General features: G+C 51.4%; 1 protein-coding gene across 2 annotated transcripts; it reads right to left on the bottom strand.

Moving 5' to 3' along the window:
* Positions 1-16,416: 16,416 nt before the first annotated feature.
* DISP3 (dispatched RND transporter family member 3) lies at positions 16,417-47,927 on the bottom strand. Of its 2 annotated transcripts, none has more exons than XM_036925178.2 (20): positions 46,820-47,927; positions 45,648-45,867; positions 37,223-37,359; positions 36,194-36,328; positions 35,559-35,719; positions 34,114-34,277; positions 33,104-33,252; positions 32,724-32,885; positions 31,711-31,872; positions 29,564-29,677; positions 28,579-28,715; positions 27,313-27,497; positions 25,277-25,407; positions 25,028-25,200; positions 24,000-24,126; positions 23,311-23,456; positions 21,129-21,288; positions 20,468-20,581; positions 19,882-20,048; positions 16,417-19,044 (listed from the first exon to the last, which is right to left on the bottom strand). In XM_036925178.2, the coding sequence occupies exons 1-20, from the start codon at positions 47,913-47,915 to the stop codon at positions 18,682-18,684; spliced, it is 4,203 nt and encodes a 1,400-aa protein (XP_036781073.2). In that variant the 5' UTR covers positions 47,916-47,927; the 3' UTR covers positions 16,417-18,681. The 2 variants fall into 2 exon arrangements, with proteins under 2 accessions (XP_036781073.2, XP_036781074.2); XM_036925179.2 differs by having other exon boundaries at positions 34,114-34,253.
* Positions 47,928-70,762: the final 22,835 nt, after the last annotated feature.

Below are 70,762 nucleotides of genomic sequence, written 5' to 3'. Positions count from 1 at the left end.
TGGGAGTCCAAATGACCTAAAGTAAATGTCAAGTCAGAAATGCTGATGTTGCTGGGAAGAAGAGATACTAGCCACTGAGGGTCCTTATCACGCTAGTGGGGGTGTGACAGGACAAAAAGGATCAACCTGGGAGCGTCCCCAGCCTGTCCCTACCCCTGCTGGATAAAGAGGGTTCTGGCTTTGTCTACTTGGTTTATTCCACCCCAGTTGGCCCCCCACCCATCTCCAGGGAGGCCCTAGTGTTGCTAGAAGGGTTGGCTTTTTGAGATGCAGAGTCAGGGAGAATAGGGAGGGGTGGCTGGAGCTGGAGCCAGGGCCAGGGGACTTTGGGAGGAAGGTGGCACCTGGGGAATCAAATGCTCTAGGGACGTAGGGCTGTAGGTGGGAGAGTCAAGGGAACTGGGAAGTTCTGACTATGCGCCCCCTCAGAAGGCCCAGAAATGCAACTGAACAATTTGAATCATGGTAAATAACTTACTGATTGCCAGACCGTGTGTCTTCATCATGGACACTGGCCATCTGGATGATGGGTTTAACAGGGTTGTATATCATAAAAACAAAGACAAAAATGATGCCTAACATTACTGAAGGTTATTATGCACTATGCATGAACTAAAATGATCAAATACCCCACCTTTCATTTAACAACACTATTCTGCCTTTTCTAGTTTATATTTTAAGTTTTGACTTCTTCAAGTGTGCTTTTTAAAAAAATTCTGTGCTAATAGAATTTTGATATTGGGTCTGGAAACCATATAGGTCCTTATAATTGCTGGTGAAAGAAATCTCAGAAAGATAAGGTAGGGAAAAAAGGGTTCCACTTTCCCTGCAGTTAAAGGAAAGCAGATTCTAGTCTGCATCAAAAATCCATCTTTGCAAGTGTTATTTCTAACAAAAGGGTTTCATATGGTACCCTGACTTCAGAGATGGTTGTAATGCTTTGTAGCAAGCAGTTTTCATTCTTAAAGAAAAATCTCTACAATTCTGATTGTCTTACTTAATAATTTATTCCCTTGGTAATGATGTTTAAATGTATCTTTCTGTTTTCTGAAAGAAATACGTACCTGTGAGTTGTCTTTGTGAAGCCAGACTGCCTGTTCTCTGGCGTGAATGGGCTTGAGCAGGCCCGGGGGCTGTTGGGATTTGTATTTAAACAAGGAGTTTAAGAGCCCTTGGCTCATTTCAATTAGGGCAAAAGAGCAGAATCTTTCACCTGGGGTACCTTGTTTACTCCTCATGGCAGTCCCATGAGATGGGCGAGATTGCCGTCTCTCTTTTACAGACAGAGAGGGTGACAATGTGCCAAAGGACACATAGCTGGCAGGTGGCAGAGCCAGGCAGCCTGACCTAGAGACCCCTCTTTTAGCCTCCAGGATGTGCCCTCTGGGGGAGGGCAGTATCATTTCCACCTGTGGACTAATGACGCTGGGAAGCACAGAATGAAGAAACTGGGCCTTCTTTTGAATCTGAGCATTCAGAAAAAGGAGAGAAAACCTCAAAGGCAGGGCAGCTTTGCAGAGCCTGGAAGCATAGAAAAGAGAGAAGAGGAGCAATATTTAGAGTGTTCCTAAGTCAGGATCCAGGAGGCTGCAGGGGAGCAGGGGATCCTAAGGAGGACCTGAAGGGGCTGCAAGAATGACTGGCCTGTTTCTGGTGAGTGAAAGGGACAAGGACCTCAAGGTCAATGCTGCTGATGTGGCACAATTCAGATGGTACAGTTTACAAGGAAGGCAAGGTGAGCGTTAAAACCTGGGCTTGGACAAAGTGGAGGCCCTGGTTGGGGACACTTTGCTGAGAGAAGCAGTCAGCTCAGGGGATAGAAGAGGAGGGGATATACAGGAGCGCATCTAGTGGTGGAGACAGTCACAAAGTCTGCCCAGATTCAAGGGGAGGGGACGTAAACTTGAGCAGGAGATGAGAGGAGTGGCCATGCCACATTGTAAGAGAGCCTGTGGGATGGGAGATACTGTGGGGGCCATGTGTGGAAAATGCAATACACATGTACTCTATCTCGGTGTGGTTGTCAATTATAGTGTCCCTCTTGTCCCTGCAGGAGTGGTCACCTGGTCTGTGCTGGTCCACAGTGGACTGTGGCAACAGTGAAATGCTCGGAGGTAACATGCAACCCAAACAAGGCCACTAGAGTTTTCCCTGGTGTTGATGTATGGATTTAGGAGAAGTCTTTTCTGGTAGCATGAGATTCTGGGCCTGCTGGGACCCCACTTGGCTGCTGGCTGGGGCAAGTCTACCTGCAGAAGGACTCCAAGCAGACGCATGCAGAACCGAGAGTTGGAAAGAGACAGTTCTAAAATTGCTTGAGTTTCTGGGTAGAGTCACGCCCTCAGCAAGTCTTGTCTGGGAATTTCATGTTTCTGACCCACCTGAGACCATGGAGAGAGGGGTGACTGAGCCACCAAAATAAGGGGGGGGGTCAAGCTTTTGAGTCCCAAGGCTCATTGTGTGGGGGAGACACTTTCTCCAGAGCAGGGCAGAACATCTTCCAGTGGAGAAATAGTAGAAGTCTGCATTGGGGGATCCCCACCTTCCACGGAGAATATCACCCTAATTCCTTCTTCTCCCTGCCAGCATGATTTTATCACTTAAAGAATCCAAAAATCATGGAGATGACCTAGCAGTTGGGTAAGGAAGGGTAGCTGCTTTCCATTCCTGTGATATTGAGCAGATCCCTTAAATCTCTCCTAGCCTCAGTATTCTCATCTCAGATTTGGAGGTCACAGGGTTAATGTGAGGATTATATGAGATGACACACGGGAAACCCTGAGTGCAGTTGCTGGGCACTCTGTGAACTCTTGACTGGAAAGTGTTACAGGAGCTCTTTGGGTCAAGACTCCTCTGATGTCAGCACAAAGATGGAAGTCTCAGCATCTCCGAAATAGCCTCAGCTCTGCCCCGGCTTCTTTCAGTACAGCCAGTGGAACAATTAGAGAGGACAAGAGGCTCTCTTGCAGATTTATAGGTACGGGTGAGTGGTAATTTCCATAACAAACACACATGCACATAGGCGGGGCACAGATTCCTCTAAGGCCACGAGCTGCAAAGCGAACATCTACTAAATCAGGACTGGCGAATGTCTTCCTCCCATCCCCATGCTAATGAGCTGACATATTCCAATAATGAGCCCAGGGGAAGGACCTGGTCATGATGGGATTTTCCAATGGCCTTGAAATTGAAATAGTAATACATACCAAGAGGCTACACGGAGCATAGACATCTTTGTAGACCCAGCTTACATCCCAATGATGAGCAGAGAAGTTGCAGGAGAGCCAGGGCCCAGTAGGGGCTGGGAGGGGCTGGGAGGAGGGGAAGGGGATATCTGGAGACAGAGGTATGGAAGGCCTTGCAGAACGTGCTGTTGTCAGTTCCCCCTGGAAGAGTTATGATTTACCTGGGAGAGTTATAATGGAACCTAAGCTCCTTCTAGCTCAGTTTGTAAATTTGTGAATAGTCCTAGGAACCTTGAGGTCTCAGTTTTCCCATCTTGAAAAATGGGCACAACGATACTTTTTTGCTCTCTATACTTTTTTGGGATTTTGGAAGCACCAGAGGAGATACAAAATAATGTGAGAAGTGCAGGTCCTAGGGCCACTTACAGATTTACAGATGGCTTGAGCTAAGGATCATGGAGTTCAAACAAACCCATTTCCCCTATTTTACAGTTGAGAATAATGAGGCCCAGGGAAAGGAAGGAATTTATCCAGAATCTTCAAGTTAGGGAATGAGATGAGACCAAGTGCCAGGGGCCCTGATGTTAAGCCAAGTGATCTTTGCTTTTTCCCTCCTTGTTCAGTTTGCTCCTTTTCTCGTGGTCATACTGGGTGAAAAGAAAATTCTCAATGCATCTATGGCTGATGAGCCTACTTGGACAGAGCATGCTTGCACACTATCCATCTGTGGTCTCCCTGGGTCCTCTGCCTGGTATGGGAAGTGGTATGCCTATTGTATTAGTGCTTTAAATATCATATATATTGATGCTTTTATTCACTGTATAGTTGATAGTGTATAGTTTCCCCTGTCTGCATCCCATCAGCAGGAGCCCATACTTCCCACTGGCTGTGATGAGGTTTATTTCTTGGATGCTGAACCATAAGGAGTGGATTAAGGACTCTGCATGCCCTTCCTCACCAGGTGGTAGCCCGTAAATTGAAAGACTTTGACAAGAACTGGCATAAAAGAGGCAACAGATTCTATTTCTAGATGATCCAGGAAGTTTGGAAGCCACCATTCATTTATTCTTTCCACAGTAAATAAGCCATAATATGTGACCCTGTGCGTGTTCTGTCATAAGGAACTAGAGGAAGGGGGCATGGATGACTCAAAGAAATGCATCCCTAATTTTGGAGATAAAATTGTACATGGTGGCAGGTGAGGAGGGGTTAACATCATATTGTCTCTCAAAGACCACTGCAAACAGCTTGACTTGGTCTCCCAGCCACCTCCCCAGTCCATTCTCTACATAGCAGCTTAAACTAAAAAACAGGTTGTTTTAAACATGAATTGATCATATCACCCCATGTTTAAGATCCAAACTCCTTCTATGACCCACCAGGCCCATGGGATCAGGTCCCCTCTTACTTCTCCAGCTTTATTTATTTCCTCCATGTCTTCCCCTCACAAACTATATACCCCATCCACACTGGACTCCTTTCCGTCCCTTGAGCATGCCACATGTGTTTCCACCTCAGCACCTTTGCAGTTACTGCACCACTTTCCTGGAAGGCATTTCTGCTAGATCTTCACATGTTTGGCTCCTTCTCAATTGTTCAAGTCTCAATTCAAACATCATCTCTTTAGAGTCACCTTCCCTGACCATCCTGGCCTGAGTAGCTCTCATCCAGTCACTGTAAAGTCCATTAGTCTACTTATTTTCTTCATACTACTTACAACCAACTAAAATTATCCTAGTGATTGATATGTTTCTGTGTCTATTGTCTTTTTCTTCCACTAGAATGTAAACTCCACGAAAGTGTGGAATTTATATGGCCCATAACTGTATTTCCAGTGCTTAGCACAAAGCCCGGCACACAGTAGGCTCTCAATAAATATTAGTTGAATGAATGAATTCATTTATGGTGCACATATTTTAAGGGAAAGATTTCTAAATAACCTCCCCTTTCACCCTCTCAGAGAGGAAGTTATTCTTGCATCTAGGTTTCAGAGGGAAAATAAGTTGAGTCCCAGGGGTTCTGTTCTTCTACCATGTACTCCTCTGACAATTCTAAATATGAGAAACCCCATCTACCCGGGCATTCCCTGAAGTGTGAGTCTCTTGGGAAACACCTGAATTGAAAGAAAGAGGTGGAGGTAGAAGGGAGGTAAATGTTGGGTGTTTTCCAAACCAATCTTCTCATCACACATACATTTTTAATGCTGACAGAATTTAATTTGTTATACAAAGTTGGAAGCAGTAGCCTTTTGTGGGTAAATAGAAAACCATGGGAAGATTGCTTTCTGCAGATACGTTTTGCTTATGCATTCTATTTCCATCCCCATTTAATGCATGAGTCACTGTCCCTAGTGCTGAAAAAACAGACTCAGCCAGGCTCCTGGGCTTCACGAAGGGGCACCTCTGTCCGAAGTGCTGAAATAGCCTCCGGGTGCTGCCTGGCAGCGTGTGGTCACCGCGCCCTGCTATAGCTGGGTCACACTGCAATGATAGTTGCTGGAAATCACAAGGGTGGACTATAATTCAACCCTAATTTTGTATCTCTGTAAGTTCATCCTGGAGCTGCTGCAACAGCCATTTCTATTCTGCTCTAGGTAGAGTGGCAGGGCAATGGCTGATGGGCTCTTTTAGCAGCTTGAGGAGTGTGTCCAGTACCAGGGATTGTGAACCACATCAATAATGCCATGAGAAAGGACATGATAATGCCATGAGAGGTGATCGTGGTTCATAGTCTGCACTCATCATGACACGTGTCAGTCCCATCTTAGACTGCATGGACTGCAGTAGTGCCTCTGCCTGATGATCCCATGCTTCAGTATCCACATTTGTATGATGTTCCCATTTCCCTCAATATGGAAAGTAAAGCACAATCTCTGTGAGTCTCATAGCCTTTGACAAATGGATGATAGATGATGATTTGAATTTTGAGGTGACAGTGACCATTTAAAAATATTTGTCAAACAGAGGTGAGGCTTAGAACCTCACCCCCCCTGTTCTGAGAGAAATCTTCTGCATCCGTGGATGTTTTGTTGCCCTTGTCTAGCTTGGATTAATACTTAGTCTATAGGCACAGACCTGATCATCTACATTTTCCCTCTTACAGCACTAAATTATGTTTTCTACCTTTATCTTGCATCTACCTACCACTTCAGCATTTCATTAAAAAAAAAAATAATAATAATAAGGGAGAAATGTGGGATTCACATATAAATCAAGTATAAAATCAAACGAATAATCATATCTGATTTGATTGTTTATAGTTCATGATGCGTGATCAAAACCGAAAGTTTCTGTGATATGACTGCCCTTGCACTGTTCACCATGTAAGAACTTATTCACCATGTAAGAACTTGTTCACCATGTAAGAACTTGTTCGTTATGCTTCAGAAGATTGGAGACTGTTGAGAATTAGGCTTGGGGTTGATTAATGATTGTGTGTTGAGTCCCCTATACAGAATTTTATTGTTGTTAACAACCATTTGATCAATAAATATGAGAGATGCCCTCTCAAAAAAAAAAAAAGAAAAAAAATTTGTTAAAAATTTTGAGGTGTAACATATAAAGTACACAAATCTTAACTATAAAGTTTAAAAATGTGTGTGTGTGTGTGTAACCAGTATCCAGATAAAAATACATAGCATTTCCAGCACCACCTCCTCGTGCCACCTCCCATCATGTCAGAAAACCACTTTTCTGACATCTATCAGCACAGATCAGTTTTCTTGTTTTTGGATTTCATATAAATGGGATCATTCACTATGTACTCTTCTGTGTTTGAATTCTTTCATTCAACATTATGTCTTAAAGATTCATTCATGTTGTTGCATATCAGTATTTCATTCTTTTTGATTGCTGTATAATACTCTTTTGTGTGAATAAGTCACAGTTTATTGATCCATTCTACTGTTGGTAGACGTTTGGGTCTTTTCCAGTTTGAGGCTGTTATAAATAAAACTTTGAACATTTTTTTTTTTGCATGCCTTTTGATGGACAAAGCACTCGTTTATGTTGGGTATATACCAGGAAGTGGAATTGCTGGTCATTGTATATGTACATTTTCCAAAGTCAATTTAAAGTAAGTTTTTGAAAAAATTAATTCCTCCTTCCTGATTTTGCCTTTTATGCATTCTCTTGATGATGTTCTGGGGAAGGCGCTGTTTAAATAATGTGGCTTTAGATTTTTCTGGGACACCTTATTGAGCAATTGAGGAGATGATAATTCACTACTAATCTCTTGCTAGAAAACAGAGACATTTTCCTCTCAGACCTTCTTCTCTGGTTATCAACATGACTGACTCCTGTAATGGAATCTGAATGAGATGATGCAGAGTTTAGAATGATTAATCTCCCCTTTCTTCTTTCACACCCCAGGATACAACACGTCTGAGAGAAGAATCTGGCCAAGAAGAGCTAGGAGCATGGTTTTTAAACCCAGTGCCATGGAGAAATTCTGGGAGCTCCACACACTCAAAGGCCAATTAAAAATCTGCAAGGGGCTTTATGCTCCAAGAATGGGAGGGGGCAGGTAGCAAGGGAAATAGCAAGCTCTTTTGTTCTTCTCCTGTCTTGCCTTTTCTCCAGATTTTATGAGATTTGATATATCTACAGCTAATACACAGTGTTTAGATAATTTTAGAATTCACATTTGGATTGCATTATAGAAAGCTCAAGAATTTCAAGGGTACACATAGAGTATTTTACAGATTGTCCTAAACATGATCCATTCATTAGGAGACCCAGTGTCCACAGCCTGGCTTATCCCCCTGGCTGTCCCTGACCTTGGGGTCATGAGATTTCCCATTATACTTTTACTCCTCTGTAAAATCTCTCTCTCTCCCTCTCTCTCTCCTCCTCCTTTTAAACACTAGGACTCTGTCACTTTCTCCTCACTCCTTTCTTCTGGAATTCCCTTTCTCCCTCTCTGTTTCTTGTCTCATTTTCACTTGGAGAAAAGGTCTCTGGATTCAGAACAGCCAAAGTAGCTGGTAAAGAATGAAATGGGCTCTGATGTTCTCCTGAGATGGAGCTGAAGGCTCTTATAGCCCCATTTAGGGATAGCAATGGAGATGGGTAATGGTTTGTGCTTCTTGAAAGGAAAGCAATCAGGTCTATGCCAACAAGAACCAAAGATCTTCCACCCTGCCTTGAGTTGGGGTTGAAGAAGGTCTTGTCCGGGTTGAGGGTTAAAGCACTTGAAACTTAGGGTGAGGATGGAAAGTAGAACATGTGCGGTGCCCCTTGGCTTGGTTTCCTTTGGCTTGGAGAACTTGGGGTCAGATAGGCATGGTGGGACAATAGAGGGTATAGTGTTCACCGGGGGTCCTGGGAATCTTGGCGGGGGGGTCATGTGGATCCTTGCTATGCCTTTAGGGAGGCCCTGCCTGTCTCAAGTTTATTTAAGTTTTCCAACAGCCATCCAGACTACCTGCAGATCGTAACAGAAAGTGATCTCCAAATCTGCCACAGCTGCAGGATTCTCCTCTGGCCCACCCTGCCCCTCTGGCCTGAACATGGTCATTGTCAGCACTTTCCCTCTCTATGCAGATCAATAGGGCCCTTGGCTATGACCTCAAGTTCAATTATGGCTTCAATTAGGGAATAAAGAGGCTGTTATTGCACACCTACCTCTTATTAAAAACTGTGTAGTGGGGGCTGGCAGAGACCAGACCTGGGGGAAATCATTAGTCCGCTAATTTGAAATCAATTTAAAGTGCATTTGCTTAATGGTATGAGCACAGTGAATTATCTACAAATTGTTAACTTAGTTGAATGTCACACCAGATTTTCATTTTATAAATTGCATTTTTGGGTTGGCAAATGTGTGTGTCCTTCCATTCCCCTCCACCTTGCTTTCTCTCTTTTTCTAAAATAAAGCTTGATAATCCATCTTCTGGGATTCAACCCATAACAGGAAGCCTTGAGCACTCCCACTCATTCTCCAGGAACCCTGGCACTGCCATGAGAGCAAGCCCGGGAAGTGACACGTGGCCCTGTGACCCCTGTTCCCCCAGCATGACAGCGAGCCAAGCCCCCACAGTAAAACAGTCAGCTAACCTACAGTTGACTGCAGACACATGAGGGAGCCCTCTAGGATCGGATTTAATTAGCTCACAGAATCATGAGCTAAATAAATGGTTGTTGTTTTAAGCCACTAGGTTTTCAAGTGGTTTGTTAGGCAGTAATAAATAACTGGTATGATGGGGCTCAGAGAGATCATGTGGCTTGCACAAGGTCTCAAATCTGTATGTCTCATTCAGGCAGCCGGATGGTCTCATTACCACACCACAGGGAAAAGATGGGGCCCAAGGTATCAGATTTGTCAAAGTCTCCGTGGGATCAGAGCCCCAGAGCCCCAGGGTGGGACCTCTGGAGTTCCGTGATCTAGGGGACAAGACAAGAGGAGGCTTGCCTCCGCTTCACCACTTGCTGTGAGGCCCTGGAAGGGGCCTCATCTGGAAGATGTCACTTCATCTTGCCAAGCCTCAGTTTTCTTCTCTGTAAAATGAGCAGTAATAAGCCTGCCTCCAAAGTTGTGAGGAGCTGGTGAGATAGCATCCTGGGGATTGCATTGTGTTGTACTCATTTTAGGGCATCTTTTTTGTAATAATGCCATTGATGCTCTCTGTCCCCTTTGATACTCCCTGCACCATTGGGCATCCCAGGTAATTGCTCCCTGCGAGGGCAGTTGTATGGAGTGGAAACTGACCTTGGAGTCAGTCAGCCTGGGTTAGAATGCCACCAGTGGGATGGCCAAGTCACTTTGCCCTCTGAGAAATGGGGAACACCTTCCTTCCAGGGAAGGCGGTAGGGATGAAGTGATTTCATGGGTGGAGAAAAGGCATATGGAAGGGACTCAGTTACACCTCAGTCTTCTTCCCTCCCTGCCTCTCTCCCTTGCCTGCCTTGCAGAATTCCCCTGTTCTCATGAAGGCAGGACAGATCCACCCTGAAGATGCTCTGGCAGGCAGAGTGCAGTGACGATTTGGTGACAATCTGGTCAGCAGCCCTTCCTCTCTCCCCACACAAGCCGGGTAAAGACAAGCAGTGTCTTGATCAGGAAGGACACGCACATCTGCCAGCCAGTGCCGGACAAGGGCTCCACTGATCTGCTGATAATCCCGTCCTTGGGGTGATAATCCCTTGAGAAGGGGTGGCGGAGGAGGCTGAGGGCAGGTGGGGGGCCAGAGCTGCAGGAGGAGGGAGAGGCACCTGCTAACTCCTCCCCCTGCTGTGAAGCATGGCAACAGCATCCCTGCCCCACTTCTGGCGAGATGGTTCCCATTTTATAGAGGGGCAGATGGAGGCTCGAAGACATAGGAAATCCATTCAGTCCATAAATATTTACAGTGCACATACTATATGCCAGGAACTGGGGATACCCAATCTGCCTTCATGGGGCATGCCCTTGTGGGAAGAGAGGGACAAGTAGCAGGTCACTAAAAACACAGGGCACAGGAAGTACAAAGTGCTGTGGGGTCACATCCCAGGGCAACTAACCCAACTTGGGGATCCAATGAAGGCTTCCTGGAGGAAGCTGCATCCTGAGGATAAGGAGGAGCTATGCGGGAGCAATGGGGAAAGGAAGGGTGTTCAAACAGGAAGAAGAGCCTGCGTGCAGGCTGGTGAGCTGCAGTACTGCGGGCAGCAGGAGGTTGCAGAAGTTTGGTTCAGCTGCGGCCTAAGTGGAGGAAGGGGAGGGAGTATCCTGAGAGGCAAAGGGGGAAAGTGTCAGTGAGATCCTAAAAGGCCTTGTATAAAGGACCTTCGACTTTATTCTGGAAGTAATGGACAACGCTTTAGTCAGCTACTGCCCATCAGTGCTGCGTAACAAATTTCCCCAAACTCAGTGGCTTAAAACAATAATCATTTATTGGTGTCAGTTGGGAGTCAGGTGATCGATGCTAGGAACACCTAGGCTTGGCTCCACAGTTTGAGTCAAGTCTGTTTCAAGTGTCTCTCAACCTTCTGGAACCAGTGGGGCCTCTGGGCATGTTCTTCCCAAAGAAGTAGAAGCTTGAGGGCAAGTCCCCTTGGACAGGCATATTTCAAGCCTTTGCTTGCTTCAGTCTTGCTAACATCCCAATGGACGATGCGAGTCACAGGGGCAGACCCAACATCAATGGGACAAGGAAACATATTCCACCCAAAATCAGAGAGAAACTAGTCCGGGAGGGCCTACTTCCTACTTCCTGAAGTGCTTTGCAACTTCAAGCACTTAAATGCTGTCCTGAATTAGGTGGAATCTGTTTTATAACAATGATGATGGTTTAGTGGGTGTCACCGTGGGCAAGCCTTTGGCCTTATATTTAAAATACAACAACCAGGCATGATGGAAATTATTATTCTATATAATGGCTCAGCAAATAGATTAAGATAGAGCGAATGACTTGCCCAAATGACTTTGCCTCTCAGAATAGTCCACGTAGTCACTGGGGGCAGAATGAGGACCCAAACCATGATTTCTGTGGCTCCACACCAGCATGGCCGCACCAGCCTCTTTCTGTCATCCTGTGCTGCTGCTTCCCAGCATTCCCTCTGCCTGCTCAACTGCAATGAGGCGAGGGCGCAGCGTCAGGCAAAGCTGCCCTACTGATCACTCCAAGGGCTCTTGATTGGAACTCTGGCTTCACAGCAGGTGGCAGTCCCACGTTTATGCTCAGAGAAAGCAGCAGGGAGGCTGCCCCCCAGCTCCGGGCAGTGCCCTGGTTAGAGCACTTTAGCTGACATCTGTTGATGCTGTCTCTGGGTGAAGGGTGCACTCCCTCCCTTTTCCTGCTGTCCCCACCTCCCTCCACCCTCCTTCAGTCCATCCTCTGCCCCACAAGCCACAGTGAACTTCCTAAGGAGCAAATGAAAGCCACAACTCTCCTCTGCTTAAAAAAAAAAAAAAAATCCAGATAATACATTTCTGCAATCAAAAAATCCAAGACTGTGAAAAGATTTATAAGAAAGTCTTTCTCCCCTTGCTGTCTGCCATCCACTTGGTACTCCCATCCGCAAGGGCAACCACTGGTACATGTGAACTAGTACACTTTACACACAATTTGACAACGTTTTCTCCCCATTTAATGTAGCTTTGTGATATTCCACATGTCAGCACTCAGCCTCCCCTTTTCTTTATACCCGCAGAGCACCCCATTGTCTGAATGGGCTGGCCGTAATTTATCTCGTCAGTCCCTGTGCTGATGGACATTTCAGGCTCTATCAGCAAGGCTTCAGTGAATAACCCCACACCTGGCCAGTGTAAGTTTATCTGCTGGATAAATTCTCAGAAGTGGGATTGTGGAATCAAAAGGAGTGTGCAAATGTGGTTTTGATAGTTACTGCCAAACTACCCTCCATTAAGATTGAACCAGTTTACCCTTCCACCAGCAACGCATGAGAGCCTGCTTCCCCAGGGCCTTGCCAACAGAGTGTATTATCAAACACTTAGACTTTTACTGATTGGATAGACATTAAAAATGCTTTTTAAAACCCTTCATTGTATCCATATTCGCTGTGAAGAGTCCAGCTTCCTTGGGTAGTCATGGGGTTGGGCATAGTCCTGTCCTTCCTCAGGGAGGTAGATGTGGACACAACTCACTATATCATGGGAGCTGGTGTGCCAGCAAAGAGCCTCAGACCTCATGGAGGAGGTGGCATCTGAGCTGAGTCTGGAGGGGAGGTCAGAGTTTGACAGGTGTTAATGGGGGGAAGAGAGAGGGGCACATGCGTATGTAGTTCAGAAGGGAATGGGGTATGTCTGGGGAGGGTGAAGGGCCCAGGATGGCAGAAGGACCTAGGAGATGAGCCTGGAGGGGTGCTGGGGCCAGGTCATCATAGGCTGTGAATGTTATTTGAAAAAATTGGGGATTTAACCTGTAAAAGATAGGAATACTATGAGACCTTGTGAGAAGGTGTGTGAAGTGGGTGGGTGGGAGAGATGTTTAGTTAGGACTCTTGATTTAAAGTGAAAGAGAACCTAATTAAAAATGGCTTAAAGAAAAAGGGTATTCTTTGTCTTAAGAAAAAGGGTATGTCTTTGTTTAAGAAAAAAAACTTAGAGGCGTTAGCTTCAGGCATGGCTGGATCCAGGGGCTTAAGTGACGACATCAGAAATCTCTTTCACCCTTGGCTCTGCTTTTCTCTGTGTTGGCTTCATTCCCAGGCAAGCTCTAGGCTTTACTCTCACTGCCTAGAAATATCAGTCAGACGAGAGTGCACCTTTCCCATAATTCCAGCAAGTCCCCAGGAAGACACTCATTGGACCACTTTGGGTGAGGAGCCTATCCCGCAACCAATCACTACGGCCAGGAAGACAGAATGCACTGATCGGCCAGCACTATATCCCACAGCCTACCCACCTGGTGGGGCAGGAGCAGGTAATACAAAGGGGTAATGGCTTCACCTGCGCCGCAAGGTCTGGGGTGAAGGATCCTCAAAGAAAAATCAAGGGGCAGTGACCAGAAAAGGGAAGAATAAGCTTGTGTGGGGGACAGATTAAAGGTGGAGGAGACTGGAATGTTCAGGAAGAGAATGAGGGATCTAGAAAGGTCTCCCTTTGAGCTCCTCCAGTGAAAGTGTGGTCTGGGGACGTGAGCGCCTCCTGGTGGCAAGGAGGCCCACTCCACCCGCTGCTGCATACTGGTCCCATCTCGAAAACTGCAGACTTTGTCTCTAAGGCAAGTCCAGGCAGCCTTGGAGGAGGGCAGGGCTGGGAGACATCAGGCCCTATGCTAGCCTGAGGCCCCCAGGTGCGGTGGTGTGTGGCTGGCATTTTGCTGGATTCCTCTGACCCTGAATGACAAAGGCCGCGGTACTTAGCCTGCTAGAGCAGGCATCAGTGCCACTCTGAACTCCTCCGGAGGCCCCAGGGGCAGGGGAAGGAGACTCAGCTCTTCCCGGGCAACATTCTCCGCAGTGACCAAGGCTGGTCTGAGAACCCTGTGCAGAGGCCATCCCACGTGCTTGGCTCGCCTCTCTCTTGACTTTCTTGGTAGGTTGTGTGTGGACTGAGCTCCTGAAACAGCCAGATGCCTTCTCCTGGTTCAGTGTGTCGCCCTGTCCCCCGTCCACTGCCCCAAGAAGTCTCCAGCCTTGTCCCCTCCAAGATACAAAGAATCTCTTCTTTTATGTCTTAACACCAGCCTGCAATAGGCTGTCCTTAGGGTCAAGGAGGCCTGGGTCTATGGGATCAACTGAGGCAGGCAAGTTGTCATACTTTAAGTCTGTGTCAAGCCACTTCTCCAGCCCCTGCCACAGGCTTTGTTCCCTTATCCCTCCCTCTTCTCCCTCGCGGCCCCCTGGTTTGTGGTGATACACTTGAGGGCTCTTTGATGGAAGTTATTTTCCCCACCTCGACTACAAGGGCCCTGAGGTCAGGGTCTGTTTGCCTTCCCTTGCATCACCGAGGCCTGGAATGGTGCCTGGCACAGAGTAGGTGCTCAATAGTTGCTGAGCACATGTACGAAGTGACAACAGCTCCAACAGGCATTCTCCTGCTTCCTGGATGTGAACAATGATGAAAACAAGAGAGACTCATAGGAGGATGACCACCGATGGTGGGCAGTGGGGGCAACTTGATTTTGGGAGTCTCAGATCCTGGCAGCATAGCAGTGGAGGGAGTCAGAGCTCTGAACATTATTTTGCCTCATTTTCCGGGGGATTAAATCAGTGTTCAGTGGCTTGCTCAAGGTCACCGAGGCAGCGCTGGAGCTAGGCCTCTGGACTTGGGACTCTAGGTCTGGAGGTCCTTCCTCTCAGCCCAGCATGCAGGTGGGTGACAGAGACAGCAGGGGGGTGGGGGCAGGGGAGCCCTGGCTGCCCAGCTGGCCTGGAGCTGGCTGCAGCTGTGTCTGGTCTGTGTCAGATCTGGCTGCATGCTGAGAAGCTATAGGGGAGACAGCACACACCCAGGAGCCATCAGCCCCGGCTGGGGATCCCAGATTGATGACTCACAAGCTGTGTGACCTCGGTCCAGTTACTTCATGTCTCTGGGCTTCAGTTACCCTAGCACTGAAACAGGACAAAAACATTCTCTTCTGAGGGATGCTGTGAACATTCTGGCGAATGCATGGGTAAGGCCTGGGACACAGCAGGCACTCTCAAAAAGCTGGTTCTCACTGAAATCTCCTGGCCTCCAAGGGGAGAGAGGCAGGGGCTCAGGGAACCTTTACAGGTGGCAGGGGTCCCTCTCCCTTGGGTTCCCCTCATGTCCTCTGCTCCTCCATAGCCCTCCAATGCCTGCACATCCTTGCAGACCCCAGGATAACTGCTGTGCCCAAGTTAATGAAGGGCATCTCATTAGCGCTCAGCAAAAGCTCATTAAGACCATGAGCTGTGCCTCAGCAGCAAAAGAAGGTCAAGGTTCTTTTCATGGTAGTTAGTGCCTCTGGGACCTTGTGGCACCAACAGTCACAAATAAGATGAAGGGGGATTTATCTGTAGGCAAGTAGGCAGCCAGGCATGTGGCCACAAGTTCCCTGGAGCTCCAAAGTTGCCCACATCCTTGACCTGGACCCTCCTCCTGGGAGGAAAAGCATTACTGGCCAGGAGCTGGACAGAGGGACCAGGATGGGAGTTTTGAGGAGGAGGTAGATGTGAGGCTGAGCTCAGAGGGTGAGCCTGGCAGGGAGGCAGAGTTGGGCAGGGACCCCGGGTCAGGAAAAGCAGCCTGGGGTGTGCTGCACGCGATTGCCTTCCCCTCTCTGGGCCCCGGGGTGTTCATCTCCAAGATGGAAACTCAGTTAGCAGGAATTATGGGGGGTCACAAGAGAGTTACTTTGATATGGGGAAGCCTGACTCACCTGGGGAAGGGGGAGATGACAGTTTCACCAGGGCCTGGCCTTCTCCTCACTGACCTGCCTGCCCAACATTCCACAACACTCTGAAAAGCCAGAGGCCAAAGGGAGGGAAGAGAAACTATTTCTTAAAAGCAATAAAACACGTTAAGGGTTTCTGTACAAATGATTATTATTTGGGTTGCATGCAAATGATATGCAGATGACTGCCTCCACACAAAAACTAGGTTACTGAGAAGGTCTGGGGACATGGTCTTGGGCTGTTCTTTTTCTGAGCACCTCCTGGGACGTCTTGTCAACTTGCCAGCCACCTCCCCTGCCTCACCCCCTCCCACCTGGCCTCTTCCATGAGCAGCAGTCACTGGAAGAGATGCAAGCCCTCAGTTGCCCTGCTCCTTGATGCAAGGGCAGCCACAGCCCTGGGTTGACCTGCCCAATCCCTGATCCCCCCCACAGCAGGACCCTCCCCTCAGCCTCCGACGGCTCAGGTTTCACATAAAGCGGACGGGAGAATACTTCAATGTGAAGTACTGTACAAATTCAAGGGTTTCCATTCCAGAATTTCTAAGAACAGCCCTCTTAATTTGACCACCAACCTCAAATGTTCCTGTAATGTCATCACCCTTTGTTACAATCCCCTGAGATACATATACTGGTTGACACCCTGTGACAGGCTGGCTGGGGTCAGAGTCTGGCTGCACCATCAGTGTGACCTGGGCAAGGCGATCTCCTGGAGACTTGATTTCCCCATATGTAAGAGGGTATGACAGCACCCATTCATTAAGGTTAACTAATGAGCTGATGCCTGTTGAACCCTCCTCTGGGTTGATTGTGTCCTGCAGAAAGACATGTGGAAGTCCCAAACCCGGTGCTTGTGAACATGAACTTACTTGGAAATGGGGTCTTTGCAGATGACCAAGTCAAGCTGAGGTCATCAAGGCCGATCCTAGGGAAGACAATGTGAATGTTGCCGAGAAAAGAGGGGCACATGAAGATGGAGGCAGAGACTGGACTGGCGCACCTACAAACCAGGGAACACCAAGGGCTGCCGGCCACCAGCAGAAACTGTCATCTCCCTCGGAGCCTCCAGAGGGAATCACCTGCTGGGGGATCAAGGACTTGATTCTGGACTCTAACCTCTAGAACCATGGAGAATACATTTCTGTTATGAGCCACCCTGTTTGTGTCACTTTGTTATGGCTGCCCTAGCAGACCAGTACAAACCCGGAGAAGAGCGTCTGGCACAGTTTCTACATGTCAACTAGTACCATTAATTGCTTGTTTGGTGTTGTTTTCACCATAGATGGTGGGTCCAAAGATCTGCTATTTCTTCAATAAATGCTGAGTGCCTCTGGGTCCCAGGTGCCCACTAGGAGGGTCTGTCTAGTGTCTCCAAAGCCCCGTTAATATTTAGATGCTAGCCTGGAGGCTACCCTGATGATGCCTCTCCCAGCCTCAGGGCCCAGCCCAGCTCAGTCTGCATCCAGCTTCCTAAAGGGGACAACGCCTGCCCCAAGGAAGGTCAGTGCCCCAGCTCAGTGCCATGTACACCAAAGGTGCTCAACAATGTCCCACCTGGGGAACCAGATGAACCCCTAAAAGAAGGAGCACCTACAGGTTTCCAATCCCACAGTGCTATCCCAGAGGCCCTCCCACTGTGCCCTGTCCCCGAGGATCCAGACCCTCCACCCACCCCCATCTCCTTCCAGGGGCAGCCTTAACCCTTGTGCCAGGTTCTGGTTGGACAGCATGCAAACACTCAGTTCTTTCAATTTTAAGAATATGATGGAACCGGCAATGCTGAAATGCTTGTGTGAATGGTGGTGGTCTGCAGTTTCATTCCAGTTTAATAGGAGCTGTCTGCTGCAATAGGTGGCAGGTGCAACCAGCTCCCCAGCCCTGGGGGCTGCCCCCCACCCCAAATTCCACCCCCAGAGTCAGGTGAGAGAGGTGGGGGCCCAGATCAATGAGGAAGGCTGTGCTGGGGCCCCCCAGCCACTGGGGAGGAGGAACCCCATGAGGCTGGTCCAGGGCTAGGACATGCAAAATCCCAGGCCAATCCCTCTGTCTTCTCCGGCCAGGACCAAAAAGGCCTGGGAAGGAGCACAGGATCAGCACTGGCCTCTGCCACAAAGCTGCAGGGAAGGGGAGGAGGGGCAGGCGGAGCCAGGCCCCTGCCCTTGAACTCACTGTGCTCTTCCTGCAAAGTCCCCGAGGGCAGCACGGCCCTGGCGGGGGGCGGGGAGGGGGGCAGCTCTGGCTCTGCCACTGACCCAGCTAGGCCTTCAGTCGGCCTCCTGGTGCCTCGGCTGTGGCATCTGTAGAATGGGGGCTCTTCAGAAGGTTGCTGTGAGCCTTGAGGCAGTGTGAGAGGGATGCTCCTTGCAAAAATAACCAGACCAGGCGCGGGAGAAGGGCTGCTCTCTTCTGCTGTCTGGGGACATCCTGGGTGACTGCTAGAAGCCGGGTGGGGTGGGGTGGGGTGGCAGCCAGCACCCCCACCCTGCTCTGGCTCGGTGCTGTGATGAAGGCAGTGTGGGCTACACAGGCAGGTGTCAGCTCCCAAGCTGGGCCAAAGGGCACCTTCCAGCACAGGCCTGGGACATACAGGCTGGAGCCGAGCTGGGAAACAAAGTGCCTCTGGGGGCTCAGAGAACAAGGTCTCATTCCCCATGTGCTGGACCAAGGTGTGCAAGAGTCAGGACCCAGGTGCCAGGGCTATAGAGAGGTCCCGCTGGGCAGGGGGATCTTAAAGCCACTGTGGAGCAGCACAAGGCAGGCACCCAGCCCCAGGGCCCCCGCCAGGAGCACGGCACCCAGGGCTTTGAGGAATGAAGTCCTGGTCCGGGTGAAGGAGCCTGGCGCCATGATGCCCAGCAGGGCCGTGCTGACGGTGAGCGTGTAGAGGATGGAGACGCCTGTGTTGAGTGCAACGATCTTGCCAAACTTGGCGAACGGGGCGATGATGCAGAAGAAGAGGGGCACCGTGGCGATGACGGTGGTGAGGGCACTCGATACAATGGCCACGCCCACGTGCCGCACGGCCTCCAGCGTCCGCCACTGGCGCTGCGAGTGGGCATCCTGGGTGCAGGATGAGAGCAAAGCTGGGGTTGGGGACCAGATGCCCACAGGTACCCCTGCATCCCTGGGTCCATACAGCACACCCTGCCCAAGCCCAGCCTGGCCCCTGGAGGCCCCTGATTCTGCCTCCATAAGTGGGGATAATAACAGCAGCTACCCCCAGGGTTGGGGTGAAGATGAGAATGATTCCCTTACAACAGCGCACAGTGCACAGTAGTAACTGTTGCTATGACAACCAGGATGCTGATGACTGGCATAGTAGGTCCTCATTAACCAGAGTTCCTTATTAGTGGCCCTGATTGGAATGGATTTCTTTCTTTGGACCAAAAGCATCTAAATGTATAACTGATTTAACTTACATATTTATGAACATTTTCACACTAATACAATTCCAAACTAGGAAAAAACAAAACCTTTAAGAGATCAAGAGCTGGTTTTAGCACTGACTACATGGGCAGGTCCTCCTAAGCCACAGAGGGCTGCAGGGAGGGTTGGCAGCCTCCGGGTCAGGACTAGAATGGCCCTTCTCTGATCCCTGGGCTGGAGAACGAGCCCTGGACTTGGGGAACCGAAGAACCGCAAAGGCCCTCGGCCATCACCTGGTCCAGCCCCTCATGCTCACCTGGAGAGGCAGAGGCTGGGGGAGTGGCCTGCCCGAGGCCCACAGCACTGCTTCCATGGGGCTAGCTGCCTTGGCGCTTGAGCCCCTGGGGTGGAGATGGCCATGGAAACCTCAGCCCCCAGGATACAGCCTGGGTGGAGTCAGGTACTGGGGGTCCCTCAGCTGCACCAAGGCAGGGGAAGATTTCCTGGGGGCAGGGCAGGCAGGGTGCTCACCTCAGCCTGGTGGGGGGGCAGGTTCTCTCCTGCCAGCAAGTAGCCCTCAACCAGATGGACGCAGTAATCCACGGAGGAGCCGACGAGGATGGACAGGGAGATGGCTTCCACGGCGCCCATTTCCCAGCCGCTCCAGTACATGATGGTCACCACCAGGCAGACGATGCCTGCAGGGGGCAGGGACAGCAGGGAGGCAGCTTGGACCCCGCCTCACACACACAGTCCTGGAGAGGTGCTGAATGAATTCAGAGGGCCCTGGGGAATGGGGTGAAGTCTGGAGTGGAGCCCCCACCTCTACTGACAGGAAGGACGAGCAGAGACAGGACAGGGGGCTCAAGGGAGGGGACAGGTGCAGTACTTCACTGGGCCCAGAGCTCCTACCCATCAGGGGACCCACAGATCAGTGGGGCACAGTCCTGAGACAGCACCTCGCAGGGAGGGGTCTTTGTGCCTGGGGATGGGGTGGGGGAGGCCTTCCCTGAGCAGCTGCAACAGGTCAGGGTTGGGAGAGACCTGCTGACTCCATCAGTGAGAACCCTGCCTGTGTCTGGCCCCCAGATGATGCCCCCCCCCCTCAGCTACCTACCCAAGATGCTCAGGAGCACAGGCAGCAGGAGCAGTATGTGGGTGGTGAACACGGTCACTGCGGCCACACAGATGAGTAAGGAGAGGGCCAGGCCGTACAGGGCGCTCTGCACCCCTGCAACGTGGGACAGCAGGGCCTCAGTCGGCCTGGAAGAGCAGGGTGCCTACAGACCCCCCAAACCCATTGTTCACAGGTCACTGGGGCCACCCAGATGGGCACAGTCACAGCCAGCTGTGTCACTCTGGGTGAGCCCCTGACCTCCGGAGCCTCCACTGCCTCATCTGTAAAGTGGGGTTATCATAGCACCTACCCTACAGGCCTCCTTCAAAGAAAGAACACAGGCCAGGCCCTGAGCACAGGGCCCAGCACCGAGAAGGGTCCATAGTGACGGAGAGCTGCCATAACGGCCATTAGGATTACTTTTTAGGTGGGGAAGTTCAAGATCAGAGAATGTGGCCAGGTGGCCCCCAGCAGAAGGAGACCGAAGCTCTGGCCTCTGACTGGTGTTCCTGGACTGTGTCATTCCAGTTCTCCAGGCCTCCTGGCCAGGACGGAGAAGACGACAAGCTGCGGCTCAGACAGGCCACCCGGTGCCCTCCCTGCCCCAGGTCACCTCCCCACCCCACTGCGGTCCTGGGGTGAAGGGCTGGGCCGCGCTCGCCTATGATCTCCATGAAGATCTGCTTCCAGTGCTCGCAGGTCTGGAAGCCGCGGCGCAGCGCCGAGCCCTCGGGGAACACCCGCAGCTGCTGCTGCAGGAAGCTCTCCCAGCGCAGGTAGTCCGAGTAGGTCTGGAAGGAGGACTTGCCCCTGTACGTGGTCTGTGGGGGACACAGGGCAGTGAGACAGGCGTGCAGCTGTGGCCCAGTCACCCTTCCCTGGTGACGGCTGGTCCAGATGCGGCCAGCCTTGCCCACCTGCAGAGGGTGTGTCATGGGGGTGAAGGACGACCCAATCTAAGGTTACCCCCCACACCATCCTCTGGGTGCGTGTGTGATTCTTACAGTGGCAGCAGGTTCTGATGCAACCAAAGTCCCTGTCACTTTCGAACAGAACCTGCAGCTCCCGGAGCCCCCATGCTTTGAGTCACACCCTCTGCATATGCTGTTCCCTCTCAGCCTAGGGAACTCATCACCACCTCCTCCAGGAAGCCTTCCTTGATGCCCCAAGACAGCCCCTGCTGGGCTCTACAAGCCCTTGGTGCTGCCTCCCCATGCTCTTGTCACTGCCCAGCTCACTGCCCTTCTCCGGGCTAAACTGAGTCCAGGGGTTCCCAGCACCCAGCCCAGGAGCTGTCCAGGGAATGCGGAAGGAAAGAGACGGGCCCTCACCCTGCTCTGAACCTTCACATAAGTTACCTCACTGCCCGAGGCTGCTCTCCCCGAGCACAAGGCAGCCTGCAGTGTGTCTGTGTGCATGTGTGTGTCTGAGTGCTGGTGGGGGTCAGCGTGGAAGTGACGTCCAGGCATAGGGAGCCTGAGCAGGGATTCGCTCCTCTCTCAAACTGTCTGGGGCTTCGACCTTAAAAAGGACATTCTGACATTCTGATACGTTACAACATGCGTGAACCTGGAGGACTTCATGCTAGGTGAAAAGAGCCAGTCACAAAAAGACAAATACTATGATTCTGCTTATCTGAGGGACTTAGAGGAGTCAAATCCATAGAGACAGAAGGTAAAAGGGTGGGTGCTGGAGGCTTGGGGTGGGGGGTGGGGGGTTAATATTTAATGGGGACAGAGTTTCAGTTTTGCAAGATAAGTTCTAGAGATAGATGGTACTGATAGTTGCACAACTATGTGAATGTACTTATTATTACCAAACCGTACATTTAAAAATTAATAAGATAGTTTATTTTATTATGCATATTTTATTACGATTAAAAAATACTGCCCAGGGCTTTAAACTGGCGTCTGCCTCTTCACGGGGCTCCTTGACACTCTGGAGTGTTCCGGGGGCCTCCGTGCTGGTGGCCAGTGGTGTGGTTGCTTGTGTGGGGTGGCAGATGGTGGGAGGGACAGCGGGGCTGGGGGCCAGAGAAGAAGAACTGGCTTCTCCTTACAACCTTGTCATCATTATTCTCATTCCTCAGCACCTTCATGTGACCTCTCTGCTGCTTCTCAGTCCTGCCAGGTGGAGGGCAGGGCACCGTCACCCAGCTCCTTAGAGGAGGAGCCAGAGGCTGAAGGGGACGAGTGATTTGCTCAAGGACACAGTGTATGTACCAGGGTCGGAGCCAGGACGGACCTGGGTCTCAGCACAGAGGCAGCAGGCACAGACTTGGCAAGCCTCATTTACCGAGTGCCAGAGCCAAGAGGCCTGTGGATGCCCAGGTCAGGTGTGTGTGCACATGCACGGTGCCCTGGGGGACGGAGCCCAGGAGCCCAGGTGACAGAGGAGGCAGCGAGGTGTGTGGATGGTCAGTCCCAGGCTTCTGAGCTCTCCCGGGGAAGGCCCAGCATGGGGGTCTGGGGCCCAAATCCTGACTTGCAACAGTACAGAGGGGAGTGTCCTGGACTGTACCAGCCCTTTCCCCCACGCGGCCCTCCAGCTTAGCGGATGTGAAGGATGGTGTGGCCCCTGGGCAGGTAGGGAGGGAGTCGCACAGGAACTGGCTGGCAGCCTCTGTGGTGGAAAGGGTAGAGCTGTGTGGTCGGGTGGCCTGGATTAGCCCTTGATGCTGACACTAACTGGGTGACCATGGACAAGCACGTTCACCCCTCTGGGCCTTAGCATCCCCCTCTGAAGGACAGGCCCTCTGACCCGGGACGGGGGCCAGGAATCAAAGGTGACACACGCGGGACAGGTGCTCCACACTGTGCCTGGTGAGGCTGCTGGGGGCTCACCGATTCGAAGGCCATGGAGATCCACTGCACACGGCCCTCCCTGACGCCCACCGCCCCGTGTGACAGCTGGCCTGGGAGCAGGTTGGGCTCGGGCAGCTCCTTGCACTCAGGGTGCAACATCTGCAGGAAGGAGGAGATGCTGTAGCCTGTGGGGAGAAGCGGGACGTGTCGGGTGGGGACTAGAAAGAGCAGCTCCCCCATCCCACCCATGCACATGGACTTCAACCGATGTGTCAGTGTGGCAGGAGCACGTACCCTTCCCCCAGTGTCCCCGGTCTAGAAGTGTCTGTAACCACCGGCGATGTCCCTCACTCACCACAGGGGTGGAAAAGGACTTCTGCATCCGCTTGTGGGAGCCCTGGCCTGACCTCACCAGGTCCTTCATGGCCCACCCTTACCCTTGTGCCCAACTTTTTGGAAAAGCTACTCCTATAGGTGTGCAGGCACGCTGCACCCCGCCCCCCACCTGCACCTCTGTGCCGAATCATGTTCACACACCAGCCTGCCCTCGGCTGGAAAATTCCCACCCCCACCCCCACCCATCCTCGGCCCCGGGCAGACACACTCCAGTGCAGACGTGTGTGTGCTGAGATACCCACATGCCAGGCATATGTGTCCGTGGGGCTGCCCACCCTCGGACCATCGCCTTCCCAGTGCACCTCCCTCTGAGAAACTGGTTCCTCACGCACCTGAGGGCAGGCACTGGGCCCCGCCTGGCTTCACCAGCTCCGAGTTACCCGCAATAGCCTTGCAGAGGCGACACAGGTGCCCAATTTCTTTGAAGAGATCAAAGCTGCTGTCATAGATGACACTGCCCTTTCCCAAGGAAACACAAGCCGGCAGGGGCCACTCAGTGAGTCGGGAACTCCGTCCTGGGTCCCACCCCTGGGACTGCTGCCTTCGGGCCGAGCCGTCTACGTGGCTGCCCCCATCCCGGCCTGAACCTGCTCTGCCTGCCCCCACCAGCACCTCCTGCACAGACCCCTCAACTCCCCCCTTTGCTGTCCTCACAGCACTCTCACCCTGGCTGCCTGCTTTCTCCTTGCCCTCTGCAGAGCAAATCCGACCTGCCCTCCATCCTCGGCCCTGTCTCCTCCTGGCCTCCCCACCCCTCCTCTGACCATCTGCAGACTCACGGTCTGGACTGAACAGACAGATCCCTCCTGACTCTACCTGGCTCCCGAATTACTTCATATACCCAGACTGACTTCTCCAGGCAGGAGTTACCACCGTACCTCCATGCACAGTCCTTCCTACCACGTGCTCAGCACCCATTGTGGGCCAGGCAGACCTAACCACAGCTTCTCTCCTACAAAATGTCCAAGAGCCCAGCAGAGGGCACAACACGGACAACAGGAGGAGACCACAGAGAGCAGAGGGCGTGCAGCAAGGGCTGTGGGCCCAGGGAAGGGACTCCTGCAGAAGGAAAAGGTCAGGGAGGCTTACACTTGTGTATTTCCCTTATTTCTGTTCTAGTCCCTAATAGTGAGGGCCAGCCAGCTTAGGCCCCAAATACACCCAGGTTCCTGGGTGACTCTGAGAGCTCAACCCGGCTCAGTCCTCAGGAGAAATGGTGCCCAAGGGGTCCCTGGGCGTCCTGTCTGGACTGCATGAGCGGTCAAGAATCCAAGAGGGAATGTGGGGAGCTGGGGCCCGGTGGGCCCCTAGGCTGGTACTGTTGGGCCCTCTGGCATCTGCCCTAAGTGGGCCCATGTACCGGGTCTCCGATGACATGGTTGTCCACCTGCCGCGTGCGGTTGATGCCAGTAATGCCAAAGACCACGAAGACCATGGCCCCTGTATCCACCAGCGGCCGCACTGCTGGCTTCCCGCAGCCAGTGTTCACGCAGGGGTTGAAGCCGAAGGTAGCAGAGAAACGGGCCTTGGGCACTGCAGAGGGAGTGACATCTGTACAGGCAGGCAGGGCCCTGCCTCCTGAGGCCCCACTGCAGCCTCCCCCATGTACCTTTCTCACTGGGCACATAGAAGAAGCCTTTGGTTGGCCCGTCAGGGCTGGAGCTGAGCAGGCAGCCGGGAGGTGCCATGCACACACGCCCGTGGAAAGGGGGCTTGTGAGACTGGGCAAAGTAGAGTTTCCTGTGGAGGCAAAGGAGGCCAGACTGAAGCCAGGAAGGCTAGAAGGAGCTGGGGAAGCGAGGCAGGTGAGGCCACGTACAGGGGCTAGAAGACTGCCAGGGACGGCCTCGGGCTTCTGCAGCACGGAGATTTGGTCTCAGGCTGGGAGCTGAGGTTTGGAGGCCTCTGCCAAGGCCCACCATATGGCCCTGCTCAATGCCCTTCCCCTCTGTGTGCCCATCTTCCACCTGTGGCATGAGGGGTGGAGACCAGTGGCTTCCAAACTGCCCCTCCAGGGGGTGCAAGAGTTTGCAGAGAGGCCCCAGGACCAGCTTTGGGGGTCCCATCTCAGAAGCCCCTGCCCTGACTTAATCTGAAGAGTTACGGAACCTCAAAATTCTGTTTGAGAAAAGGGTTCCAGGGTCAGGTTGTTCACTGTTGACTCTGATGTGGCTCAAGGTTCCTTCTAGAATATTCTAAGTTCGTCCAGGAAGCCTGACCCCAGTTGCTACTGTGTAGGCAGAGTGATCCCCGGCCTGGGCTCAGGAGAGGACAAGTAGAGGGACCCCCCATCACCTGAGCTAAGATGCACCAGGCTGGAAGGGCCCATGATGCCTGTTTTGGTCATGCCCCCACCTCCACACCATGCACTCTGCCCCGAGAGTTCAGTCTCACGTGGTGCTTGACGCCCTGAGTCCAGGCCCTGTCAGAGATCACAGCCCCATGTGTCACCCATGCAAGGCCCGCACTGCCATTCTCTGGATATGGCAGCGGGCCCTTTCCTTCCAAGCATGTGTGGTAATTTGTATGGACACTGCGGTTTACTTGTTAGCTGCTGTCTCCTGCGAGGGGGCCTGAGGCCAGGAGCCACATCTGTCTTATTTCCCACTGTATCCGTAGCACTAGCATGGTGCTGGCACACAGTGGGTGCCCAATGTGTGTTACATGAATGAATGGATAGAAGAGCAGTCCCTCAGCTAATACAACCTCAGTGGATAAATGAACGTAGGGCCCTGGTCAGAACATAGGGGACAAACCCTGGGCAAGGATGCCCAGCTGCTTGGAGGCCCCCGAGGCATAGAGTGCAGTCACTCATTAAGTATTCTTAAGTACGTGGGGCACTTATTTCATGCCAGGCACTCGGCAGGGCCTGAGTATATATAGTAAAACAGACACGTTCTCTTTTCTGTCACCTTACAGTCTAAGGAAGGGGGGACATTAAAAATTATTTTTCAGTATATTATATATATTGCAAACATGGATAGTGTCTTGGAGAGGAAGTAAAGCACATACATACTCATTCAGCAAGTGGTTACTGAACACCTACTGTGTGCCAGACACTGAGCGAGGGGCTGGAGATACAGCATGGACAGTCAGGGTGCCCACCACTGCAGGATGCCCACGTGCTCCTGAGGAAAGGCAGGCCGCAAACCAGACCAGAACGATTCCAGGTGGTGATGGGGCCAGTGGGCTGATATGCGTAGAGACTGGGTGCGGCTGTTTTAGACAGGGGAGGGAGTTCTGGCCTGGGTCAGCCTCTCCCAGGAGGGGACATCGGGGTAGGGACCTGAAGAAGACATCTTGAGAAGAAGTCAATCACACAGGAGCTAGGAAGAACATTCTAGGCAGAGGGAACAGCAAACGTGAAAGCCCTGAGCCGGGAACTGCGTGGCACGCCCAGGAGCCTGGGGATGGCCACTGTGCCTCCCGCGGAGCCATCAGGAGCCAGCGGCAGGGGAGGGAGCAGACTGCAGGCCTTTGCCAGGGCTCCCACTCCCTGGTCCTGGGCAGAGAAACATCCGAACAGATGTATGGAAACCGACGGGCCTCCTTAAGGGTGCCTGCTGACATCTCGTGACTATGGGGATGCGGGCACACAAGTGGGCCTGGCTGGTGGCAGCCGGCTTGTCTGCAAGGCTCTGTTACCTGGTGTGCTGCTGCTCCTTGGTGGCCACATAGAAACTGAAGTCAAACTTCCAGCCCCGCTTGGCATCACAGGCCAAGGCTGTCACCATCCACTTGCGGGAGGGGCTCGCCGCCTGGAGCAGCCCTACTGTAGACATACAAGCGGTCAGCTTCTTGGTGAAGTTACCAAAAGGCGCTCTATACACCTAAGCAGTGGATTGACAGAGACAAGACACGTGACTCCGGGAGGCTGCCTCTGCCTGGGCCCCGCCTCAGGCTCCAGCCCCTCCCCACTGGGCGTGTCCTACTCTGTCCCAGCCCCCCGAGGCGGGGCTAGAGCCCCGGGCAGAGGCTCCGGGGGCCTGGGTTCGAGTCTTAGAGTTGGGCAAATCCTTCCCTCTCTCTCTGAGCCTCAGTCTTTCCTTCAACGGAGCAACTATGCCATGCCAGGCTGAGCTGGGCTCTGAGGCTCCAGCAGTGAGAAGACGGGTTTGGTCCCGGCTCTCGCAGAGCTGCCAATTACGATGGCTTCAGATTCTTTTAAGAGCCATGAATCAAATAATTGGGATGATAAAACACGGGGTAGATGGGCAGGGGAGGTGGAGGCCACACGAGGGGTGAGCCAGCGCCGAGACCTACTGAGGAGTTGGCCAAGTGCATGTTGGAAGGAAAGCGCCTAGGCAGTGGGCACAGCCACGCAAAGGCTCAGGAAACGCCTCTGACACCTCCTCTTCTGAATGGAAATATAAACCCCGAGCAAGTGAGTTGACACCCGTCCCCATCACCCTGGAGGGTGTAACATGATAGAGAAACAAATGACTTGCGTGAAGGAAACACTGACACCGGCTTGGCCTCGGAGGCTCTTTCCTGGGGAGCTGGAGCAGCCGCCAGTGACATCATACCACCTACTGTTTACTGAGCACTTACTATGTCCTGCACAGGCCTTACCTCATGTACCTCCAACTCCTGGCTGGCACTTTTCATACCATTTCACAGATGAGGAAACTGAGGCTCAGAAAGATGAAGTAATCTGCCCAAAGACTCACAGATTATAAATGGCAGAGCCAGGATTCGAACCCAGGTCGGGTGACTTGGAAGCCCATGATCTCACCACTCTGGGGGTCCCTGCCACAGACCTGGCTGAGGGCGGGGAGGGTCCTCACCTGCTTGCAGCAGCAGCTCCGTCCTCATAGACCCTGCTCCCTGCCCTGCCCTGTGGGTGGCACTGAAGGCCACCCCCGCCCCCACAGGGGCATGGTGGTTCATGTCATGACAGACTAGGCTCACCTGGAAGGAGGGCACCTCCCCGTCCCCGGGGGACACCATCTGCCAAGGGGAAGGCAGGCTGGCGTTGAGGGAGAACCTGTAGACAGCTGGGCGGCCTTTACTCTTCACCTTGGAGACATACACAGTGCCTGGGGAGTCTAGGGGAAAAGTGAGGGGTGGAGGGGTGGAGAGTCACCTTGCCTGGCTTCCCGTGACCCTGGAGCTGCCCACCCTCGGCTCTGCTGGCCGAGGGGCTGAGCCCTGACTTCGGGCTCATCTCCCAATGTTGGCTCTGCTCCTATCGGACTGAGCCCATGGAAATCATGGAGGTAGGGGGCTGCTGGTGGGGGGCACCTGGATGGGGTGGTAGCATAGATGGAAGGAGAGGTGGTGGCAGTGGTGACCACGATGGGGTAGTGGCACGGGGGGTCACCGAGATGGGGTGGCAGCATGGGTGGAGTGACCACGATGGCCAAAGTCATGCTGAAGGTGTCCTGAATGGAGCAGCACAGTGATGCCAACAATGCGGTGCCCAGTGTGTGAATGGTTGGGTCAGTGCTGGTAGTGACAGTGGCGGTCACAAGGTGACAATGGCCATGGGGTGACATGGACACAGAGAACTGCCCCATGGAGGGGGGTGATTCCCACAGGTGTTCCCGCATCCCACTCTGCTGGAGCTCCCTGCCAGGGTGTGCCAGCATCCAGGGCTCAGGGTGCCCCTGTCCTCCCCGAGACCCACAGGATGGTCTGCTGCACAGGGAAGGAGCACAGGGCAGCAGGGGGCATGGTGGTTCATGTTCTGTCCCTGGGGAGCTGGGGGCAGGGGGTGAGGGCCCCAAGTTCACCCCCCACCCATCTATCCGTAGTGGCGCCAGAACACAGGCTCTTGTCTTCCCAGGCAAATCCGAGAAGGAACTCACCTGCCTTCCCCACAGGGCCCAGGACCCCAGCACAGGGAGGATCTCCCCATACCCCCCACCCCAGCTGCACCACACTCCCCACTGACCCAGCAGCGTAGCCTCGGGCCGGCTGACCCAGGGGACGCCGGAGCCCCTCTTCTTCTTCTCCAGGGATGCCCGGATGTTGTTCTGCAGGCTGTGGGGCTTCTCCTGGAACAGACCTACCCCCCACACTGTGTCATGGACAGCAGGGCCTCCCGGGCTGGGCCTGGCAGGGGAGGCCAGAGGCTGGAATACGTGAGAGCCCCAGGGACAGGGACAGGGCCCTCAGCTGGGGTGGGTGGTGTCAGGGGTCTGAAAGATACTAGATGGAACTGGAAAAAACACCAAATATTGTATTTATAGGAATCTTTAGGCAAAAGAAAGGCATCTGCCGGTCCTACCCAAAGATACTCTGAAGTCTGCCATCCACCCTCGCCATACCCCACTCCCCTCCTGTCGACAGGGGTGACACTGCCCCCCCAGAGGGGGCTGAGGGGCCAGTGCGATGCTGCATCTCACACACTAGGCAGCACATCTGGCTGTGATAAATGTTCAATAAACAGGAACAATTAGAAAAGGAACATCACCAACTAGCAGAGAGGATGGGGGGACTGTGCCTGTTCTGCCCCAGGCATTGGGTTGAAGTTTTTGCTTTTTTTTTTTTAACCCTTGCAATAATCTTAGAAGGTCATTCTTATTAACCCTATTTGATGAAGAAGAAAGCAGAGGCTTGGGGAGGTCATGTGACCTCAGGAAGTGAGACGCAGAGCCCACTGGGATCCGGTCCCCGTCCACCCCTAAAGGCGAAGCTCTTTTTGCTATGCCCTGAAGGGGTGGGTCCCTTTAAGAGGCAGTTCAGAGAGCTCAGAGACACAAGAGGCTGGGGGCTGGACTTGGGCTGGGGTCCTGGCCCTTATCCAGATGATTCCAGGAACCCGGGACTGTCCTGGGGTCTGTCCATCTGTGAAATGGGAGTGGACGCAGCTTTTTGCCTCCAGGCTCTGACGGGTGGCAGGAGGCCTTGTAGCAGGAGTGATAATGGAGCGCTAATTCTCGTGCCCAGACAGGGAGGGAGAGAAGCCAGGACTGTGACAAGGGCTGGCTCCAATTTAGGAGGGGCTCCTCAGGCGCCTCTCTGCGCTGCAGTCCATTATGCTTTTGGCTAATGCCATTACCAAGGGGAAGGACAGGTTAATCTGAACACCACCCTAATTAAATGAAGTCAATTACAGCAGTCGGTGGGACGTCTCCCAGGAGCTGGAAGCACTCGCCCAAGCATCTTCTCATTTGGTCTCTAACCACCCTGGCAAAGCTCGGTGACCTTGGGATGACCTCCCCCCGCCATCCCCAACCTCAGGCTCCTCTGTAAAATGAGGGCCTGGACCAGATTACCTGTACGACAAGGAGACATCTTAATCTCACCTCCCTGCTCATCCCTGACACCCACTCTGTCACCAAGTCCTATGGATTTTGCCTCCTAGAGCCTCTTGACTCCACTGCCACCCTCACCATGCTGGCCCAGCCCCCACGGTCTCTGGTCCAGATCGCCAGCCTCCTGCCCAGCCTCCTGGCTCTCTACTCCACCTCTGCACAGCACCTGGGGGACTTTGTCATAGCCCACCTCTGCTTACAAAACGCCCCCAGTAGCTTCTAAGGGCAACCAGAATAAAATCCAGACTCCTCCCTTTAGCCCGAGGGCCCCGGCCCAGCCCACCTGGCCAGCCTTAGCTCCTGCCACTGCCTCTTTCAAACTTGGCCCTGGTCTTGCCCACCTCGGCTGCTTCCCTCTACCTGGACCCCTTTCCTTCCCTCTCTCCCAGCCTGGCTAATCCCTTCCCATTCTTTGAGCCTCAGCTTAGACAGTACCTCCTCCAGGAAGCCTGCCGTGATGCTGAACTACCCGGCAGCATGCTCTTCCTCCTATAGCTCCCATCTCCTACTACAATGCTGGCCCTTGGCCATGGAATGAACTCCCTGGGCTCAGGAAGCCTGTCCTGCCTACTGCGGTCTCCCCAGCGCGGGCAGAGCTGACACCGGGAACCATTTCAGTTAATGAAATGGGGAAACTCTGAGGCCCAGAGGTGGAGTGGTTTGCTGAGGTCACACAGCGGTGGGGATCCCGGATCTTGTATCTCTCAGGCCAATAGTCCTTGAGCCCTGGCCTCCAAACAGAGCAGGACTCTGCAGTGGACACCCCAGCAGAAACCCTCACCTGAACAGGTGATGCAGGAGATGCCCTCTGCGCTCAGGTTGTACTTGAGGTCCAGCAGCACCTGGATGTTGGTATCGGGCCGGAAGAGCAGGGGGGCCCGGCTGGCAGGGCGCAGCCGGCTGGCGAACACCAGGGACAGTATGAGGATAGAGACAAAGAGCCCTGGGAGGAAAGGACACAATGCTGGGTGTGGCTGGGGCCCAGGTGGCCATTCACCGTGGGGCCTCCAGAGCCCTGGGCAACAGCTTCTCCCTTTATGGGGAGGAGGAGGCCCCAGGGGAGTGGGCAGAGGCCCAGCACCCCTGCCTGTGGGTGAAGCTGGCTAGGGGCTGGTCCTCCAGCAGTTGGGGGTGGTTGCTCTGCAGGTCACTTGGAGGTCAGACTCTAAGCTCCAAGCCCACACTCCTGGGCAAGAACCAGCCAACATCGTAGGGCACTTTACAGTTTATAAAGAGCCAGCACACCCACCTGACTGGACACAACCCTAAGTATTGTCAGTGATGATAATAACAGCACTTAATGTTTATTAGGCACTTAACTGCGCGCCATGTATTGGACTGAGTTCTTTACATGCACTATGGCGTTCCTTACACCTAACTGCTTGTTAGATAGATGCTCTTCTTATCCTCAATTAGAGGATAGGAAACTGAGGCTCAGACTGACTGGCACAGCCAAAGGCACATGGCTAGTCTACAGGAGGATCAGGACTCCAGCTCAGCCAGGCTGGTCTAGGCCAGAGCCCAAGAGTTATGCACTGTGCCGACTGCCCAGTGAGAAGGCTGGTACAGGTACACAGCAGGCGCTCAATGAGCCGTAGGTATCGCAGGACCCACCTCATCCTACACAGGAAGGAGGTGCGGCTCAGAGGGTGTGAGGGCCGCCAGTCCGGCTCTGACCTCTGGCTCATTCGTGGGACAGGGTGGGCTCCCAGTGCCCGCATGTTCTTTGGGAAAGTCTGTCCCCCATGCCTCAGGCTCAAGCCAGAGGGGAGGGCTGGAGGGGAGCTCACTTACCCACAATCACCCAGCGGCTCTTGACAGCCGACCACAGGACCCAGTGGTGCAGCAGCTCCTGCAGCTGAGCAATGAGCTGCCCCCTGCTTCCCCGATCTGGGGCCAGCTGCAGGCCTTCCGGGGGCACAGACACCAGCGACACGTCTCCCAGCTCCAGTGACACTGGCAGGGCAGAGCAGCGGCCCGTCAGAGAGCTGGCCCAGACTTGGTGCAAAGTCCACCCCGGTGTCCTTTCCAGGGAAGCCCGAATGCTTGATGGGGATCCCCACAGGCCATCAGGACCAGCCTGTGCTGACAACATCCTGCCAAAGGCGGCATCCCCTGGCAGAGGCAGCCGGGTCCTGCCGTGGTCAGCAGGGCAGGCCTGAGCCAGCTCTCACCTGGCTCCTCCTCTACATTCAGCAGGGGGATGTCGTCGTCCAGGTAGGGCATGGGGCCCTGGGCAGGGCCGCCCCCGGCCCGCTCAGGAGCCGCAAACACGTCCCCAGGGAAGTGCAGGGCGCTCCTGTGTCCACACTTCTGGTGGCAGCTATGGAGAGAGTCGGGGAGAGGCATGAGCCCTGAGGGACCTGGGCACCCAGGCATCGCACTGCGGCTGGCCTCTCACACAGGACTCTCATTACAGACTTCCAGGAGCCTGCCTCCTGCTTGCTTTCCAGTGCCATCTCCCCCAGGTGCCAGTCTTCCTCTGGGGAGACAAATGGTGACAGCAGCCATTACCCAGGGAGATGGGACCCTTGACATTCCTGCCTTTGGGTGCCCTGCCCCAAGGCCAGAGACCCTCTGTCATTCCTCAGTACCCCTGACCCAGGCCTGAATCCATGTGGACAAGCCCCTACCTTTCCAGACCACCTGGCCTGCAAGACCCCAACCGTTCAACCTCTGGCAGTAACTCGGAACTGACCCATCCGATTCCGCACACTTGGCTGAGTCTAAATACCATTTCTGCACCGAGACGAGAACCTGAGGACATTCAACATGGCGGCTAACAGGAGTCAGATTACAGGTTTAAATTCTGGCTCTGCTGCCTACAAACAGTGATCTTGAGCGAGCTGCCCAACCTCTCTGAGCCCTTGTTTCCTCATCTGTAAAATGGGCACAAAAGAGAACCCAGCTCCCCGGGTCCTTTGGGGGTGCAGAGTGGCAACAAGTATAAAGCACTTTGCCCACTTCCTGGCACGTAGCAGGGGATCACAGATGGCAACCACTGGACAGGATTCACTTGTTCCTGCAGCAGTGCCCCACCGAGGAGGTGCCCACACAGAAGGTGCTCAACAAAGAATCAGGAAGCTTTTGGATGACAGGAGGGTGTGCTGAGTGCCCCGAGGGCCTGCTGTGGATATTCAGGGAGGGGAGGACACAGCCCCTCCACCTGTGCCTGTCGGCTCACCTGGTCTGGCAGGCGCTCTCTAGCGGTGCCATGTAAAGACTCCAGATGCCCAGGGCAGCAGGCATAGTGAAGAGCACGGCCAGCCAGCAGCAGGACACGATGAGAGACATGAACAGGCCAAAGTCGTGGACAGCCGGGATCTGGTGATGGAGAAGTAGAGGAGGCTTTGGGGCTGGTTAGGCCTGGGGCCCAGGGAGTCCAGGGACTCTGCAGCCAAAGGCACTCAGGACCCCAGACCACTCCCAGAATGAGGCAGGATGAGGAGGCCCGGGCTGCTGGGATGCCAGCCTCTGGCCCAGGAGGACATCAGAAGGCCAGGGCTGGGACCAGGGGAACAGCAGGGGAGGAAGCGTCCCACTCGGGAGGGAAGGTGCCTGTCTGTGCTGCAGCCCACTGCATGGAATAGTGCCTGGCACACAGCAAGTGCTTGCTAAGCGGCATTACACGGATGACTGGGGTCAGAGGGAGACACAAGCCCTTCGGCCTGGCCATGTGTCGGTGAAGGGGAAGGGAGAGAATGCTGCCCCCAATTGGAACTGAGCCTGGGGCCTAGGAACAGTGGGTGTGCCCCAGAAGTGTCGCAGGGGCCTGCAGGGGGATGCAGCAGTCAGGGACAAACTGTGACCAACAAGCAGACAAGCCTTCACTGTTGTGAAGAACTCACAATCATCCCATTTCAGTCCCTGAAAAATCCGTACATGAGGACAGGGAGGCTCAGAGAGGTGAGCCAAGCTCTGTCACGTGACCAGCAGCTGTCAACAGCAGAGGTGGTGTCTGGACCCAGCTCTGTGTGATTTCTGGGTGTAGTTCTCCAGGAAGGCCTGGATAACCCCAAACCATCTAGTGGTCTCTAGATGGGAGACTCAGCCCAGGTCACAACATCTTCCCAAGACACGGACAGGCTCACTGCCTTTCAGAGTCAACACCCGAGGACCTGCCCCAAACTAAGATCCTTCTTCTGAGACCAACTCAGAGGCCTGAAGGAGCGTGGGGCCAGCAAGAGGCAAGTCAGTGTGAGGCAGGTGGGTAGAAAGAGCTCAGGACCAGGAGTCAGGAGACTTGGCCAGGGTCACCACTGCCAGCCATGTGACCTTGGGGAAGTCACCGTACCTCTCTGAGCCTCCATGTCTGTATTAGGAAAACAGGGATGTAATTATGCCTTTGTCACAACAATGTCAAGAAGACTAAATGTGAAAGAGTTTTGTAAACTGCCAAACACCCTACAGGACGGAGGCTGGATTATGATTAATGAGCATCAGTAATAAATACTATTGTATCATGATAATTTTCCCATTTGTTAAGCTCTGGTAATGCTAACTAGCACCAAAAATGGGCTCTAGGGAAATGGCGAGTGCCTTGAGGCAAAGGCTGTGTAGCTGCAGAGACGGGGCAGGTGTGCTAGAAGGGATGGGGAACCTGGGGCGGGGCAGAAGGCAGTGTCCCACCTGGGAGAAGACGTTGGCTGCGTAGGCGGCGGCCGTGGTCAGGGAGGTGAAGAAGGTGGCCTTGCCTGCGGTCTGGATGGTGTGGATCATCCGCAGCTGCGGGTCCTCCAGGTGGGTGGCCTGCCGGTAGGTGTTGATGAACACGAAGACGTCATCCACACCTATGGGAGGGAGCCCCGGGCCGGCAGGGGCAGGCTCAGACCCAAGCTGGGCCTAGACCAACCCTGAGCAGCCCTCTGAGAGGTCAGGCTCCAGAGGAGGCCTGCTTCTCAGCCTGGAGTTTGGAAAGACCCGTCTAACTCTGGCCCCACCCATCAGGAACCCAAGCCCCACCCTCTTGCTCCCTGTTCTCATGCCCCCAGAACTAGGCCCCTTCTTCTAGATCTTAGCCTCTTTCTGACCCTTCTCGCTCTCCTTAACCCCCACTCAGCTCACCTGCCCGCTCTTTCCATCCCTTGGGGGCTCCACCCACCATACGCCCAGGACCCACCCAGCACTCATACTCTAGCCCCCACCAAGCTCCAAGGCCTACGGGGAACTTTTCGGAGGCCCCATGGAAGCCAGGTTTTGCATCCTGAGAGAAGGCTCTTTCTGGGTTCCCAAGTGGGAGGCCCATACCAACAGAGGCAACTCACCAATGCCCACTATCACGAAGGCGGCCACCCCATTGAGGATGCCCAGGTACTGGACACCAAAGACCACGTGGTACAGGAAGAGGGCCACCAGGCAGCTGAGGCCGATGCTGGCGATCCCAAAGAAGGACAGGAACACTGGGCAGGGCAAGAGGCAGAGGGGACAGCGTAGCAGGACCCAGCAGATCACAAACCCCTTCCGGGTCCCCGACTCTGGCTGGGTCCTGCCTTACACCCACCCCCAAAGTGGAGCACCCTTCACCACCCCATCTACGCCCAGCACAGTTGTCCATGCAGAGAAGGGACCGGGCAGGAGGCCTGAGTGGCAGATGAAGCCATCTATGGAGGAAGTAGGGTTGCTCATGGGCCCCCACCTTTGTAGAACTCACCTCTAGTGCTAGTAGGGAATTACTATATGATTCACATGTGTCACCCCCATAGACTAGAGGTTCCACGGGGGTAGAAAGTGTGTCTGTGATGTTCACCACCAGATCCCTGGCACCTTAGAGCATCTGGCACATAGCTGGTGTCCAATTAATATTTGTTACATAGATGAAAGAATGTCTTTTCCCTTTTTGGAGGTATTTCCAATCTCTTATTCACTTGGGCAATAAAGAGTACCTACCATATATGCAGTAGAGATGGTGAGAGTACATGGGAAGGTGGTGGAAAAGAGAACTGAGGGGTGGGTAAAAGCGCACCTGACCTGGGACTGTAAAACAGGTCACGGAATAATCCATAAAGGAGGGTCCCCCAAAACAGAGTTATCAGCCAGCAAAATATGGCCAAAGGGCAGAAAGTTAAACAATGTGAGGCTCTGGGAGTGCGCCACTTAATATGGCCCAAGCTGCCTCTGGGCCTCAGTCTCCCTGCCTGGGGTTGAAGGTGACTTCTGAGTACCCTCCCCACCAGTTCCGACATGACGGATTCAAGATTATCTCTGGCATTCTAGAGAAAGGAGGCTTTGTCCGGACAGGAGCGCTCTGAGAGGAGAGAGGGGGTGGCTCCGTGCTGGGCCTTCAGAGCCCCTACCTGAGCAGGAGGTGAGGATGTAGACAAGGGCAGCAATGCAGCTGCTGCTGACGAAGGCGAGGAGCATGTCATTGTTGAAGGTTCTGCGCACCTCATAATCAAAGAGGTCCGTCCCCCCGTACAGAACCTGTACTTTGCTGGGGGAAGGAAGAACAGGGAGACAGGAGAGATGGGAGTGGATGGGAGATGGCTGTTAACACTTGGAGGAGGACAGGAGCTATTTACCTTGGCTGCACATTACAGTGTCCTGGGAGGTGCCCCGAATTCCGATGTCCAGGCCATATTCTAGCCAAATTTAATCAGAATTTCTGGGGTGGGGCTGAATCATCAGTGTTTAAAAATCCCCCAGGTGACTCAAATGTATGGCCAAGGTTGAGACCTCGGTTCTACACAAATGATAATAACTTATAGTCAAATCCTATGTTACCTCCCAATTCTCAATTATTTACGCCAACATTCTAAATTCAAACCAGCTTCTACATGTACGGTTTTACACTGCTATTCAGGGTTCACGTAACACAACTTGTTCTTAATAAAAAAAAAAACATAACCAGGCTGGTCAAGCTGAGTTTTAAAATGCAGTTCGGAGTGACAACCTGCTTCTGGTCAAGATGGAGTAACAAGATGAAATCTATCTAGACTTACCTTCCCAGGTGAACTAACACACAAAAAATGACATGATATATGAAACAGGACTGGACGTGGGACAACAAAGGATGATGATCCCTGAGGGATGAGAACAAAATGGCCCTGTGGTTACCCTGACTTACTGCCTCGAGAGAGTTTCCAGGCCTCGGTGCAATCTACGACAGGGGCTATTGGACTCCCCAGAGGTGGCTGAAAAATGTCCAAACTTGAAAAAACTGTAAACCCAGCTGCCTTTAAACACAGACACACGTAGGTTAAAAGCAAAAAAAAGAAAAAGATGCCATGCTAATGTAAAGCCAAAGAAAGCTGGAGTGGTTATATGTACAATAAACTCAGTAAATTTCAAAGTAAAGAATATTACTAGGGATAAAGAGGGTCATTTCAAAATAATAAAGGGGTCAGGTCCTCAAAAGGCTACAATGATCCTAAATGTTTTTGCACCTAATAACAGAGCTTTAAAATATGTGAAGCAAAAAACTGATAGAAATGAAAAAAGAAATAGACAGATTCACATTGGACATTTCAAAACCCCATTTTCAAAAACTGCTAGAACAATTAGACAAAACCAGTAAGATAGAGAAGACCTGAACAACACAATCAGAAGACGACTTAACTGCATTTACAGAACACCCCACCCAGTGACAGCAGAATACATATTCTTTTCAAGGGCACCAGAAACACTTAGTGAGACAGACTGCACCATAAAACAAGACTCAGTAAATTTAAAAGGACTGAAGACACACCAAGTATGTTCTCTGACCACAATAGAATTAAATTAAAATCAGCCACAAAACAATATTTGGAAAATTCTCAAATATCTGAAAACTAAGTTACATACTTTTAATTAACATATGGATCAAGAAGAGCTCAAAAGGGAAAAAGTATTTTGAATGGCATGCAAGTGAAAACACAACATGTGAAAATTTATGGGATGCATTCAAACAGTACTTAAGGGGAATTTTACAGCTATAAACACCTTCATTAGAAATGAAGAAGGTTTCAAATCAATGACCTCAGCTTCTACTTCAAGGAAGTGAAACAAGAGAAAATTACATGTAAAGTAAGCAGAAGAAAGGAAATAATAAAGGTCGGAGCAGAAATCAATGATATAGAAAACAGAAAAAATAGAGAAAAATCAATGAAACCAAAAGCTAGTTCTTTGAGAAGATCAATAAAATTGATAAACCTCTTGCCAGACTGGTCATGAAAAAAAGAGAGAAGATAAACTTGAAAAAGGTATCATTACAGTTTCTAAATACATTAAATAGATATTTGGGAATGTTATGAATCACTTTGTACCAATAAATTCAACAATTTAAATGAAATGGACAAGTTTCATGAAAGACTCGAACTACTAAAGCTCAAACAAGAAGAAATAGATACCTTTAATAGCTCTCTCTCTATATATTTAAATTTTACTTTGCAGTTAAAACCTTCCAAAAGGAAAACATCAGGTCCAGTGTCATTGGCAAATTCTATAAAACATTTAAAGAAAAAAGAGTACCAGTTTTGTCCAAATTCTCTAGAAAACTAAAGAGAAGAAAACACTTTGCAACTCATTCTATACCAGAATTACCCTGATATCAAAATCAGACAAATACATTACAAAAACTGCAGTCCAATAACTATCTTGAACATTTGTGCCCACGAACACAGAATACAAAAGAATCAAACACTATATAAAAAGGATACTGTATTGTGACAAAGGGGGTTTACTGCAGGAATGCAAGGCTGGTTTAACATTAGAAACTCAATCAATGTAATTTACTCTATTAAAGTAAAAAAGATAAATTGTGAGACTTCTCTAGATACAGAAAAAAAAATCTGACAAATCCAATATTCATTACTACTAAAAAAAACCTATTATCAAATTAGGACTAGAAGGAACTTCCTTAACTTGATAAAGGACATCTACAAAAAACCTATATGCTTTGGTTAGGAAAAAGACAACTTTGCCTACATTCATTACTTTTATTTAACCTTATACTGGAGTTCTTAGCCAGTGCAATCAGGCAAGAAAAGGAATAAAATGCATCCACATTGGAAAATAACTAAAACTGCCTTTATTAGCAGAAGACATAACTAATATATAGAAAGGCCCCCCAAATTTCTAGAACTAATATGGGAGTTTAGTAAGATTATATAGGATACAAAATCAATTATGTACTCACACTAGCAAATTGGAAACTGAAGTTTTAAAATACCACTTATAATACTGTAAAATATGAAATAGGAACACATCTGATAAAAGATGTCAGATTTACTGTGTTCATGGGTCAGAAAACTCAATATTGTTAAGATATCAGCTCTCCTCAAATTGATCTATGGATTCAGCACAATCATAATCAAGATCCCAGCAGACATCTTTTTTTTCTTTTTTGAGAAAGGGACAGATTCTAAAATTCACATGGAAATGAAAAAGACCTAGAATAACTAAAACAACTTTGAAAAAGAACAAAGTTGGAAGATTCACACTTGGACAAGAGATGGTATAAAGTTAACGTATTTAAGACAGTAGAGTACTAGTGTGTAAATAAAGGAATAGATTGATGGAACGGAATAGAGTTCAGAAATAGACCCATACATATGTGGACAATAGATTTTTTTTTCCTATATACAACGGCAATTCAATGGAGAAAGAATAATATTTTTGACAAGTAATACTGGAATAATCAGGTATTGAATAAAACTATTAATCTCAATCCATACCTTGTACCATATACAAAGATTAACTTGAAATGGAGCATCAGAGAACTAAAACCCAGTTTTAAAACAGACAAGAGATCTGAATAAACAGGTCACCAGAGAAGATAAATGGATGTCAAATAATCACATGAAAATATGCTCAACCTCACTACTACCTAGGGAAATGCAAATTAAAATCACATAATATACTACTATCCAGCTATTAGAATGGCTAAGACTTTTTAAACTGACCACACTGAGTGTTAGAGAAGATGTGGATGAACTGAAATTCTCATATACTACTGGTGGGAATTTAAAACAGTACAGAAAGTAGTATGACATTTTCTTAAAAAATTAAACACATACCTAATATATGACCCAGACATTTCACTCCTAGGTATTTATCTAAAACAAATGAAAGTATATGTGTACACATATACATGAAGGTTCATAGCAGCTTTATCTGTAACAGCTAAACCTGAAAACAACCCAAATATCTATCAACAACCCAAATAAGCATTCAAGTAAGTGGATGAACAAAATGTGGCATCTCCATACACTGGACTACTACTCAGCATTTTAAAAGAATAAACTTTTTATTCTTACATGCAAATGAACTTTTTATTTGATACATGCAACAACATGGATATAACACAAAATAATTAGGCTGAAAGAAGTCAGTTAAAAAGACTGCACACTCAAAATATTGTAACAACTTGGTATGGTGATAGCTGGTACCTAGAATTATCATGTATATAAATGTTGAATCACTGTGTTGTACACCTGAAACTAATGTAATACTGTGTGTCAACTACCCTTCAATAAAAAATAATTATCTACAAAAAAAAAAAAAAAAGACTGCACACTGTGTGATGTCATGGATATAAAATTCTGGAGAATAAAGACGAGTATTTAGTGATAGGCAGCAAAGTGGTGCCTGGGGTGGGGGTGAAGAGAAAGGAGAGACCATTAGCAATTAGCAAGGAAACATTTGGGGGTGAAGAATGTCTTCACTATCTTGATTATGGTAAAGGTTTTATGGTATGTACATGTATCAACACTAATCAAGCCGTAAACTTTAAGTATGTGCAGTTGGTTGTATGTCAATTACACCTCAATAAAGCTGTTTAAAAGCAACGCAGAAAAGTCCTTTGGTTTATCTACTTTGTTGAATTAAAGGGGCAATTGATCTTTCATTAGAATAGGAAGCTGAAAGTTCAAGCAATCATTTATTTATTCATTCATTTGTACATCATTTATAGAGTGCCTTCTAGGTTCCAGGCCCTGTTTTAGTTGCTGGCTATAAAAAGACAAAGGCTCAAATTTTTACTCTCAGGTGTAAAGGAATAGCTTATGCAAGATCAGTATTCCTGCCTAGAATTACTAAAAAGTCAGATAAAATTCAGAAATCATCTGTTTGACAGTAGAGAGTTCCTGAAGTAATGTGATGACCTAAAGGGCTGAGGCCCTAGAAAGGGAAGAACCTAGGAAAGGTAAGCTGCCCTTCCACAGTCATTTTTATGCTGGAGGCATTTGCTGACTCTGAACACAGGCAGGTGTGGGAGCTGAAAATTGAGGCTTGGAGTCAGATAAACTAGCAGAACTTTGGGCAGAGACTTGCAGACTAGGAGAGCACATGGCCAGGTTTCTCCTCGGTACTCCTGCAGAATACTGGGGCTGCATGAGGCTAAAAACCTAAGCAAAAGCCTCTGAAAAACCAGAGTGAAGGTTTCTGTTTTTTGTTTTGTTGTTATTGTTTTTAACTCTTTTGAGAGACAAAGATTAGAGTTTGGATCCTGTCAGGGGAAGGGGTTCTGCAGAATGCTCCAGGCTCTTAGTTGAAAATCCTGGAGAACCAAAGGCAAACTAGAGGCAGACTGAGACTTTTCAGGGCTGTAAACCAGTCTTGACTCAGTATAATTGCTGGGTGTTTAAGGTCATCAGCCACAACTCTATCTACCTAGTGGGGGAAAGATAAACTTTTTCTCTGGAGGAAATAGCATCTGGATCTCTATGGTTTTTATACACAATGTTTGTCACTCAATAAATAAAAATTACCAGGCATACTCATAGGCAGGACCACATGACAAAAACACAGGTGAAAAAACAAACTATAGAAACAAATCCATGGGTTATCCCTATATTGAAAGTTAGCTAAGAATTTTAAGATAACAATAATGTTTATAGACAGAGAAAATAATATGGGCAAAATATATAAAATGATTAAGAATCTCACCAGGGATTTAGATCAATAACAAAGAATCAAACAGAAATTTTCAACAGAAAAATACAACATGAACATTAAAATATCAATAGACATTAAGAGGCAGATTAGATACAACAGAAGATAGGATCAGTGAACAGGAATATCTATAACTTAAAGAAACAACACATAGAAAGAAACATAAACCAAAACACAGGGAAAGAAAAACCTATAAAAGAGCATTTAGAATACACAGGACTGAGTTAAATGATATAATATTTGTATAACTAGAATCCTAAAAGGAAAAGGGGCAGGGAATGCGCTGGAAGCAGCAATTGAGAAGATAACAGCCAGGAAATTCCTAAAACTGATGAAAAATATAAACCCAAGATTCAAGTTCTGCACATCCCAAGCAGAACAAACACAAAGAAAACCACACCAATATAGATCACAGTAAGACTGGTGAAACCAAAGACAAAAGAAGAGAAATCTTAAAAGCAGCCCCAAGAAAAAAGATAAGGGGCAAAAAAAAGATTTATAGCTGACTTTTCAATAAAAATGATGGAGTCAGAACACAGCAAACTGACATCTTTAAAATATTCACAGAAAATAACAGCCAATGTATAATTCCATACCTGCAGGAATCACTTCAAAAATCAAAGTAAAGATATTTTCTAGGCAAATAAAAGAGGGAGATTATCAGCAAATCAGCACTAAAAAAAAAAAATACTAAAGAGAGTTCTTCAGATATGAAGAAAATGAACCAAGATGGAAACATGAAATTGAAGAAAGTAATGAAGAGCAACAGAAAAGGTAAATATTTGAGTAAATATAAATGGACATTGACTCAGAAAAATAAAAATGTAATGTCTTATGGGGCTTAAAATGTATATAGAATTAAAATGCATGCAACAAAAATGCAAAAGGCTGAAGGGGTATAAATGTAGTGGTCATATTCTGAGATTCTAGTATTACCAGGGAAGTAGTGAGTGTGATCATTTGTATTGTTCTGTAATAAATCAAGGTGAATGTTGCCATCTCTTGGGTAACCAATAATAGAGTAATAAAAAAGATTTTATTAATCCAAAAGAAGGTACCAAAATCAAGTCTATAGGGACCTTGATCGTCACCATTCTTATGAACGGTCTGGAGGGACAGGAAGGGGAGTGGCTTTTTCACCCAGGGCAGGGGTTTTCCCTCAGCAGCTGAACATACGGTAGAGGTAACTGTTAATATCTGAAACCCTGAAGATCCTTCCACAGCCAGCTCCTCCCAGCTTCCCAACCCAGCCATGCACCTTTCCCTGGGGCACCTCCATCCATGAATCCATTCATTCCCCAGACAAATCCCTACTAAGGGGATCCTAGCACTGTGCTAGAGGCTAGGCCTACAGAAACAAGCCTAGTCCTCAACAAACTCCTATTATATTGAGACATAATTAAACCAGACCTTCCTCAAACTTTAATGTGCAAACAAGTCACCTGGAAATCCTGTCAGTCTGGGAAAGGCCTTGATATTCTGCATTTCTAACAAGCCCCCAGGGATGCTCATGCTGCTGATTCGAGGACTGTACTTTGAGTGACAAGCAATTAAACAACTAAAATGTAGAGAGACAAGTGCTATGATGAAATTATGGCCCAGGGGGGTGAAATAGCTCACTGAAACTCCCACAGCTAAGTGGAGTAACTGGGATCTGATGCCAGGTCTGTCTAGCTCCAAAGCCCGTGCATGTTCTCTTCTGCTGCCTTTAGGGAGAAGGAAGTGGACAGTGGACGTGGAAGTGGGTAGGGCATTTAAACCAGCCATCCTATAGAAAAGCTGCCCAGACTGGGTCTTGGAGGATGAACAGGAGTTTTCCTGGCAAAGAAGCAGGGCTGGGAGAAGGCTCCTGGGCAGTAACTGGCATAAAAACACAAAGGATGAAGCCTCTGGATAAGGCAGCCTGGACTTTTAATACCATTCCATCACTTAGGAGTTCTGTAATTTTGGACAACTTACTTAGTTGTGCTGTGCCTCTGAATGAAGATAATCACAATAGTACCTACCTCAGTGGGTTGGCATGAGAATGAAATGAGATGCATATAAAGGACTTAGAACAGTGTGTGGCACAGAGAAAGCAGCTGATAAATGTTAGCTCTGATTACTACAGGAGTTGCTCAATGTAATGGACGAGTAATGGAAGAAACTAGGGCATTTCAGGGAGAATGATTCGTCCTGTATCGAGGGATGGCCTGCCAGGACAGGGGACTGAGAGGCACTGGAGTTCCTGCCCAGCAGGAACTTACTGATAAACTATCTAATGGCCCTTCCTGGTGCAGAGGGGCTCAGTTGTATTCTGGGACTCACATCTCAAGACTTTGGGAATAAGCAAAGCACCCACTGTTCCAATTCACCTTTATATCTCTTAGCTCATCTCTTCCAAATGACCCCAGAAGGGTAGCAGGATTCACCACCCTCATTTTACAAGTAGGGAAACTGAGGCCCAGAGAAGTGAAGTGACCTGCCAACTATCTCCCTGGGTAGCAGAAGCAGAGGTCTCCTTACTCCCTGGTCCATACTCTTTCCAGAGCCTTCTAGCACCACCCCAGGAGAAAATCAATATCCAAGACCTCCAGGGCAAGAGTTCTTAGATTTCCTACCTCTTCCAAAGCTGTCCTGTTCACTAGCCATTAGCAGTGATCAGGAAAAGGGGCCTTTCACCTATCAGAGTGACAGCGACGATGTATCCCGCTCTGCCCGATTTGGAAAGACTTCCTAGAGAAAAGGCTGCAGGAAGGGAATCTGGGATTTGTGAGAAAGAAGCACCTGGAAACCAACTCCCTACCCTAATACAGCCCTTTCCTGCTCCAAACAAGGGCAGACACCCACGGGCGCAGCCGGATCTCCTACCTAGTAGACTGCTTGGCCAGCATGGCCACATAGGTGACCACAAAGCTCTGGAACTTGGCCCGCTGCTCCTCCCAGCGATCATCCACTGAGTAGTAGTTGGGCAGGGGTGCTCCAAACAGGATCTCGCTGCGCAGAAGAGAGCTCTTGAGGTTTTCTGCAGAAAGGCCCTCGTCGACATACCAGTAGAACTCAGGGTGCGTCATGGCCAACTCAAGGGAACCTGCGGGGGTGGGGAACCCAAGGAGGGTGCTCAGTGGGTCAGCTCCCTCCAGCCCGCCACCAAGGTCACCCTGCCCTCCTCATTCCTTTCTACAGAGCTGGGAAACCTGCCCTCGGGCTGCCTCTGTCCCCGACAGAACAGAGATGGTTAGAGAACTCACAGCTGCCCGAGAAAGTGGTCCCCCAGGTCTGCTCAGGTGGCTCCCAATAAGTTCACATTATCATTTCCTCACCTCTATTAGGTGAACCTCACCTTATTCCAAGCCCCAGTCTCTGCAGTCCTGTTACTCCACATTCCCATTCCAGTCCTGCCTTCATCTTCCTGGAATCACCCCCATGGCCCCTTAAAAGGCACACTCAGGCCTCACCCTACAATTCTCTGGCCTGCCCCACCCATCCTCACACTGACTTCACCCTGATCTCTCCCGGATCTTCCTCTGACTGGATGCCTGGTCTCTGTAACCACATCTGGGCTTCCTTCTAGCCAGCCCCACCCCCACACTTTCTCTAACTCCGGCCACAGCGTGGCTCCCAATAACCCTCAGTCCGTGTCTGTGCCCAAATCTCCTTCCTGGTCTCCCGGGATCCCGCCTCACCCCCAGCTCTGCTTGCAGCCTCTTCTCACAGGTCCTGCCCAGTCAACTCCTACCTGACTCCACCTCACCGCTGAGCCCCACCCCATCCACCCAGGGCCATGTCTCCCACAAGCCGCTAAAGTACTGAACCAATAGTCGAGCCTTCCTCCAGCCCCACTGAGCCCTGCCCCAGCCTCATTCAGGCTCTGTGCCTTACAAGCCCCTCCCGACCCTCAGATTCCACCCCTTACAAGGCTCTCCTCCTTCAGACCTCACCGCTAAGGCCCACCCCATCCGCAGACTCCCTCAATCAAGGCCCTCCCCACTGCAGACCAGCCCCTACAGGGCCAGCTCCCGGGCACCGGCAGGTCTGCTCACCCCGGATGTCGGCCAGGTCCTGGCCCATGCCATCGTAGTAGATCTTGCCGCCCCTCTCGGTGGGGAAGAAGTAGGTCATGAGCGAGCTGGGCGGTGAGCAGTAGGAGTAGGACCCCAGAGGCAGGTCCTTAAGTACCTCATGGGGCTTCCAGCAGAACTCCCGGAAGCCTGGGTGGTCCATGATCTTGCGCTCAATCTCATGGATTGTGACCAGCCTCTCACTTGTGAAAATGTTGCGCTCCGTGTCACCACGTGCCAGGAAGATGAGCTCGATGCGCCAGTGCGCGTGCGTCTGGGTATTGGCACTGACGTAGGAGCGTGAGTAGTCCCAGTGAGAAGCGCCTCGGCGGGCACGGCTCTGATTGGCTGCGCTCTCGGGCAGTGGTGCATTGGGTTGGCGCCGCCCATTCTTCTCCAGGCCCTGTTTCACGGGGGCTTCACTCTGGTTGGCTGCCAGATCCACCAGGGGCGGGATCTCGCTCCGAACACTCCCACTCCGATTGGCTGCTGGTTTCTGGTCCCTAGAAGGGTCCCCCAACTGGCCTGGGCCGTGCTTTGGGGCCCCAGGGGCAGCGCGTGGGGTCCTGGGGGCCAGCCGCGAGTGGTTGCCGAGGTGCAGCTGCTGCAACTGTTCCGAGATAAGGCGCTGGAGCGTTTCAGAGGTGAAGTCCGCCAAATCGCGTCGGTTGCGTCCCCAGGACCCAAACTGGGACTTGAGCGCCAGCGCGAGGGCGTCGAAACGCTGGGAGGCCTCGTGGTTGCGGATCTCAAAGGCGTTGTAGGAGATGTCAATGTCCAGTGGTGGGTAGTAGAGGAACATGAAGGCTGCCAGGGCCATGGGGATGCTGCAGCCCAGGAAGAGCACCAGCCCTGCACAGCACGGATTGGTGAAGGCCCAGCCCAGGGTACTCCAGAAGCCCAGGGCTGGGGGCCGGGAGGGCAAGGTCCAGCGCCTCCAGCAACACTGCCCTCCTGTCCCAACTTGGGGCCCCCACTTCTGGGCCCTCCTAAAGGCCTCCCCCGTTGGTTCCTCCTCCTCCTCTTGCTCCTCCTCTAGCCACATATCCTGAAGCAAGGGGTCATCCTCCGAGTCCATAGCCTATAGGAGAGGGAGAAGTTCAGCAGGCTGGAGAGAGGTAGAGAGGGAGAGAATGGTGCCCTGTGGCTGCAGTCGCCCAGCCCTGGGTATTAACACTGTCCACTCATAACCAAATATGAGCACTGCAGTGGTATTGCATCAAGTAGGCATTTAATTTGACTGAATTCAATCACGTGTGCACAAAACAGCAAGAAAAACCTGTTATTTGCCCATCACCTCCCCCAGTTAGATCTTGGCTTTTGAGGCCACAAAAAAAAGGAGAATCACAGCCCAATTGTAAAAAGATACTCCTCCCCAAGTAAGGAATGTGTGAGGGGACTCTGACTATGCATGAGTTGCCAATTTTTTGCCGCATTCTCTGATTTTAGAGCTCAAGGCCAGTGTGAGGTGTTACTCCACTGCAAACACTTTTATTTAATGAGCAGCTATAAAGTACCTTCCAGAAATATTAAGGTAGAAGAGAAACAGCATGATTTTTGGAATCAGATGGACCCTGGCAGTGTGAACATTGGCAAGGCACTGAAGCTCTCTGAACCTCAGGGTCTTCATCTGTAAAACAGAGGTGGCTGTTCTGCATATGACAGTGGGGAGTGTCAAGGGTGGAAGAACTCTGCAATCTGTGTAGTACCTTAGTCATTATCTGTCACATAAACAGATTTCTTTGCTGCCCTCGGGATTCAGCCATCGCCCATGGGGCTGTGCCAGGACTAGGTGCCTGTCATAGCTCTCCCCAAGAACTCTCAGTAGCTCCCCACCCCCTCTTTGGGACACTGCAGCTGCAGCCACTGTTTGTCAGGCTCAGACCACTTAACATGCAGATCCAGCAACGTCAAACCTTTGAGCACAAGCCGGGGCCAGGCATCTGCCTCCCCAAGACTTGGGCGCAGCAGCAGGAGGGCCTGGCAGGAGAGGGCAGGCTGGGCAGCCTGACGACTCCAGCAGGGTGGCCCAAAGGCAGGAGGCCTCCCAGCAACCCCAGGCATGGCCTATCCCTCTTGTCCCTCTTGCCCTCTGCTTGGACAGAGAGAGACTCATTATCTAGTTAGACGCCAGGCAGTGAGAAAGAGGAAGCTAATTATGCCAGAGCTGGCTAATTAATGCTGCCTTTCCTATTAACATTCTCTAGAGTGCTCCATTTCAATTAGACGGTCTGTCCAGGAAGAGAGGGGGCCGCCCTCAGCCCAGAGAAAGTGGGGAGGAGAGGACGAGGGAAGGAGGGAAACAGAAACAGAGAGACAAGACACAGGAGAAATGAGAGACCAAGACAGGTGGGAAGAGGAGAGAGACACGGGAGAGTGAAACTTGGGGGAGGGGAGGGCAGATGCAAACAGGGAAATGGAGAGAGAAACTGGAAAGAGGGAGTGAGGGGCCCACGGAGGGGTGGGAGAGGAGGGCAGGGCAGAGGACTTGAAAGGGAGAGAAGCCTAGAAGGGATGGAGGCTGCTCCTGTAATATGCAAGATTCCTATGATAAAATACTCAAACTTCCCATTCTCGCCTACCAGGGGTCGCTAAGGGTTCCGAGGCCCAGTTTGTATTAGTAGAAACTCCTGAGTGTGAACCAGAGGTGGCTCAGACTCACTCCATATCCAAAGGTCAAAACCAAACCTGCCTGTGGGTATGGGGGCACATGGGAGCCTCTGCCCCCTTCCCAGCCTTGGAAGGAGAAAACTGATGGTGATACGGTAGAGAGGGGCAGGGGCCACTTCTGCATATTTTCTGGGGACTGAGTCCATCCACCCTGTCCCCAGCTTCAGCCTGCCTTTCAAGGTGTACAGTTGACAATGTGTTAGTTTGTGAGGGGGTAAAGGCCAGGATTCTGGGTCACAGAAGCACTCCCTGGGTGATTTGGAGACCTTCCAGCCCATGGCTACTCCACCAGGAATGCCAAGTTCCTTCCCCAGGTGTCCAGGTCTACAGCATCTTCCGAAGCCTTGCTCAGGGGTGTCACCTCTGCCAGGAAGCCTTTGCAGATCCCAACCCCCCACCCAGCTGCCTGTCTGAGCTGCTCACCACACTTTGGGGGTAAAAATTACTTCGTGACAGCAAGGGAGAGGCAGTGTAGCAGAATGGTAAGAGCTATGGCTTGCAAACAGATAGACTTGGGTGCAAACCCCAGCTGTATGACATGGGGCAGACAATGTAACTTTTCTGAGCTTTAGTTTTTCCATCTGCAAAATGGGGCTGACGATATTCAAAACAGAGGTTTTTGGTTGCTGTGCATAGCAGGCTGACTGCAGTGCCTGACAGGTAGAAGTGACTGGGAAATGACGGCTGCTATTCTTTTAGGCTCTGCTTCTCCCCAAAGGCTGTGAACATCTAAAAGACTTGTGACACATTATAATTGCCAAAGATGGTCCCAGCAACCTGTCCCATCTCACATGCTTGCCTCATGATGTGATTTTGAGACCTCCTCGATCAAGTAGTAATGTCTGCATTCCTTCCCCTTGAATCAAGGTGGGCTTGTGACTCCAGCAGAGGTGACACTCTGTGACTTCTGAGGTTTGGGAGAGGCAGTTTCCACCTGGCTTGCTTAGGTCATTTGTCCCTGGAGTCCAGCCAGGCTGTGAGGAAGACCAGACTAGGCCAGGCAGAGACACCACATGGAGGAGCTCCTGCTGACAACAGTTGACAGCCAGCATAATCATACAACCAGAATGTGAGTGAGGCCCCCTGCAGATGAATCCAGCTCCCTGGTCGTGGTGTAAGCTCTAGCCTTCAGTCTTCCCAGCTGAGGCCCAGACGCCGTGGAGTAGAGCTCAGCCACCCTCTCCTGTGCCCTGTCCTGACCCAGAGTCCATAAGCATGATACATTAGTTGCCATGCATCACTAAGTTTTGGGGTGACTGGTTACACTGGCACAATTTGTCCCACACGTGCAACTCTGCTCCCTGCAGATGGCATTTGCTAGATTTAAGTGACCAGAAAATTGGGCACAGCCATCTGCCTCCCAGTGAGAGCCCCACAATGGGGTGGACATGAATTCCACGGGAGCAGGGACTCGGTTGTCATGTTTCCTGCTGGGTTCCCATGGCCTAAAGTACTCCTGGAGTGTCAGTGCTTAGTAGATTCTTGTTGAAGGAAGGAAGGAAAAGGAACCTCTGGATCCATGTTGGATAGATGGACCTTTTCCCTGGACAGAAGACAGTCGACACCAAACAATGTAAGCACACAGCAGAGTATGGTTTCTCCTGCCCAGGTGGGAAGGATCTTGAAGAGTATGAAAGAGAGAAGCAAGAAGTAGACTGGCTCATCCACCAATTCTGGGTGGCCCTGGGCATGTGCGTCCCCTCTTGGGACCCTGTCTCCCCCACCTGGCAGTGGAATGGTAAAGGCCTGGATCCCTCCAACTGTGCACCCCCAGAGTCTCTGCGATGCCCTGGTCTGCAGGTCAAGGAGGATGGGTGGAATCTAAGAAACCCCCCCCCCCCAACCAAGGAGGGCCTGGCTGGCAGGTGGGGTCTGACACCAGTGCCTCCTTGAGCAGTCACCTCCTCAGGCCCCTCCAAAGTATGGGCAGCAAATTGCAAATCTGTTTTCCTTTCTCAAATGATGGGAAATGATTAGCTTAGTGAGGAGCTGCAGCTGCTCCAGGGAAAGGAGAGAAGGGTGGTTCCTGCGGTGTCCGTCATTGGCTCAGACAGAGAGCGCAAAGTGGGGCTGTGACCAAGGGGACGTGAGCCGTTGTGATCTCCTGTAGGGTGGGCCCTCCGAGTGCGTTCCTGCTCAGTGACCACTCTCTCCCTTGATCCCTCCCCTCTGTCACACACTCTCTCCCTTGATCCCTCCCCTCTGTCACACACACACACACACACACACACACACTCTGAGGGGTCAAAATTAAAGTCGGGGCCTCCCAGGGGCCCATGACCGGAGGTGGACACACATGCGCAAAGCAAGTCCCCCTCCCCCTGGGAAAAGCAAGTGCAGCAGCCGCCTACGAGGAAACAGGACTCTCTGGGGAGCCTCCCAAGGAAGGACCCAGCCCAGTTCTAAGGGCCAGGTGTGGGGCGACCCACAGCCACATGGGAAGCATAATCTTAATTTTATAACAGATGAAATTCACATATACATACTTAAAAAAAAAACATTTATAGTGGTTATCTATGTCTGGGAGGATTGCGGGTGATTTTTATTTCCTTGTTTTTACTTGTCCATTTCCAATTTTTCTGCCATGATCAGGTATAACCTTTTAGAATCAGAAATAAATGTTTAAAAATAGAATGTCTGTGTATGTATGTGGAAGGGATTTTTGCTAACAGCCTTCAACTCTTTGAGGAGTTACTATAATAGGTGTGGGAGGAGGGCTCTGTCCTCCAAGGAGAGGAACCTCGGAGACTTGGCTCAGGCTGCAGCCAGAGAGATCCTGGCTAGAAAGCAGAAGGACCTGGGGTGAGGGGCCCAGTGGGTGAGCAAATATGGACTCTCCCATCCCCTGAGATGGAAAGAGGGGTCTTTAATAAAAGCAGGAAGTAGATCATGGTTCATTGAACCCAGCAGGGACATCAGAGCACACCTAATCCAACTTTTTCCTTTTACAGGTGGGGAAACTGAGGCCCAGCAAGAGAAGGGACTTGCCTAAGGTCAAGTTTCAGTGGTAGAGCCAGAACTCTTGGCTCAGAGGAGGGCTCAGTCTGCTCTATCACCAGATTCTGAGGAGAGTTGCTGGCAGTCCCTGGGAACAACCAGGCCCAGAGAAGTTGACATACGGACCCAAAGAACCAAATTAGGGAAGCTATTTTTAAGGTCTCAGGAAAATGGCATTCTTCAAGTCACAAGCCAGATGGACTTCCCCATCTGTACAGAATGAGGCTTTGGTGGGAAGGGGTGTGGCCTCAGAGACACCCCCAGCCCCCTTCTGCGTCTTGCTCTTCTCCACAGTGGCTCCACCTCTCAGCCTGCCTGCGACCCTGTTTACACCTTCCCTCCTTCCAGCGATGGGTGACAGAGCCCTTCCTTCTTCATTCCCCCATCCCAGCCAGACTATTAAAATGCAATAAAAAAATCACATTAGACATGCAGATTCAACTTAAAATATGTACAAGTATATATAATTTAACAGCAATTAGGAGATAATCAGCTTTTTATTCCTGTCTCAGGGTGTTTTGCCTCCCTGGTTCAGCTCTGGTCCCTGCAAACATTTTGGGGTCTTAGATTTTCTTCCCCTTGGGCAGAGATCTGGGCAGAAGTTCAAAATGAGGCATTTTGAGCTGACGAGCTCCATTTACCTCTGATAAGCTGCAGTGGGGACATGGAGCCCTTCACTTGGCTATAGGCCTGCCTGCCTCATCTGAGTGAAGGGAGGAAAGAAAGGACGGCTCAGTCCTAAATCCTAATGCCCCGTCTTCTGAGAGTCTGCCACCCTCCAGGTGCCCTGGCTATGTGCCGCCACCCAGAATCTCAAGCCCTTCTCCAGGGCCTGGGCACTCCATCCCAGGCCAGGAGGCTGCAGAAGTATTGAAGACATGGTGGTAAAACTGGGGCAAAATCACACAGATGGGGTGAAGCTAAAAGCCCAACTAGCTCAATGTAGAAACTGACACCTATTAAGGTTATCAGAACATAATTAGCTGTGGGTCTACCACATTCTGTCCACCCTTACATCAGCCCTGAAATGGAGGCTTTATCTGTGTCTCTGTTTTTCAGAAGAAGAAACAGAGAGGTTAAGTGACTCCCTTGTGTCACACAGCAAATAAAGGATGAACTAGAGTTGGAAGCTCAGAGCTTCAGATTCTGAAGCCCGTGCTCTTTTCTCCATTTCAACCAGCCCTTAAGTTCCTTGGGAGCTGAGACATCAATATACCCACTGAAGAAACCCACTGCCCTTTAGCAAGCCTGCACCATTCCCCTAAGACCTGAAACCCTCAGGTCTCAGAAGTTCTGTTTTCAACAGGTGACAGCCTAAGGCGTCATTTAAAGGAAGTCTCCGCCAGTCTTGGAAGCCTGGCCTTTCCTTCAGTGAGAGTGCGGGTGTGATGGTTAATTTTATGTGGCTAGGCCATGGGATGCCCAGACCTTGACAAACATGATTCTGGGTGTGGAGACTGAGTAAAGCAGGTTGCCCTCCCTAAAGTGGGCCTTATCCCATCAACCTGAAGATCTGAATAGGCTGAGTAAGGGGGAACTCTTCCTGCGGCTGCTGGAGCTGGGGCATTGGCCTTTTCCAGCCTTCACGCTCAGACTCAAACATTGCCTCTTCCGGGGTCTTGAGCCTGCTGGCTTTTGGACAGGAATTTAGATCACTGGCTCTGCTGGTTCTCAGGCCTTCAGACTCAGACAGGAACTACACCATCAGCTCGCCTGCGTCTCCAGCTGACCACCTGCAGATCTTGGGACTTCTCAGTCTCCACAATCATGTGAGCCAATTCCTTAAAAATCTATTATCTATTTACCTACCTGTCTACCTATCTATCACCTACATTCATTGCTTCTGCTTCTCTGAAGAACCCTAACACAATTTCCTGAGGGAAACTTGGGGTGTAGCAGTGAGCCCCATCCTAGCAGCTGCATTCTTGGGCCCTTCTAGAAACTCCTTCCAAGTCCGCCCCAGAATCTGAAACGAAAATGGCAGCAGAGCCAGAAGTGCCCTCTAGATCTGTAGAGGAAGGGGTGTGGTGAGGTGACTTTCAGACTATGTCTGAGCCCTTCCCAGAGCAAGAAGATCTTAAATCTACTGCCCCTGTCCTTCCTGCCCCAGCCCTGAGGAAACCTGGCTCTAGCTGCAGCCAACAGCCGTGCCTAGTCCCCAGCACACCTCCTGCCAGTTCCCAGCACACCTCCTGCCCCTCCCCACCAGAGACACTGTAGCACAGGCTAAATATGCCAGCAGAGGGCAGGAAGTTCACAGGGTGGCACATGACCACTCCTCCCAGCAAGGTGGGATGAAAGGGGGAAGGGAGCTGGCGGTGGGGGGGAAGGGGGGAGGGATGGTGCTCTGTGTTGAGCCCAGTGGGACCCCTTGTATCTCAGAGAGGGGTGGGCTGCGGAGATGAAGCACATAAGGGACAGCTAGCCTCCGCGGGCTGACAGCTGGTGAGGAAACTGTGGGCACTGACTCGCAAGCCCAACAGCTCAATATATATCAAGCAAACAAGCTTTGCTCGGGTCGATATGTCACCCGGGAAACGTCCCAGCCAGCACCAGAGGAACCCAGGATTAATGGTCACAACGGTCACAACAGCCAATGTCACATTTCCCTGTTCTGTGTTTTCTGTCCAGTGGTCCCCCCCCAACACTAAGAGAGATATCAGGTTCTGAGAGCACCAGGGCCTGATTTTCCAGGGGGTGTGGGGAGCGTGGATGCTGCAGTTAGATGGACCTGGGCTCAAACCCTGGCTCTGCCACTAGGTGGATGCCTTGGGCCAGACCAGGCTCAGTTTCCTTGTCTGTAAAATGGGACGGCGATACCCTGATGCTGAGTCACAGCAGCTAGTATGATCATTGGGAACTTTGAAGATGGGAAGAGCCCCAAATCTTCCCTTGCTCATGATCTGGTCTACAAGTTGGCCTGAGTTGACTCTTATTCTCTCAGACTTTAATATGGATCAGTCACCTGGTACCCTTGTTAAAATGCAAACTCCTGGGCACCCAGGAATCTGTATTTACACCACCTCTCCAGGTGATTCTGTGCTAGGTGTTCCAGGACCATTCTTTGAAAGAATCTGTTGCTCCGGTCTGGGCCCTTTGCAAGACCGGAAAGATCTGCTCCTTTGAAAGGCCCTCCCAAGTTCCCAGTGCCTTCTCCAACAGTGATCTAGCTTTCAGCCTTCCCACCACTGAGGCTCATACTCGCCTCTCTGCAGGCTTGTCCCACTTCCTGGCTGTGGGGACTCAGGCTCCTGGATCTCTGGCCAGGACTCATTCCTCAAAGCACCACTTCCTCCAGCCATGGGGAGGGAAGAAATGATGACATTTGGGCCGGGAACAGGACTTTCCTGTCCAGAGGGGGGAACACAAACAGGTTGCCAAGATCCGCCCATCAGCTCTTCCTGGTGTGGCCAGGCAACAAAAGAAATAGAAGGCCAAGAACTTACTATCTGGCAGACCCCGTGCAAAGGGCTTGGGCTGGACCTTCCCATTCACTGGGTGCTGCTGTGTGCCCACTGTGTGCTTTACTTATTTATGGCATCTCCGATCCAGCCCCAGCGCTGCAAGGAAGCTTGGGGTGTAGGGCTGGAATCCGAGCCTCTGCAGGCCCATGTCAGAACCCATCCTTTTGGTTTCTGTGCTCTACTGTCAAAAGGAATTCCACCCCAACTGACTCTTGTCCCCCACCATGCCCCCCACCCCTTTCTGCCTGCACAGCTCAGGCCTCATGGCCCAGATCCATCAGGCCTGGCTCCTGAAACCCACCAAGCAGCCTCAGCATCTCTGAGGAAAAGGCAATAAAAGCTTAATAAAACCAGCAACACTTACAGAACCCATGAAATACAGCCAGGCTCCCAGATACCCTCTGCCTGAAGGGTCAAGAAGGTTCTGAAAGCTCTCACTGCATGCCGTTGGCAACCTGTCCAGGCCCCCCACCCCCAGTCCCAAGTCCTGGCCTGCAGCCTAGAGTTCTGTGAGCCCGGTGACCCACTGGGCCCAGCAGCCAGTCAGTTCCCTGGTTCCCAGACTGCCAGCTTAATAAACAAATAAAAAGATCCCCACAAAATACGACCAATAACCATGGCCATAAAAGCCAAATTGGATTCCTTCCTGGCTGATGAGCTTGGGGTCCTTCTCTCTCTCTGAGACCTGATTAACAAATATGTAAAACAATTTCCCTTTGCATCTCTGGCTGCAGCCAGCTCCTCCTCAGCTGACAAGGGACAAGGGAAAGGCTAAAGCAGGGGATGGGTGTCTGGGGCAGGAGAAGTGGCCCTGGGGACTTGGAGTAGGGATCTGCTGTGTGACCCAAAACAAGTTACTTAACATCTCTGGACGGGTGGTCCCCAATCTGGGAAGAGATGCTCTCTAAACCCACAGCTTCTTGTTCCCAGTTGCTGCCCAAGATGGGGAAGCAGAAGAAGGGGAGTGGGTTCCCCATCACCCCGATTCAGAACTATGTACAACTGGTGGAGATAGGGCGTGCAGGGTTGGTCCTACTATAATGTTATTCCAAGAGGCAGGCACCACCAAATAGCACAAGCTGGGCACCATCAGCTTTGCTGGGACACAGCAGGTGGCCACCTGCCAGTATTTAGCTCTGGGGAAAGCTTGAGGTCTGCTATCCCCCAGCTCCCCACACCCAGAGCACATCTATGCAAGATTCTTTCCATCCCATACCCCAAAGAGAAGCTTGAGGATAAACTGGAAGATAAAAGATAGAAAGCATATAATGCAAAATGCTCAGACCCACCAAGTGCTCACCACGACTGGCTTGGGATGGAGCTGTAGGAAGGGGCTGAACCCTGGCCTCACTGTGGGAAAGACAGTGAGAGACCTTTGGGCAAATCCCCCTTCTGAGAACCCGGGGCTTCCGCAACGCCTGCTGCCTGGGCTTGGGGAGGGACAAGGAGGCCAGCACGCGATGAAAGAAGCGCAGCAGGGAGATGCCGGAGGCTGCCCAGGCCCGCGTGTCCCCAAGCCAGAGCCATTTCTCTTCCTGTCCTTGATCCTCTCATCCAGGGGACCGAATGATTCTGCATCTGTGCAGCAACTTACAGCTTGTAGATCATTTCCATATAGGTTTTCACATCCTAGGAATTATTTCCAATTTGCAAATAAGAAAACTGAGGCTAAAAGAAGTAAAGGGATTTATTTGACTGGATTTTTGATAAGCTCAGTACTCTTCTCACTATATTAGATTTTATTTGAATCTTACATGTTTGGAAACTCTCAGGGTTTTGGAGTCGGCCCTCTAAATCCCCACTGGTGCACACACACATACACACACATACACTCACTCTCCCTCAGTGTCTGCTCCCAGAGTCATTCTGGCCACGGTCTAGGCATAGCCCTGGTTCCAAGGAAGGAGGAGAGAAGCAGCAACTTCCTCCTCTTGGGTGTCCAGGTGGAAAACACCTGCCCAAAAGGTAAGTGGCCCTGGGGAAGGGCTTCCTGGCTACACTGATGATTGACAGCCCAGGAGCACAAGGTGGGCCCAGGGGTTCAGTCCAGGAGGTATACTCAGTACCCCTCTACAGCTGGGGCCAGCACAGAGGCCCCTGACAGAGTGGGGAGTCTGACCGTGGCCCTCAGCCTCAGCCTACCCTTCATGATGCTGCAGCTGCCTACAGAGACATGAGTCAAGGATCGGTGCTCAGCAGCCAGAGCAGAGGGCCCAGGGGGAGAGTAGATCCTCAAGTGCCTCCCCTCCCCAGCTCTGCTGCCTTACCCATGGAATGCTTGGGAGATTCAGGGCCCAGAACCAAAAAATGCTGCTTAGTTCTCCAGGCCTCCCCCAGAGACCAGGAGAGACCCAGTGAAGCTACCTGGGCTCAAGAATTCCAGGCCCCTTCTGTCTCACCCCTACTCTGCTCAGTGGTGCTGTGTTATCGTAAGAACAGTGGAACCCCTCTCCCAATCCTTCCACAGTAATGGGGCCGTCTCCTAAGGGCTTTGACCTCAAGCTAGTCTTGCTTCCTCCCTGGGCCTCAGTTTACCCTTCTGTCAAATGGGAGGGCTGGACTCAAAGGGCTTTCGGGTATCTCTCAGTTTCATCATTTGGAGCCTTAAAAGGCCAGAACACTGGAGTGTGACAAGCAAGAAGATGGGGTGGCTTAGGTCTAGGGGGACAGCTGGGAAGGTGAAGAGGGTTGCAGATTGCTCAGGGTGCTGGGACTGCAGCCTCATCGGCTTTATACCCTCCTGTATTCCACTCCCTACGGCAGCCAGATGCCAGAGGAGCCCTGTGACCAGAGGGTCCTGCAGAACAGAGTTGGGGGGTACGCAGGGAGAGGGCAAGGTTCAAGGATTCAGACTACCTCTCCCTGACCCTGAGCTGAAGGACTCCTGGGGATAAGAACTGGGCCCTTACCCTTGTCAGTACTGTAGGTCAGACCCTCCAAATCAAGGCTGTCAGAGTTTATCAGCCCCATTCACCAATTCTATTTACCCATTCATTCATTCATTCATTCATCATCTTAATTCATTCACTTGTTGATGCTTACTATATAAAATAAGGAATTTCTGTTAAATCACATTATTTTAGCTTCATGATATCTTTTTTTTTTTTTTGAAAGGGCATCTCTCATATTTATTGATCAAATGGTTGTTAACAACAATAAAATTCTGTATAGGGGACTCAATGCACAGTCATTAATCAACCCCAAGCCTCAACAGTCTCCAATCTTCAGCTTCATGATATCTTGAACTCCTTTCCTCCTAAAGGCTCAGTGAACCTTCCCACTCTGGATCTATTCTTAACGCTCATCAATGCCCAAGAATGCCTCTGGGCTGACACATCCCTGTTCATTACAAATTCCTGGCTCTGTTACTCTGGGACCACTTGCTCAAAGCCTCTGGAAGAGCAGGTTGGAAAGTCAAGAACCCTTGCGGGAACATGCAGCAGCTACTGGCTTGAAATGCTCTTCACCAGCCAGCCTCTTCCCAGCTTCTCTGGTTGAATAAGGGAAGGAGAGGTTTTCTCCTCTGGCTTCTGACACTTTTCCAAAGTCTGATTTCTTTCTAGCTTAACCTAATTGCCTCAGGCCTGGATTGCAAAGAGGAACCCTAACCAACCTCCTGCCTTTGTGCAGTCACAAGATGATGCTTTAAAAAACCAGCAAATACTTTTCAACCAGGAATTTCACACACACAATCAAAGCCAGAGGGATGCAAGTGTCTATATGGCACGAAATGGGGGGAAACATCTGGATGAATGATAGAAAAGTCCTGCCAGGCTGCCAAATGTTGCCCATATCTGGACATTTGAAAAGTGATGTGTTCAGTTGCTTGGCTGTCAAGAAGCAAATGGTCAGTCCGTGTCACCCTGTCAACCAGGACACAGCCCAAGTCCATATATGTAAATCACCCAGATCACTGAAGGATCCAAAGGTATTTTGGTTTCAATCATGCTCATCTTTAAAGACCCAAATTAAGTTAATATACAGGCCAAAGTGTGGGCCTCAATCATCATATGGCGGCTGTGCCTGTGGCGCCTGAGGCTGGCTTGCCTAGGTCTTGAGTCCTATCTCCATTGCTTCCTAGTAAACTGCTTCACATTTCTCATCCTTAAAATGGAATAATAAAGGGTAATTCTCTCCTAAGGCAGGTATGAGGATGAAATTATAATTCCTGTAAAGCTCTAAGTCCAGTGCCTGGTGGGTAGTAAACAGTCAAAATATGTTGGCCATTATAATCATGCAAACTCTCTCACATAAGAACATGAGAAATCCCCCAGGACAGTGCAAAGGCCAATATGTGTGTTGGGGGGATACATACTCCTCCCCAAACACCCCAGGAACACCAGTTTGCCAGAACTGTCTTAACTCTGAGCCCCATTTAAGCTGCTCTCCCCGGAGACAAGAGATCACCACGACTCCTTCATGGCAGGAGCGGTCTCCGGCTGGCAGGCACGTCTCCTCTGTTAACAAGATCTGGCAGAGGACACATTGTCCAGGTGTGTCCAGTATGTGTGTCGGATGCCTCAGGCAGACGGCTGGGTGGGGAGGAGCCTTCTCTCCCACACCCCCTCTCCAACCAAGACGTCAAGCTCAGGAGAGTACCCAAGTGTACTGCAGGCACTGCGCCTAGGAAACTTTGCTCCGGACCCTGGAGTGACTTGCCTGGGTGATATCCTCTGAACCCCAGAGGATGCCTGGGCCCTTCTTCTACTTCCAGTGGAGGACCGGGTGAGCAATCACTTTGACCCAACACCTGTGCTCCAGGCAGGAGGTGCTGCAGGGTGGGGATGGGACACTCTGGTGGGCTCTACAAGGACAGAGACCAAGGCTTTTCCCCTTTTGCAGGCCCAGGGGCTGGCACTCAGTGGGACGGGGAATTAAGGAGAAAACTTTCTGGTAGGTAAGTTTTAGGCCTGTGGACACTGTCTTTCAGGACACCACTCTCTGGTTCCAAAGAGCGCCCCCTATGAGCCACCTGGATGGTGCCTCCAGGCATCTGAATCCAAGCCAGTCCTTTTCATTGTTCCCACCAACTCACGGTCAAGATCACTGCATACAGCAAGACCCTAATCTGCCTCCTGACAGCTCTTTCCAATTTGCCCGGGTTCCCAGTCTGATTCCCTCAGAAGAAGGAGCAAAGGGAGAGAGTGGGAGGCCAGAATCAAGGGCATGCCCTGGGGTTCTGCATACCCAGTGGGTTCTCTCCCGAGTTCAGGGAGAACTACACCCAGATGCTATGCTTCGGTAACATCCCCCAGCGCCTGGTCCCAGGACCCTGCACCGTGCTTCTTCCCTCGAGGATTTGGCGGAGACCCAGCTTCTTGCACGAATGCCAGCAGGTGTGACAAGGCCTGGAGGTGTACTATAAATAGCCTGCCACTGCCATCAGTTCCTCCTTCCCTTGGACTTTGGTTCCAAACCTTTCCCTTCCTCACCCCCAGATTAAACTTGCTAGAGGGGGCTCTGTGGGCTTCACTTGCGTCCTTACCAGCTGTGTAACCTTGGGCAGGCGAGTCCACCTCTCCAGCCTCAGTTGCTTCAGCTGTGAAGGAGAATATGGAGAACACCTACCTCCGGGTTGTTGTGGGGATTACAGCAGTGCATATATGTAAAGCGTTTAGCACAGTGCCTGGCGTGTGGCAAATGTTTCGTATTTGTTAGCGTTTTTGTTCATGATGATGAATAGGTGGACACCTGGGGCAGATCAGCAGGATCAGGCTTGACATGGTGGGTTGAGGGGATGCAGAGGAGAGCCCACTCAGTGAAAGCCAGCTGCATCTCACTTCTGCATGCAGAAGGGAAGGGAGGTGTTCGGTTTACTGCCTACATCGATCCAGTCCCCGTCACTAGGCCGTCTGGATGCCTTCCACACACTCAAGGAGGCCAACCTGGACTACATGGCACGCTGGCCTGGGATTCTGAGATTCAGGCTCTGCACCGATGTGCTGTGTGGTGCTGGACAACTAACTTGCTCTCTCTGAAGTAACTTCCCCATTTGCAGAGGCCTCCAGCAGCCCTGACCTCTTATGGAGTTAAATTGTTTTTCATAGTCCAAGCCTTAAGTGGGGCTTGAGCCCATTCAGACAGGTCTGGGCTCTCGTGGTTCAGGACAGAGACCCAGGTGCAGAGGTGAGGCACCCAGTCCAAGCCCACAAGCCCTAGGTACCCGTCCTAAGGAACCGAGAGATGGCCAGAGGTAAATTCAGGTGACAGTACTGCCTTTCACCCCGGCCCAGCTAGCAGAGGAATTTATGTTCTTTTGAGAAGCATCACGTAAATGAGTTTCTTTAGAAAAAATATTTATTGCATGAATGAATGAATGAATGAATACAGAAACAGTGCAAAATACTGGACAAAATGGGGGCTCCTGATTCATTCAAATCAAAATCTGATCCCAACTTGGCCTCTTCTAGGTACCTGGCCTTGCACAAGCCTCTTCATTTCTCTGAACTTGGGTTTTCCCATATATTAAATGGGGATAACAATCCATCCACCATGAAATGGTTGCAAGGTTAAATGAGGCAGGATGTGTAAATGCTTAGTACGTGGCACATAATAGGTACTCAACCAACAGCAGTTATTCTTGTCAATATGCCATGACCAGTCTGCTGCTGCCATGGAAAGGCGGAGGATCCAAGGCCATCCCCCTTGTCTGGTGCCCATTTCCAAAGAGCTGTGACTGTCACACAGACATTGATCATGGTCCTCCCACCCATGTACCTTCCAGATGGCGAGCAGGAGTGGCCATCTGGTCCCCCCGTGAGCAGGGAGTGAGCTTGCAGGGGGGAGCCTCTGCCCCCTTCCCTGGACCAGTCCTGCAGCATCCATGCCTCCTGTTTTTGTCAGGCAGCTGGAGGGTGAGCTGCACTGCCTGCCCATAAAATGCGACTTTTGGAGAACATGAATATTTGTGAGTTGGTGCAAGCTTCTATTTTGGACCAACACCGTCCTCTTTATTTATTTTCTCTGGGCTTTTCATTTGGAGCCCAGCTTGGAAGGGTGTTTTGACAGACTTTGACATCACTCCTGGCTCCTCTGGTAGGAGACATGCTAGGGTTGCGGAAGGTTGGCCAGGGGGAAGGAATTCAAATGACGGCCCTTCTCCTCAGCTGGGACACACCAGCAATCAGACATCCCTGCCTCACTGGCCCAGTCCTCAGTTTCTCCACATTTGGGTAAGGGGAGGAGCATAGAGGTTCAGGTGGGGAAATAATTTCAAAGAGGAAAAGGAAATCAAAGAGGCCAACCATTAAGTTTTCAGTCACAATAATGCTGCCATCATCATCAACACCAATGACATGATTATCAGCCACTGCAGCCACCACCACCACCATGTTTTGGGTGTCTGTATTACTGACAGTGGGCTGGTGGTTGCCGTTAGGGAAACCACCTCATCCTTCAGCATTTCATGTTACTTATCTGTAAAGGTGATTTTTGCAGCTCAGGGGCATAAGAAATGGCTGCTCAGCTACATGGTAGCAGTGACTGTCTTCCCTCCCTGTCTCAGATCCTGGCTATCTGCCCAGGAACAACCTACTTGGTTGAGTTTTAGGGACTTGGGGCTCGTTGCCAAGCTTCTGCCCACCAGGCGGTCCTTTAAAGCTGCTCATCTAGCCCTTTCTCTGTAGTCATTTACAACCAGCCCAGGGTGGCCTTAAAGGAGAAAAAGGCCTTCGCTCAGACAACTTCATCTGCCTTTGAATGACCAGATGAGTGAAAGGGGAGATGAGGACACAAGAAAAACATGTCTAAACTGTCAGAGAAAAGGCTTAAACCATAATTCCAAGGCTCAGGGGGAGTCAAGAGATCCAGAGTTAAGTCCCTGCTCTTCTGCTCATTCATTCATTCATGCATTCATGCATTCATTCACCAGAACCAGTGTTTCGTGCAGAGGATATACTGACAGCAGAATCAGTGCCTGCCCTGGTGGAGATTGCATTTCAGCGACATGACCTCAAGAAAATAATTTGACGTCTCTGGTCCTATAAAGGAAATCATCCCAACATCTCACATTCAGACGATAGGATGGATTCACCAACTGTGTGTGCTCTGAGGAAGGAGAAAGGCATAATAACCTTTGGGGTTAAAACCACAGTTTTCACCCACACTCAAGAGACTCACAAGAGAGTCCATGTTGCACATTATTAGGGCCAAACGGGGACCCCTGAAGGTCACTCACCCAACCCTGTACTTGTACAGAGGGGAAGCGTGAGGCTCAGAGAAGGGAAATAATTTGCGAAGGGACACACTGGGCTTCTATGGCCAGGCTGAGACAGGACTCAAGTCTCTTCACTTCCACACCAGTCCTTTCACCACTTCCTGCTCAGACGCTTCCTCTTTCAACACTGTTTAGATTTTAAGGGAATAGCAATAAGGTGTCAAAGGGCAAGCTAGGACTTGAGTACCAGATCTTTCAAAATCCCCAGGGGGCTTGCTGAGATCCCAGAACAGAGGAACCCTGGCCCCTTAGAGAACCTGTGAGGCTCTGGGGCATCTGGAAATCTCAGGGAGGGGGCATAAACTGCTGAGGTCAAGGTGGAGAGGGGCGTGGCGTCAGACTTCCAAAGAGAGGAGTAGAGATATGGAATCCGCCAGGAGAATGGAGTCAACTTCCCCTAAGGGTCAGCTGTGCCCTCACTGGAGAAAAGACTGACTGGGTCAGATCCAGGATGAAGGAAAGTTGGGGAGAGAGGTAAAGGCAGTTGGGGAGAGAGTAAAGGCAGCTGGGGAGAGAGCAAAGATGGCTGGGAAGGAGGAACTGGGAAAAACAACGCGTGTATGTGGAATAAACATGGGGGAGAAGAACAGAGCAAGGAAACAAAGAGGAAGTGCAAGCAAAGAATGATGCAGAGAGAGAGAGGTGCGGACCTTGGCTGTGGATTTGTCTGGAGTGAGATCTGAGGAAGGGGAGCAGGCCTGGGGGTGGGAACTGAGGGAAATGAACTCAGCCTAAAACCGAGATTCTGTAGGGCCAGGCTTCTGCCTGCAGTCTGCACTGGGCCACAGCCTCCTCCCTCCATTTGGCGATGCCCTGCTTCCTGCCCAGGTCTGCACTGTGGGGGCAGAGGGGGGAGTGGGGTCAGGAGGAGTGTTTCTCTGTGACCCGCTGCTTCCCCCGAAGGAAGTGTCTGTGTGTGTATGTATGTGTGTGTGTGTACGTGCCCTTGTGCAGGTGCCCGTGTGGTGTGGGGTTGTGTCTGTGTGTGTGTGTGGTGGGGGGAGAGGGCTGCGTGGCTCCGCGAATCACTGGGCACCCCTGTGAGCATCCCTGGTGAGATCTGGGGTCTGGGATTTTTACTCAGATGTCTGGAGAAAGCAGGCCCTGGAGTGAAGATGCTGCAGGGATAGCAAGTGCTCGTAGGAAGATCTATGTTTGTTCACGTGTGTGTGGATCTACCCTCTTGTGTGTGGATTGTGAGGACTGTGGGTGGATATATATTTGTGTGAGTGGGCTATGAATATGCGCGGGAATTGTTTGCGGTTGGGCTATAAATCAGCGTGTGTGTGTCTGCGTGGGCCAGTGGGCGCGCGCGGGGGCTTGTGAATCTCAAAGGCCGCCTCAAGGCGCTGTCCGAGATGCTGACCCAGGTCATGGACGGGAGGGGACCTGCGCCCAGATTCAGGAGGGACAGCGGAAAGCTGGCGCCGGCTGGGGAGCAGAGGGATCAAAGGAAGGAAGCCTCCAAGAAGGCACCTTCCTAGCTCAGCTGCGCCCCCCCCTCCCGGGGAGTTAGGAAAACTTCTCCCAGCGGCTGGGTTGGCTCACGGGACTCCGGGCCACTTGTGCCAGAAATCTTCCCCCTGACCCTCAGCGCCATCACTGACCGGCTGCCCATCCCACCTCCACTCTCACTTGCGTTCTCGGCAGAACTCAGGGACCCTCCTGCGCTCGTGTTCCATCACCCGCCCGCGCCCGCGCCCGCGCAATCTGACCCAGAGCTCCTACGTGCTCGGCTGCACCTGCAGCCAGGTTAGTTGGGCCCCAGGACATAGGTACGTCCCGCCGAAATCATGAGTGCGCTAAGGTTGGGAGTGGATGTTGAGGTCATTAACCTTTCCTGTTCCCTCCCTCCTCTCTAGCCGGGCCCGATCCGGGGCTGCTTCAAACCGACACTCAACTTTTACAGAATCAGTCATCTACACGCAGGGACGGGCAGGAGGCCGATCAGAAGCCTCCCCCGGAGGTAGGAAGCCTCGCCGTTTGCGGACATCAAATTGGCCCGTGCAGAATGAGGCCGATCCGATCCCGCTGGGAGATGGTGCGGAACTGGGGCCCGGCCACCGGGGGCAATGCTTTGCCCTCCGCCAGCCGTCTTTCCCCGGGTGGAGAGTGAGAGCCCCGCATCCCAGGCTGTCGGGAGAGCGGGAGAACTTCACACACAGCAGGGCGCAGGCCGAGGCGGGGGCAGCGCGGAGGGAGGACCTGCCCCCTCCGCTGAGCAATGCACCCCTCCGTCCCGACCCGGATAGCACCCAGCGGCCGTCGCACTCACCTCGGCTGGCCAAGCTGAGCTGGCTGAGCTGTGGGCGCAGGAGGGAAGCGCGCCGGAGGGGCCGGATGCTGCGGCCACCCAGCCCTGTGGACTTGTCCCCTCGAGGGAGTCGCAGGGAGAAGCTCTTTGGAGCTGCAGGAGGCCGAGGTTCGCCGCTCCGCTCCAGAGCGCACAGACGGCCCGCAACCCGGTCAGGATCTCGGTCCCCTGCGCGCAACCGGGAGCACTCGGCGCCGCCGCCGCCTTTTATTCGCCGCCCGCCTTTGTTTGGGTCCCGGCTCCTACCATGGGGCGTGGGGGTGTCCGGAGCAGGCTCTGGAGCCGCTCTGCCCCACAGCCCCTGGCGCCTCCTGCCTCCGTGCCGCCTGACCTTGCGTTAGTGGTGGGCGAGGGCCCGCGCTCCGCGGAGCACTGCTGTCTTCGGAGCCGGCCGCTAGGCGCCACCGTGGCCGCCGCTCCCCCTGCGGGTGCCGCTCGGTGGTACAACCAGGCTCCCATTGCCGGCGGGTGGGGGCTGCGAGCGGCGCAGCGACCCCTGGGGGTCAGTCCCCTCCTGTGCGAATGGCCCACGCCAGGCCCTCTGCCCTGCCCCCGAGTTTCCTAGGTTCCCTTGTCTCTCCCCCGCTTGAGAGCCTTGGCAGGTCGCCAGCCTCCTGGACACTCGAGAGCATCCCCGGTCCCCTCCGGAGGAGCTGCCAAGCCCAGGCTCCTGGCGCCGTCCCTTCCTCCCTCCTTCCCCACTCACCTCTCTGGCACCAGAGCCCGGAGCTGTGCCAGCCCGTGGGACCAGACATCTCTCCAGCTGTGGCATATGGTTTGTCTGGCACTGCTGGCCAGAGGGACACACGGGGGAGGGGCTGGGGAGCCAAGGCTGGTGGCCGGCCCATGTCTTTTCATCAGGGCATTGGCTTTGGCGTCCCCCAGAGAGAGTCAAGGCAGACACCTCCAAAGAGGACCAACGGCAGGTTCCCAGCTGCAGAATGGAGGGGTTTTACTTATGGTAGCCATTGCCATTCTTGTGTGAGAGGTGAGCCAGGAGTTTCTCAAACACCCTCAAGTGCATGCTGAGAGAGAAAGAGGAGATAGAGAGGTGGGTAAAACACACCCCTTATTTTCAGAAAGTTCCCAGCATATGGGAGAGGTAAGAACAGAGAGATTTCACAAATAAAACTCGCCCATGGGGGCTCACCACCTGCCAGTTGCCCCAGCCCTTCTTTTTAAAAGAGAAAAATGGAGGTGGAGGCACCGCTGACCTCAAGGTGTCTGTTGAGTGGAGACCCATTCTGTCTCTCACCTGGCGCTCTGCTCTGTCCCTCTGGCGCACGATCCCTGGCAGCTGGGCCCGCTGGCTGGCTGCCAACTAGACTCCTTGGTATTTATGACCCTGGATGCCTTGAGAGCTCATCTATGCAGAAGTAAATGGCCCAAGCCTTTGTCCCTGCACTGGCGCTCACTCCCCATGTGTTCAGGACTGTCAAGGGAGCCATCACCAGACTGGCCAAGCCTGCTAGGGGACTCCCAGGGCCTCCATCTGGCCTTAATGACATTAGGGTTGGGGTAGGCCCTGGTGTGCCATTCTGGGCTGTGAGAGAAGAGAGGGAGGCCGGAGGTCTCCCCTGAGGAGTGGAGACTGTACATTTGTACATGTCGCTGCCCCAAGATCAGAGGCCAAATCTGACATATGAGTGCAGAGGAAGCACCACCTGCAAACGTCCCGGCTCTATTGCCACATCCCCGAGGGAAGGCAGAAATGTGGAGCCATGGGAGAAGGTGGGAGGAAGGAGAACAGGGAAAAGGATTTGTTTTTAAAGGAGCAATAGGGGAGACAGAAAGTGTGTTCCCAAGCCCAGCTGAGAGCCAGGGGTGTTCTTTGCTGGGTGAATGGCTTACTCTCTTCAGTTGGTTTGAAGGCTGCTTCCAGGAGCTTCCTCAGAGTTCTCCAAGCTCCCCACCCCCCACTGTTCCTCTCAGTCCAACAAATTGACAGGGAATGCCACTCTGTGCCCCAGTGTGCCATACCACCCCTAGCTCATGCCTGGGGACACAGCTCCCACTCTCCTCTGAACTATTTCTCGTGGACTGGGGTCCTAGCTTCATAGCTGGCTGGCCACAGCTGTGACCGCCTTGGCCACACCTTCCCTGGAGCCCTGCCTGGTCTTCTGGGACCTCACGATGATCTCCAGTGGGGGATGGCCTTGCTCTGCCCCTAGTGGGGGACCCTCTGGGAATGGAGGGTGCAGGGGGAGGAGGTGGAGAGTGTGGTACCCAGGAACACTGAAAGGATGCAATTTTCCCAGGCCATCAGCAGGGTTTTAAAAATGCAAATGGAACTGGGCCTTTGAAATATGCCTGCCATAAAGTGGAGCTGGTGGTGGCAGCAGTTGCTGGCGCGGGTGTGGAAAGTCATGACAGTCCTCCTCCTGGGGCCTCATCCTCCTTCCCTCCACTCTGCACTCTGCCTGCAGGATGCCTGTTTGCAGGGGGCTGGGAATGCTGGACTCTGAGATTCCTGCCCAACCTCAGGGCGCACACCCCCTGAAGTCGCATTTACCTTTCAGGTGTTAAAGATGATTCTGGTGCCAAATGATCTGCCTAAAAGGCTAAACTAAAAGGCTGCAGAACATGAGATTCTACATGCCCCCTGGACCCCACTCCAGGGCTGTCTGGGTGGAAGTTCTTCCTGGGTCTGATTTAAATGCCTCCTGGTGCCGATAAGCGGCTTGCCTAATACTCTGTCTTCACAACTAATTGAACAGCCTTCTTTTATAAGGGGTTTGAGCTATAAAATACTGCCTTTTCCTTAGCTCTCATCTCTTTATTTCTATTTTTGCTTCAGTTATGTCCGAGGCAGGGCCTCTGAGCCCAGCCTTTGATCGTACCACTCCCAGCAGAGCCGTATTTCTGTTCTACTCCTTACCAGCTATGCGACCTTGGGAAAGCCACATCACCTTGCTGAGCCCCAGTCATCTCATCTATAAAATGGGGGTGAGAAAATTACCCACCCCATAGCAGTGGTTCTGAACAGTTTATTAAATGAGATCCTCTCAGTGCCCAAACAGCATTTAGCACAGTGCATGGCACAAACCAAGCTCTAAGTAAATACTAGCTTATTATTATTATTACCTGGGCAAGAGATGATCTAGAAGTAACTATAACAGCTCTAATTTCTTTTTCCCACTCTTGAGAGTGGGACTGTCCGTAAATCAAGCCCTCCCACCAGATGATCGAGCAGCTGAGGGGACCAGTATATAGGGATGGTGGGAGGTGTTTATCTTTAAAAATGGGTAGATTAAGACAGTTTTCCCATTGTCTCAGCATCAGTGAATAGAGTAATTAACATTTATAAGTTAGTTTCTCTTCAATCTGCTAGCACACTGACCTGGAGCTCTTGGCCCCAACCTCCAGTCTCACCCAGGAAGCCACTGGGTAGAGGCAAGTGAACTGGGGTGTGCTGGGAAAAGCTCTAGATTTAAGAAACTGAGGTGGATTTTCCTATGTGTCTCTTATTAACTGTAGGACCTTAGGCGAGCCATTTCATTTCTCTGAGACTCAATTTCCTCAACTGCAAAATGGGAGTATAATGACCTCTGCCTGTGATATACCTGCAAGGATCTTTTCAAATGAGATAGAGCACAGACCTACAGGTAATAATTTGATAATTAGTCATGATATAGTTATGTATTTATAATGTTATAGTTATATGGAGTTAGATATATGATAGATACAATGGTTAACCTCTGCTTCCATGGCTTTCAAGACTGATAGCACTTCATGTGACTCATGAGTCTTACCCTAGTTCATGGTGAATGAATTTCTGATTCAAGATCATGGGGCAAATGAGTTGAAGAGCTGGGGTTGGACCCAGGCCTCCTATGCTTTAGTCCTGAGCTTCTCCCAAGGCATCATCTTTTCTCTCCTCAGCCCACTTCTCCCCAGAGCTCTGTTCAGGAGGTGAGTGTGAGTTTATGGGGAAAGAGGATAGAGGAGACAATAATTCAAGAGAAGACAGAAAGGTCTGGGGAGAGGTGATAGGGCCAGACTGGGGTGGGGCACTGCAGGTGGGGCCTGGGGAAGGCTGGACAGATGGCAACCCTCCACTCCTGTCTCCTCCAGAATTCTGCAAGCCACAGGCCTTTAGCACTCCTTTACAGCCTTGCCTGCCTCCTCCAAGGAAGCAGACAGCCCGCACCAGAGTGAATACAATCCAAGTTATTAATTGCCTGCAACAATTAGCCCCAATGCCTGGGCCTGCAGTTACCCAGGCTCTGAAAGAGGAAGCCAATTACAGCTTCATCACTATTCAC

This window comes from Manis pentadactyla, chromosome 4 (genome assembly GCF_030020395.1).
Source record: "Manis pentadactyla isolate mManPen7 chromosome 4, mManPen7.hap1, whole genome shotgun sequence".
Classification (NCBI taxonomy): Eukaryota; Metazoa; Chordata; class Mammalia; order Pholidota; family Manidae; genus Manis; species Manis pentadactyla.
The sequence above is the reverse complement of the archived record's forward strand: the minus strand, read 5'-3'. Positions and strand labels throughout refer to the sequence as shown.

What these genes read in the sequence shown, in the direction of transcription:
- DISP3 (XM_036925178.2), bottom strand. Translation starts at nt 47,915, where the DNA reads ATGGACTCGGAGGATGACCCCTTGCTTCAGGATATGTGGCTAGAGGAG. An exon ending in CTTCGTGATAGTGGGCATTG is followed by an intron (nt 35,720 to 36,193) that starts GTGAGTTGCCTC and finishes TCCCTCCCATAG; the next exon opens with GTGTGGATGACGTCTTCGTG. An exon ending in CTATGTGCCCAGTGAGAAAG is followed by an intron (nt 25,201 to 25,276) that starts GTACATGGGGGA and finishes CTCCCTCTGCAG; the next exon opens with TGCCCAAGGCCCGTTTCTCT.